The sequence below is a fragment of the Phyllobates terribilis genome, unplaced genomic scaffold (genome assembly GCF_046119375.1).
Source record: "Phyllobates terribilis strain yellow unplaced genomic scaffold, ASM4611937v1 Scaffold_12__6_contigs__length_324123572, whole genome shotgun sequence".
Taxonomy (NCBI): Eukaryota; Metazoa; Chordata; class Amphibia; order Anura; family Dendrobatidae; genus Phyllobates; species Phyllobates terribilis.
The window spans coordinates 90,721,200-90,793,288 of record NW_027362772.1 but is presented as its reverse complement, the minus strand read 5'-3'; the positions used below and the strand labels follow the sequence as shown (position 1 = coordinate 90,793,288).

General features: G+C 56.2%; 1 protein-coding gene across 1 annotated transcript; it reads left to right on the top strand.

The window, feature by feature from the left end:
- Positions 1–31,731: 31,731 nt before the first annotated feature.
- EPHA2 (EPH receptor A2) lies at positions 31,732–63,051 on the top strand. Its single transcript, XM_073656131.1, has 17 exons — positions 31,732–31,954; positions 47,589–47,656; positions 48,318–48,981; positions 58,323–58,478; positions 58,559–58,891; positions 58,973–59,097; positions 59,193–59,346; positions 59,442–59,547; positions 59,626–59,681; positions 59,766–59,891; positions 60,193–60,378; positions 60,454–60,515; positions 60,754–60,963; positions 61,287–61,436; positions 61,521–61,714; positions 61,798–61,953; positions 62,188–63,051. The coding sequence occupies exons 1-17, from the start codon at positions 31,747–31,749 to the stop codon at positions 62,291–62,293; spliced, it is 3,060 nt and encodes a 1,019-aa protein (XP_073512232.1). The 5' UTR covers positions 31,732–31,746; the 3' UTR covers positions 62,294–63,051.
- Positions 63,052–72,089: the final 9,038 nt, after the last annotated feature.

Below are 72,089 nucleotides of genomic sequence, written 5' to 3'. Positions count from 1 at the left end.
GGTTGTCAGCAGTGATAGATGAGGAGCTGGTGCTGGAGTATAAGGGGTGTGGTCTCATCATTATATCAGTGATGTCATCACCAGGGGGCGGGGCTGACATCCCCTCACACATGTATACAGGCAGGTTGTCAGCAGTAATAGATGAGGAGCTGGTGCTGTAGTATAAGGGGCGTGGTCTCATCATTATATCAGTGATGTCATCACCAGGGGGCGGGGCTGACAACCTCTCGCACATGTATACAGGCTGGTTGTCAGCAGTGATAGATGAGGAGCAGGTGCTGTAGTATAAGGGGTGTGGTCTCATCATTATATCAGTGATGTCATCACCAGGGGGCGGGGCTGACAACCTCTCACACATGTATACAGGCAGGTTGTCAGCAGTAATAGATGAGGAGCTGGTGCTGCAGTATAAGGGGTGTGGTCTCATGTCATTATATCAGTGATGTCATCACCAGGGGGCGGGGCTGACAACCTCTCACACATGTATACAGGCAGGTTGTCAGCAGTGATAGATGAGGAGCAGGTGCTGTAGTATAAGGGGTGTGGTCTCATCATTATATCAGTGATGTCATCACCAGGGGGCGGGGCTGACAACCTCTCACACATGTATACAGGCAGGTTGTCAGCAGTAATAGATGAGGAGCTGGTGCTGCAGTATAAGGGGTGTGGTCTCATGTCATTATATCAGTGATGTCATCACCAGGGGGCGGGGCTGACAACCTCTCGCACATGTATACAGGCTGGTTGTCAGCAGTGATAGATGAGGAGCTGGTGCTGTAGTATAAGGGGTGTGGTCTCATGTCATTATATCAGTGATGTCATCACCAGGGGGCGGGGCTGACAACCTCTCGCACATGTATACAGGCTGGTTGTCAGCAGTGATAGATGAGGAGCTGGTGCTGTAGTATAAGGGGTGTGGTCTCATGTCATTATATCAGTGATGTCATCACCAGGGGGCGGGGCTGACAACCTCTCACACATGTATACAGGCTGGTTGTCAGCAGTAATAGATGAGGAGCTGGTGCTGTAGTATAAGGGGTGTGGTCTCATCATTATATCAGTGATGTCATCACCAGGGGGCGGGGCTGACAACCTCTCGCACATGTATACAGGCTGGTTGTCAGCAGTGATAGATGAGGAGCTGGTGCTAGAGTATAAGGGGTGTGGTCTTATCATTATATCAGTGACGTCATCACCAGGGGGCGGGGCTGACAACCTCTCGCACATGTATACAGGCTGGTTGTCAGCAGTGATAGATGAGGAGCTGGTGCTGCAGTATAAGGGGTGTGGTCTCATCATTATATCAGTGATGTCATCACCAGGGGGCGGGGCTGACAACCTCTCGCACATGTATACAGGCTGGTTGTCAGCAGTGATAGATGAGGAGCTGGTGCTGCAGTATAAGGGGTGTGGTCTCATGTCATTATATCAGTGATGTCATCACCAGGGGGCGGGACTGACAACCTCTCGCACATGTATACAGGCTGGTTGTCAGCAGTAATAGATGAGGAGCTGGTGCTGCAGTATAAGGGGCGTGGTCTCATGACATTATATCAGTGATGTCATCACCAGGGGGCGGGGCTGACAACCTCTCGCACATGTATACAGGCTGGTTGTCAGCAGTGATAGATGAGGAGCTGGTGCTGCAGTATAAGGGGTGTGGTCTCATGTCATTATATCAGTGATGTCATCACCAGGGGGCGGGACTGACAACCTCTCGCACATGTATACAGGCTGGTTGTCAGCAGTAATAGATGAGGAGCTGGTGCTGCAGTATAAGGGGTGTGGTCTCATCATTATATCAGTGATGTCATCACCAGGGGGCGGGGCTGACAACCTCTCGCACATGTATACAGGCTGGTTGTCAGCAGTGATAGATGAGGAGCTGGTGCTGCAGTATAAGGGGTGTGGTCTCATCATTATATCAGTGATGTCATCACCAGGGGGCGGGGCTGACAACCTCTCGCACATGTATACAGGCTGGTTGTCAGCAGTGATAGATGAGGAGCTGGTGCTGCAGTATAAGGGGTGTGGTCTCATGTCATTATATCAGTGATGTCATCACCAGGGGGCGGGACTGACAACCTCTCGCACATGTATACAGGCTGGTTGTCAGCAGTAATAGATGAGGAGCTGGTGCTGCAGTATAAGGGGCGTGGTCTCATGACATTATATCAGTTATGTCAGCAGCATCACCCTCTCGCCCGTCTCACTGCCTCCGCCACCTTGTCTACTTCCCATAGTGCATCCTCGTGCCCCAAATATAAAAGGCCGTTCACCCGGCCACATGACGATGTCCAGCCTGGGTGCTCACGCCGGTGTGGGCTTCTTCAGCGGTGGACTGGTGGCCTGGCACTTTGTGCTTCAGCTCTTCAGTGGGTCGGCCCTTGGTCACAGTCACGCGGGTTCTTACAATTATTCACGTCTCCTGATTCCAACATGAAAACTTACAGAGCCGAATCGTCACCGATTGGTAACAGCTCACCGAAAAGAAATGTACTACGTAAAATATAACCTTTAATATATAAGAGGTAGTGTAAAATAATGGCAGATAGCGGTATTAATGTCAAGGCTGAGCGGTGTGTGTATACATTATATACAGTATATCACAAAAGTCTTTACACCCCTGATATTTTAGTAAATATTTAATTATCTTTTCATGGGACAACACTGAAGATCTGACGCGGTGATACAATGTACAGTAGTCGGTGTACAGCTTGTATAACAGTGTAGCCTTTAATGTATTAATTGCTGGCAACAAAAGTGAGTACACCCCCAAGTGGAAATGGAAAGATTGTGCCCAGAGTGTGAATACTTTGTGTGGCCGCCATTATTTTCTTACCTCTATTGGGCATGGGGGTCACTCGAGCGTCACCGGTGGAATCCTCTTCAATCCTCCATGACGACATCACGGAGCTGATGGAAGTTACAGACCTTGCGCGCCATCCCCTTCTCTTTGAGGAGGCCCCACAGATGCTCCAGGGGGTTTAGATCTGAAGACATGCTTGGCCAGTCCAGAACCTTCAACCCTGTTTCTTTACAAGGCAGTGGTGGTCTTAGAGGTGTGTTTGGGGTCGTTATGCTGGAATACTGCCCTTCGGCCCAGTTTCTGAAGGGAGGGGATCATGGTCTGCTTCAGTAAGTCACAGTAAATGTTGGCATTCAATGACCAGTAGCCCCAAACCATGACACTCCCACCACCATGCCTGACTGTAGGAAGGACATACTTGTCTTTGCAATCCTCACCTGGAGCCGCCACCACACACGCTTGACACCATCTGAACCAAATGAGTTTATCTTGGTCTCATCAGACCACAGGACATGGTTCCGGTAATCATGTTCTTAGTCTGCTTGCCTTCAGCAAAGTGTTTGAAGCTTTCTTGTGCATCATCTTTAGTAGAGGCTTCCATCTGGGACGACAGCCATGTAGACCAATGTGATGCCGTGCGCGGTGGCGTATGGTCTGAGCACTGACAGGCGGACCTCCCACCCATGTAACCTCTGCAGCAATGCTATGGTCTGAGTACTGGCAGGTAGACCCCCCTCCCCCACCCATGTAATGTCTGCAGCACTCATACATCTCTTATGAGCAGAAGACCTCTGGACATGATGCTGAGCGCGTGCACTGAGCCGCTGTGGTCGTCCATGGCGAGGTCTGCTCCTGCACCTGTCTTGTTACACCGCTGTCTGGTCTTGCCCGCCGTGCTGCAGCTCAGTGTCAGGGTGTCAGCGATCTTCTTAAAGCCTCGGCATCTTTATGTAGAGCAACAATTCTTTTCTCAGATCCTCAGAGAGTTCTTTGCCATGAGGAGCGATGATGAACTCCAGTGACCAGTATGAGAGCGATAACACCACATTGACCACACCTGCTCCCCATTCACACCTGAGACCTCAAAACACTAATGAGGCGCATGACACCGGGGAGGGGAAAGGCCTAATTTGGCACAATTTGGTCATTTTCACATAGGGGTGTGCTCACTTCTGTTGCCAGCAGTTTAGACCTGAATGGTTGTGTGTTTTGTTATATATATATATATATATATATATATATATATATATATATATATATATATATATATATATATATATATATATATATATATATATATATATATATATATATTTTACTGTATATACACATACAAAAACAGAAAGGGATCAAATAATTATTTCCTTCACTGCATGTAATGTAAGTTCGCCCACTGACAAAGACATGAACAGTCTATAATTTTAAGGGTCGGTTATTTTTAACATTGAGAGATAGAATATCCCAAAACAATCAGGAAAATCACATTGTATAAATTAGATAAATGTATTTGCATTTTGCAGTGAGAAATAAGTATTTGATCCCTCTGGCAAACACTTAATACTTGGTGGTAATACCCTTGTTGGCAGCACAGCAGTCAGAGGTTTTCTGTAGTTGATGAGGGTTGTGCACATGTCAGGAGGAGTTTTGGTCCACTCCTCTTCGCAGATCATCTCTAAATCATTCAGATTTTGAGGCTGTTTCTTGGCAACTCGGAGCTTCAACTCCCTCCATAAGTTTTCTATGGGATTAAGGTCTGGAGACTGGCTAGTCCACTCCATGACCATACTGTGCTTCTTTTTGAGCTGCTCCTTTGTTGCCTTAGTTGTATGTTTTGGGTCATTGTCTTGCTGGAAGACCCAGCCACGACCTATTTTTAATGTCCTGGCGGAGGGAAGGAGGTTGTCACTCAGGATTTTACGGTACATGGCTCCATCCATTCTCCCATTGATGCGGTGAAGAAGTCCTTTGCCCTTAGCAGAGAAACTACCCCAAAACATAATGTTTCCACCTCCATGCTTGACAGTGGGGATGGTGTTCTTTGGGTCATAGGCAGCATTTATCTTCCTCCAAACATGGCGAGTTGAGTTAAAAGCTCAATTTTTGTCTCATCTGACCACAGCACCTTCTCCCAATAACTCACAGAATCATCCCGGTGTTCATTGGTAACTTCAGACGGGCCGGCACATGTGCCTTCTTGAGCAGGGGGACCTTGCGGGCACTGCAGGATTTTAAACCTTTAAGGAGTAATGTATTACCAATGGTTTTCTTGGTGACTGTGGTCCCAGCTGCCTTGAGATCATTAACAAGTTCCCCGTGTAGTTTTAGGCTGATCTCTCACCTTCCTCATGATCAAGGACACCCCACGAGGTGAGATTTTACATGGTACCCCAGATCGATGTCGATTGACAGTCATTTTGTATTTCATCCATTTTCTTACTATTGCACCAACAGTTGTCTCCTTCTCACCCAGCGTCTTACTTATGGTTTTGTAGCCCATTCCAGCTTTCTGCAGGTCTATGATCTTGTCCCTGACATCCTTAAAAAGCTCTTTGGTCTTGCCCATGTTGTAGAGGTTAGATTCTGACTGATTGAGTCTGTGAACAGGAGTCTTTTATACAGGGGACTATGTAAGACAGCTGTCTGTAATGCAGGTAACGAGTTCACTAGGAGCCAGAACTCATAATGGTTTGTAGGGGGTCAAATACTTATTTCTCACTGCAAAATGCAAATAAATTTATCTAATTTATACAATGTGATTTTCTTAATTTTTTGGGGGATATTCTATCTCTCAATGTGAAAATTAACCGACCCTTAAAATTATAGACTGTTCATGTCTTTGTCAGTGGATGAACTTACAAAAACAGCAAGGGATCAAATAATTATTTCCTTCACTGTATACACACACACACACTATATATTATAAATAAATTACACACACACACATTTTACATATACACACACAGTATATATATATATATATATATATATATATATATATACATATATATATACACATACATACATATACACATACATACACATATATGTGTATGTATGTATATATATATATTATAATATATATCAGAAGGCAGCCTCCTGTCACCGACCATCCTGCCGCCGTTATGTCACATGACGACCTGGGAATATTCTGAGGTTAATGAGGCATTAGAGGGTTAACTGGTGTGAAATGACTGAACAAGGAATTTTCTTGGAGGTCCTGGGATCATAAATGGCTGAGGCCTGTGTGTCTGCAGGGGACGGGGAGACTTCTGAGGCGGATCGACAAGAGGGCACTTGTTCACAGAATATTAGCATTTCCTATTACCCAATAATCACCTAATCCAATTGTCAGCCGCCAGCCGTAATTATAGGCTACGCCCGAGCGCCATCTCCACGGGAGAAAAACACAAAACCAGTAACAAAAACAGAAAAATCTATTCTCTGCCGTGTTCCCACATCTACCTGATCCCAAAACCCCAAAAACACGCCCGGGTCCTACACATTCTGTCACCGTGATCCCAAGAGCTGAGGAAACAGGAGAAGAAGGTGACCGGGGAGCCATCTGCAGTTATGGGGTCCAGGGGCTCTAAAACAGGGAATCAAGGGCAGACCTATTCACCGGGAAAGTGTGTCTGATGGGGCCACAGAGTGCAATGACAGGAACAAAGTATAAAAACAAAAGGTCTCTTTTTGGCAAACGTCCCACTCTGGATACGGGAGGTGGATCTGCCGCTAAAGAAATGGTTGGCTCTCCATATGTCCTTTCTAGGTAAAATAGCAGCTGTCAAAATGTCCATCCTCCCTCATTTATTATATCTGCTTGAAACCATATCGGCCAAAGTACCAATGGCGGTCCTGAGGAAAATTCAGGCGTCTCTTGTGAAATGTATCTGGGACTCCGGGGACACCGTAACCCTAGCTCAGTGCTATGTGCACCCAGGTCCGTGGTGGTCTCTCCTGCCCCGACATTACCTTCGTTATTATGCAACGCACCTGCGACATTTGTCTCCCAGTGACCTTGTATGTATATAATGAATGGACGGAGGTCATAAAGCTGTGGATTGTTCCCCACCATCCTACTTCTTTGAGACCTCCATATCATATCCCTCTCGTGACTTACTAGGCCCGATGGCTTTTACCAGTGATCTCTGGCACAATTGTAGAATAACTGATATCAAACCTAAACCTCCGGCACTAATAATTGAGGAAGCAATGATATATCGTTTCAAAAATATTTGTTTTAATTCCAAGAAGTGACCATAGTAACATAATAACCAACAGAACGTTTCGTTTCAGCTAATTGCCTTTATCAAGGTTTATCTGTGTCAATGAAAAATATTACATTTAATAAGGTCACACTAATAATAAAGCCACACATATTACATACGTATATAATTTTGACATAGGTTTGATATCAGTGGACTATTTTCCTCCTGAGCACAAAAGAATTTTTATAACCGTGGGAAACCTTATTGTTCTTCTGATACAATTGTAGAATAAAATACCAATTGGTTACACATGCGTCACTTCTGACCCCTTCTCTATATACTCCACATCTCCCAGAAGGACTGAAATCTGGTGAGATCAGCTACGGGAAGAATGCTGGACGCTTCTGCTTTCACTAAAGACATATATTCACTTTTAATTAATTACACCCCAACTGATAACCTTAAACATGACAACTGTTCACTGACACACTGTACCAGAAGTCAGAGATAAGGCTGCACGGTCAGCACTGCAGCCAATGAAAACTCAGCTTTTAGATTATAGACCATGATAAAATGAAACATTGACTCTGACTGGCTGCTTTCGAGCCAAGTCCACATATAGCATTACCATGCCAGAGAACAATGTATGGTAACGTCAGCTCTGCAGAGCGGGGAGCGTCCCGTCCTGTCCACCGGGATACAATGTGCTTATTATTAGCAAGATGGCTCCAGACTAATGACCCTCATCACAGGGCATCAATGAGAACGGGCACCGAATACGTGGCGACTGCCAGCAAGGGAAGAGCGGAAGACAGGGCTATATAATACAGGATGCAGTGAGTGCAGCTCTGGAGTATAATACAGGATGTAACTCAGGATCAGTAATGTAATGTATGTACACAGTGACTGCACCAGCAGAATAGTGAGTGCAGCTCTGGAGTATAATACAGGATGTAACTCAGGATCAGTAATGTAATGTATGTACACAGTGACTGCACCAGCAGAATAGTGAGTGCAGCTCTGGAGTATAATACAGGAGGTAACTCAGGATCAGTAATGTAATGTATGTACACAGTGACTGCACCAGCAGAATAGTGAGTGCAGCTCTGGAGTATAATACAGGAGGTAACTCAGGATCAGTAATGTAATGTATGTACATAGTGACTGCACCAGCAGAATAGTGAGTGCAGCTCTGGAGTATAATACAGGATGTAACTCAGGATCAGTAATGTAATGTATGTACACAGTGACTGCACCAGCAGAATAGTGAGTGCAGCTCTGGAGTATAATACAGGAGGTAACTCAGGATCAGTAATGTAATGTATGTACACAGTGACTGCACCAGCAGAATAGTGAGTGCAGCTCTGGAGTATAATACGGGATGTAACTCAGGATCAGTAATGTAATGTATGTATACAGTGACTGCACCAGCAGAATAGTGAGTGCAGCTCTGGAGTATAATATAGGAGGTAACTCAGGATCAGTAATGTAATGTATGTACACAGTGACTGCACCAGCAGAATAGTGAGTGCAGCTCTGGAGGATAATACAGGATGTAACACAGAATCAGTAATGTAATGTATGTACACAGTGACTGCACCAGCAGAATAGTGAGTGCAGCTCTGGAGTATAATACAGGATGTAACACAGAATCAGTAATGTAATGTATGTACACAGTGACTGCACCAGCAGAATAGTGAGTGCAGCTCTGGAGTATAATATAGGAGGTAACTCAGGATCAGTAATGTAATGTATGTACACAGTGACTGCACCAGCAGAATAGTGAGTGCAGCTCTGGAGGATAATAAAGGATGTAACACAGGATCAGTAATGTAATGTATGTACACAGTGACTGCACCAGCAGAATAGTGAGTGCAGCTCTGGGGTATAATACAGGATGTAACTCAGGATCAGTAATGTAATGTATGTACACAGTGACTGCACCAGCAGAATAGTGAGTGCAGCTCTGGAGTATAATACAGGATGTAACTCAGGATTAGTAATGTAATGTATGTACACAGTGACTGCACCAGCAGAATAGTGAGTGCAGCTCTGGAGTATAATACAGGATGTAACTCAGGATCAGTAATGTAATGTATGTACACAGTGACTGCACCAGCAGAATAGTGAGTGCAGCTCTGGGGTATAATACAGGATGTAACTCAGGATCAGTAATGTAATGTAAGTACACAGTGACTGCACCAGCAGAATAGTGAGTGCAGCTCTGGAGTATAATACAGGATGTAACTCAGGATCAGTAATGTAATGTATGTATACAGTGACTGCACCAGCAGAATAGTGAGTGCAGCTCTGGAGTATAATATAGGAGGTAACTCAGGATCAGTAATGTAATGTATGTACACAGTGACTGCACCAGCAGAATAGTGAGTGCAGCTCTGGAGTATAATACAGGATGTAACTCAGGATCAGTGATGTAATGTATGTACACAGTGACTGCACCAGCAGAATAGTGAGCGCAGCTCTGGAGTATAATACAGGATGTAACACAGGATCAGTAATGTAATGTATGTACACAGTGACTGCACCAGCAGAATAGTGAGTGCAGCTCTGGAGTATAATACAGGAGGTAACTCAGGATCAGTAATGTAATGTATGTATACAGTGACTGCACCAGCAGAATAGTGAGTGCAGCTCTGGGGTATAATACAGGATGTAACTCAGGATCAGTAATGTAATGTATGTACACAGTGACTGCACCAGCAGAATAGTGAGTGCAGCTCTAGAGTATAATACAGGATGTAACTCAGGATCAGTAATGTAATGTATGTACACAGTGACTGCACCAGCAGAATAGTGAGTGCAGCTCTAGAGTATAATACAGGATGTAACTCAGGATCAGTAATGTAATGTATGTACACAGTGACTGCACCAGCAGAATAGTGAGTGCAGCTCTGGAGTATAATACAGGATGTAACTCAGGATCAGTGATGTAATGTATGTACACAGTGACTGCACCAGCAGAATAGTGAGTGCAGCTCTGGAGTATAATACAGGATGTAACTCAGGATCAGTAATGTAATGTATGTACACAGTGACTGCACCAGCAGAATAGTGAGTGCAGCTCTGGAGTATAACACAGGATGTAACTCAGGATCAGTAATGTAATGTATGTACACAGTGACTGCACCAGCAGAATAGTGAGTGCAGCTCTGGGGTATAATACAGGAGGTAACTCAGGATCAGTAATGTATGTACACAGTGACTGCACCAGCAGAATAGTGAGTGCAGCTCTGGAGTATAATACAGGATGTAACTCAGGATCAGTAATGTAATGTATGTACACAGTGACTGCACCAGCAGAATAGTGAGTGCAGCTCTGGAGTATAATACAGGATGTAACTCAGGATCAGTAATGTAATGTATGTACACAGTGACTGCACCAGCAGAATAGTGAGTGCAGCTCTGGGGTATAATACAAGAGGTAACTCAGGATCAGTAATGTATGTACACAGTGACTGCACCAGCAGAATAGTGAGTGCAGCTCTGGAGTATAATACAGGATGTAACTCAGGATCAGTAATGTAATGTATGTACACAGTGACTGCACCAGCAGAATAGTGAGTGCAGCTCTGGAGGATAATACAGGATGTAACTCAGGATCAGTACAGGGTCAGTAATGTAATGTATGTACACAGTGACTGCACCAGCAGAATAGTGAGTGCAGCTCTGGAGTATAATACAGGATGTAACTCAGGATCAGTAATGTAATGTATGTACACAGTGACTGCACCAGCAGAATAGTGAGTGCAGCTCTGGAGGATAATACAGGATGTAACTCAGGATCAGTACAGGGTCAGTAATGTAATGTATGTACACAGTGACTGCACCAGCAGAATAGTGAGTGCAGCTCTGGAGTATAATACAGGATGTAACTCAGGATCAGTAATGTAATGTATGTACACAGTGACTGCACCAGCAGAATAGTGAGTGCAGCTCTGGAGTATAATACAGAAGGTAACTCAGTAATGTAATGTATGTACACAGTGACTGCACCAGCAGAATAGTGAGTGCAGCTCTGGAGTATAATACAGGATGTAACTCAGGATCAGTAATGTAATGTATGTACACAGTGACTGCACCAGCAGAATAGTGAGTGCAGCTCTGGAGTATAATACAGGAGGTAACTCAGTAATGTAATGTATGTACACAGTGACTGCACCAGCAGAATAGTGAGTGCAGCTCTGGAGTATAATACAGGATGTAACTCAGGATCAGTGATGTAATGTATGTACACAGTGACTGCACCAGCAGAATAGTGAGTGCAGCTCTGGAGGATAATACAGGATGTAACTCAGGATCAGTACAGGGTCAGTAATGTAATGTATGTACACAGTGACTGCACCAGCAGAATAGTGAGTGCAGCTCTGGAGTATAATACAGGATGTAACTCAGGATCAGTAATGTAATGTATGTACACAGTGACTGCACCAGCAGAATAGTGAGTGCAGCTCTGGAGTATAATACAGGAGGTAACTCAGTAATGTAATGTATGTACACAGTGACTGCACCAGCAGAATAGTGAGTGCAGCTCTGGAGTATAATACAGGATGTAACTCAGAATCAGTAATGTAATGTATGTACACAGTGACTGCACCAGCAGAATAGTGAGTGCAGCTCTGGAGTATAATACAGGATGTAACTCAGGATCAGTAATGTAATGTATGTACACAGTGACTGCACTTTTTTCCATCTGTTGATCGGATACTGGTGGTTTAATGAGAATGTCTCCCACCTATGATTCACACCTCGTCTGTGCACCCTGGTTACTCTGTGAGTCACTTCTCTTCCCATCAGCCATAAAGGCTCCATACACTTTGTTGGGACGAGTGCGCTCTGGGTGTTTTGGCCTCTGTTTGTGGTTAGGAGCTTTATCTATAGGACTGTGGCACTTCGGGGCAGGTGCGGCGGCGGCACTGGAATTCTATGACTCTTGTGTCAGAAATGTTTACTGAGTAGAAGTGAAAGTGTGAGCCTGGGAACAGGGCTAGTGTGCCGCACACCGGCCCCGGCCGACGGCTATTCCTGGACCATGTGTACTATATATACTGTGTATATCTGGCCTACCTCCCATATATACTGACCATGGAGCCAGACCCAGCTATACACAGCGACCATGTACACTGTACTCCATACATGACATAGACCCCGGCAGATGGACCCTGTATATTGGACCATGCACATAGGTCCATCCAGACCTCACACAGCCTCTGCCCCAGTATACAGGACATTTCCCAGCACTAAACACCGCTCCTCCTGCAGCAGACACACATGTCTCCATTAGATACGCCATCCCATAATCTGCAGGAATATTTCACTTCCATCTGTTTCCACAAAGCAGAAAATCTCCTCCAGCCCCAGGATGGGGATTTATGGCCCCGGAGTGAAGGGGCCGCGGCCTGTTTTCATAGAGCGACCCCCTGATTTATGATGCCAGCGTATACAGAGATTGTAGGGAGCAGCGGATCAGCCGACCACACACGTGAGGAGTTTATCAGTCAGTGGCTGAGAGTTTCCTAATATCCGGGGAGGTATCGCAGCCATATTAGGGGACATTTACCCGAGTCCTATTTGAGAAGAGATGAAAACATTCCGCAGGTAAAAACCACAGATGCATTCTTAGTGCGTAATCTGCACACGACTATCAATAAAGTTTTATGAAAGCCAAATACTAGGCAGCATCAAAACCAAGGCAGCTTTATTAAAAACATGACAAAAAAATGTAGCACAAAAAAAAACACTCAAAAATGCAATGAAGAAACAAATCGCAAGCAACTTAATTTAGCGAATAGGTGCAGAAAACATCAAAAACTCACCAAACCCTGACAGTGGGAACATGGCCCTAGTGTACGCGCTCATCCTGTTCATTTCTGATGTGATCATTGCCCGACTCTCGATGTCGGCGTTACATATACTCCTGATCGAGCACATGTGGCCCCCGGCTGTGTCCTGAGCCCCTCACCCTCTGGACTCCAGGTAAACTGTCCGGCTTCCTCTCATGTGTCAGTGACAGAGGACTGGACACTGCGGGGGTCCCGGGATGATGAGTGACACAAGAAGATCTATCATGACGTCCCTTACAGCTCTCTCCACTGGTGAGGGACGGACATGAAGGCTACATCCCATCCATTATCCATCTGTCATTTCACTGGGATCTTCACAGAGGATGGAGGGATGAGCGGCCATCAATCCCGGACCCGTCAGGAGGCATCAATGGACAAAGCAACAAAGTGATGAAGAGACACTAAGACAACAGGAGCGGCCTGAAGTCTACAGGAGAGGAGGCATGGCATCCATCAGTGTCAGTCCTGAGAGGAAGGAGAGCACCGCGCCCTCTGTATATAGAACACCGCCGCGACCTCTGTATATACCACACCGCCACCGCTCACCTCTGTATATAGAACACCGCCACCGCCGCGCACCTCTGTATATACCACACCGCCACCGCTCACCTCTGTATATAGAACACCGCCGCGCCCTCTGTATATAGAACACCGCCGCGACCTCTGTATATACCACACCGCCACCGCTCACCTCTGTATATAGAACACCGCCACCGCCGCGACCTCTGTATATACCACACCGCCACCGCTCACCTCTGTATATAGAACACCGCCACCGCCGCGCACCTCTGTATATACCACACCGCCACCGCTCACCTCTGTATATAGAACACCGCCGCGCCCTCTGTATATAGAACACCGCCGCGACCTCTGTATATACCACACCGCCACCGCTCACCTCTGTATATAGAACACCACCGCCGCGACCTCTGTATATACCACACCGCCACCGCTCACCTCTGTATATAGAACACCACCGCCGCCGCGCACCTCTGTATATACCACACCGCCACCGCTCACCTCTGTATATAGAACACCGCCGCCGCTCACCTCTGTATATAGAACACCGCCGCCGCTCACCTCTGTATATAGAACACCGCCACCGCTCACCTCTGTATATACCACACCGCCACCGCTCACCCTCTGTATATAGAACACCACCGCCGCTCACCCTCTGTATATAGAACACCACCGCCGCTCACCCTCTGTATATAGAACACCGCCGCCGCGCACCTCTGTATATACCACACCGCCAAAGCTCACCCTCTGTATATAGAACACCGGCACCGCCGCCGCGCACCTCTGTATATAGAACACCACCGCCGCTCACCCTCTGTATATAGAACACCGCCGCCGCCGCGCACCTCTGTATATACCACACCGCCACCGCTCACCCTCTGTATATAGAACACCGCCGCCGCTCACCCTCTGTATATAGAACACCACCGCCGCTCACCCTCTGTATATAGAACACCGCCGCCGCCGCGCACCTCTGTATATACCACACCGCCAAAGCTCACCCTCTGTATATAGAACACCGGCACCGCCGCCGCGCACCTCTGTATATAGAACACCACCGCCGCTCACCATCTGTATATAGAACACCGCCGCCGCGCACCTCTGTATATAGAACACCACCGCCGCTCACCCTCTGTATATAGAACACCGCCGCCGCGCACCTCTGTATATACCACACCGCCGCCGCTCATCTCTGTATATAGAACACCGCCACCGCTCACCCTCTGTATATACCACACCGCCACCGCTCACCCTCTGTATATAGAACACCGCCACCGCCGCGCACCTCTGTATATACCACACCGCCACCGCTCACCCTCTGTATATAGAACACCACCGCCGCGCACCTCTGTATATACCACACCGCCACCGCTCACCCTCTGTATATAGAACACCGCCACCGCTCACCCTCTGTATATACCACACCGCCACCGCTCACCCTCTGTATATACCACACCGCCACCGCTCACCCTCTGTATATAGAACACCGCCACCGCCGCGCACCTCTGTATATACCACACCGCCACCGCTCACCTCTGTATATAGAACACCACCGCCGCGCACCTCTGTATATACCACACCGCCGCCGCTCACCTCTGTATATAGAACACCGCCACCGCTCACCCTCTGTATATACCACACCGCCACCGCTCACCCTCTGTATATAGAACACCGCCACCGCCGCGCACCTCTGTATATACCACACCGCCACCGCTCACCTCTGTATATAGAACACCACCGCCGCCGCGCACCTCTGTATATACCACACCGCCACCGCTCACCTCTGTATATAGAACACCGCCGCCGCTCACCTCTGTATATAGAACACCGCCGCCGCTCACCTCTGTATATAGAACACCGCCACCGCTCACCCTCTGTATATACCACACCGCCACCGCTCACCCTCTGTATATAGAACACCACCGCCGCTCACCCTCTGTATATAGAACACCACCGCCGCTCACCCTCTGTATATAGAACACCGCCGCGCACCTCTGTATATACCACACCGCCAAAGCTCACCCTCTGTATATAGAACACCGGCACCGCCGCCGCGCACCTCTGTATATAGAACACCACCGCCGCTCACCATCTGTATATAGAACACCGCCGCCGCCGCGCACCTCTGTATATACCACACCGCCACCGCTCACCCTCTGTATATAGAACGCCGCCGCCGCTCACCCTCTGTATATAGAACACCGCCGCCGCCGCGCACCTCTGTATATACCACACCGCCAAAGCTCACCCTCTGTATATAGAACACCGGCACCGCCGCCGCGCACCTCTGTATATAGAACACCACCGCCGCTCACCATCTGTATATAGAACACCGCCGCCGCGCACCTCTGTATATAGAACACCACCGCCGCTCACCCTCTGTAAATAGAACACCGCCGCCGCGCACCTCTGTATATACCACACCGCCGCCGCTCACCTCTGTATATAGAACACCGCCACCGCTCACCCTCTGTATATACCACACCGCCACCGCTCACCCTCTGTATATAGAACACCACCGCCGCTCACCATCTGTATATAGAACACCGCCGCCGCGCACCTCTGTATATAGAACACCGCCGCCGCTCACCCTCTGTATATAGAACACCGCCACCGCTCACCCTCTGTATATACCACACCGCCACCGCTCACCCTCTGTATATAGAACACCACCGCCGCTCACCCTCTGTATATAGAACACCGCCGCCGCGCACCTCTGTATATAGAACACCACCGCCGCTCACCCTCTGTAAATAGAACACCGCCGCCGCTCACCTCTGTATATAGAACACCGCCACCGCTCACCCTCTGTATATACCACACCGCCACCGCTCACCCTCTGTATATAGAACACCACCGCCGCTCACCCTCTGTATATAGAACACCACCGCCGCTCACCCTCTGTATATAGAACACCGCCGCCGCCGCGCACCTCTGTATATACCACACCGCCAAAGCTCACCCTCTGTATATAGAACACCGGCACCGCCGCCGCGCACCTCTGTATATAGAACACCACCGCCGCTCACCCTCTGTATATAGAACACCGCCGCCGCCGCGCACCTCTGTATATACCACACCGCCACCGCTCACCCTCTGTATATAGAACACCGCCGCCGCTCACCCTCTGTATATAGAACACCACCGCCGCTCACCCTCTGTATATAGAACACCGCCGCCGCCGCGCACCTCTGTATATACCACACCGCCACCGCTCACCCTCTGTATATAGAACACCACCGCACCTCTGTATATACCACACCGCCGCCGCCGCACACCTCTGTATATAGAACACCGCCACCGCCGCGCACCTCTGTATATACCACACCACCGCTGTGCACCTCTGTATATAGAACACCGCCGCACCTCTGTATATAGAACACCACCGCCGCTCACCCTCTGTATATAGAACACCGCCGCCGCCGCGCACCTCTGTATATAGAACACCACCGCCGCTCACCCTCTGTATATAGAACACCGCCGCCGCCGTGCACCTCTGTATATATCCCCAGTATATAACACATATACATACATATACATTATATATATATATATATATGCACATCCCCAGTATAAAACACACCGCCACACAGCCTCAGTATATAACACACCGCCACACAGCCTCAGTATATAACACACCGCCACACAGCCTCAGTATATAACACACCGCCACACAGCCTCAGTATATAACACACCGCCACACAGCCTCAGTATATAACACACCGCCACACAGCCTCAGTATATAACACACCGCCACACAGCCTCAGTATATAACACACCGCCACACAGCCTCAGTATATAACACACCGCCACACAGCCTCAGTATATAACACACCGCCACACAGCCTCAGTATATAACACACCGCCACACAGCCTCAGTATATAACACACCGCCACACAGCCTCAGTATATAACACACCGCCGCACAGCCTCAGTATATAACACACCGCCGCACAGCCTCAGTATATAACACACCGCCACACAGCCTCAGTATATAACACACCGCCACACAGCCTCAGTATATAACACACCGCCACACAGCCTCAGTATATAACACACCGCCACACAGCCTCAGTATATAACACACCGCCACACAGCCTCAGTATATAACACACCGCCGCACAGCCTCAGTATATAACACACCGCCGCACATCCTCAGTATATAACACACCGCCGCACATCCTCAGTATATAACACACCGCCACACAGCCTCAGTATATAACACACCGCCACACAGCCTCAGTATATAACACACCGCCACACAGCCTCAGTATATAACACACCGCCACACAGCCTCAGTATATAACACACCGCCACACATCCTCAACACACACCGCCACTCTGTGCTGGACACGTCAGGTACAAGACCTCTCCGGGCTCAGGATGATGACATCAGGGTGTGCTGGACACGCTCAGGTACAGGACCTCTCCTCTGCGGGCTCAGGATGATGACATCAGGGTGTGCTGGACACGTCAGGTACAGGACCTCTCCTCTCTGGGCTCAGGGTGATGACATCAGGGTGTGCTGGACACGTCAGGTACAGGACCTCTGCGGGCTCAGGATGATGACATCAGGGTGTGCTGGACACGCTCAGGTACAGGACCTCTCTGGGCTCAGGATGATGACATCAGGGTGTGCTGGACACGCTCAGGTACAGGACCTCTCCGGGCTCAGGATAACATCAGGGTATGCTGGACACATCAGGTACAGGACCTCTTCTCTCTGGGCTCAGGATGATGACATCAGGGTGTGCTGGACACGCTCAGGTACAGGACCTCTCCGGGCTCAGGATAACATCAGGGTATGCTGGACACATCAGGTACAGGACCTCTTCTCTCTGGGCTCAGGATGATGACATCAGGGTGTGCTGGACACGTCAGGTACAGGACCTCTCCTCTGCGGGCTCAGAATGATGACATTGTAGTGTGCTGGACACGCTCAGGTAATGTACCGCTGGTGACATGATAGAACGTGCTCAGGAATTCCCCGCAGTGTTGAGTTTGCAGCCGAGTGTTAGAGGCTGAAAGTCTCCAGCATCATTAGAGACAAGGTGGGAGACCAAAATGGAGTCAATATCATTAACCCCTCAGCCAGGGACCCCAAAGATGTTTTGCCATAGGCTATGTGCACACGTCAGAGCATTGCATCAGAGGTATATCTCCTGACAAAAACCTGCCACAAAAGGCTCCAGCATAAGCCACTGTATCCGCACAGAGTGACACATTGCCTATATACAAGTAAAGCATACCAAGCAGTATAGGATCTTGGCTGTGGCCCAGTGTATAGGAAAGCACAGTCTGCTGCACGGTACGGTGAGACCCCTCTATTGTCCCCTATGAATACATTTAATACTATCCCTGACTTTCTGTTAACTGAACGGCTGAGATCCAGCGTGGACCGAGCCAAAGGAGAGAAGAACATCACAATAAGTGACAGTCGTGGGCCGGATCCGGAGCAGAACATGTAGTAAAGCTGCATCCAGTCTACTTCTACCGAACGTCATGGTCCCCTTTACTCTGGAGACAGGATCGCTGCAGCCGCCATTCACGACTTGTATAATGATCAATCTTAACCAGACGGGCGGCCGGGTCACCGGCCAAGATCACTTCAATGACAGCAAATGGATGAGTGGTAAAAAAGGTCTATTCATAACGATCGGTACTGAAATCACAAAGTCAGAGCGACGCAAGTGACAGCCCCAAACATTTGGGTAGACTCTTCTTTACTGGGTCTTAGAGGAACGGCCACATTGAAAAGCTGTCACATAGGACAAACTGTTGTACACATTCCTTCGGCATGTGGGGGAGGGGCGGAGGAACAGGTAACAGGATCAAAGGCGAAGGACACGGGACGGGTGTGACGGGTGCCGGAGATGGACCCGATCACACAGGGCGATCAGCTGGAGAAGGAGCCGTCCGCTCGGACTAACTGGTTGAAGAAGAGCGAAGCCTTTTATAAAACTTTACAGGAGGCGATTGCTGCAGCGTGTGCGACCTATCCGGAGAAATCAAAACTTCTGTCCACAAAACATCTATGCCAGAAACTGCTCCCGCTTCTTGTGTATCAGCTTCCTTCATTTATATGGAAAGGATTCCTGACAGTAATGGTTCACAAATGTGTCCAGAGGCCTCCATGCACCCGGCGCATGCCGAGTACGAGGGAGATCCCGAGAGAGGAGGCCGCGTGCGGGGGAGAGTCCCGAGAGAGGAGGCCGCGTGCGGGGGAGAGTCCCGAGAGAGGGGGCCGCGTGCGGGGGAGAGTCCCGAGAGAGGGGGCCGCGTGCGGGGGAGAGTCCCGAGAGAGGGGGCCGCGTGCGGGGGAGAGTCCAGAGAGAGGGGGCCGCGTGCGGGGGAGAGTCCAGAGAGAGGGGGCCGCGTGCGGGGGAGAGTCCAGAGAGAGGGGGCCGTATGCGAGGGAGAGTCCCGAGAGAGGGGGCCGTATATGGGGAGAGTCCGAAGACATAGATGCTTGCCAAATGATGGCCAACATCTATCTCATGTGTATGTCGGCTTCACTATCCCGCCTGTGTGTCTGCGCATCAGGGGCTTCAGGATGAACAGGAGATATATTACTCCTTCTGATTCGCACTCGTGGCTGTGACCAATGGCTGTGGGGTCACAATGACGCTCTTACTGATCTCCAAAACCCAAGTGTTTATGACAAGTTGTAAGTTTATAGGAGCTGACGTGATGGTCTTGGTACAGGGTCCCGAAGACGGCACAGTTTTTGAACAAGAAGGGGCACAGAAATTACTAGGAGTGTGGAGAAAACGCGACCTGACCTGCTCCATTCTCAGGATATGGGGGAAGAGCCATTACCCTACTGAGATGTCATAAAAGACTTTGGAAAGAAAACCTCAAAACGTAATCACTGGACCATTTCCCTCCTCTTTTTTTTTTTTATCCTTGACCAAAATAATTCTGCATGTGAGATGTTAGCTACACACTCCCCAATGTTACTGATGAGGACGTGAACGACTCATTTCTGAGAAAAAAACTTTATCCAAAGAGATGAAAGTAATCGCTGTGCTAAATCGTCAGTCGGTGAAGCTGTCAATCATCCCTCTTCACGTACGATTATCAGATTATTTCCCATGCAGGGGCCGGGGGCCAATTGTAGCTGAATACAGCGGCAGGGAATGCGGTTCCAGGATATGCAGGAGTGAATGCACCTTTAATGGAAGGCAAGATAATAGCCCCTTTGAACACACAAGAGCCCCCCTTGCCTCCTCTCCCCTCTCAGTTTAAGCACTTAATTGTGTTTTCATTGTATAGACTTGTATAGAAGTGACAGGCGGACAATGGCAGCTGCGGAGCCTCTCCAGTCCTCAGTGTGGGAATGGCAGCACTTACCTCTATCTTCTCCGAACATTTCCTGTGTCATCAGCACCGGACCACAGGGGACAGGAACCGAGAACACGGAGAGATCACGGGCCAGGATGATGGCGGAGTGCTGCCTGTCACAACAAGAGCGGGAGGAAGAGGGTCACTGCGCAGAACCTGTACATACCTACGATCGCACCCCTATAAACCAGCCAATGCACCCCCTATATACTGCCACCGCACCCCCTATAAACCGGCCGATGCACCCCTATATACCTGCCACGCACCCCCTATAAACCAACCGATACACCCCTATATACATGCCACTGCACCCCCTATAAACCAGCCGATGCACCCCTATATACCTGCCACTGCACCCCCTATAAACCAGCCAATGCACCCCTATATACCTGCCACTGCACCCCCTATAAACCAGCCAATGCACCCCTATATACCTGCCACCACACCCCCTATAAAGCAGCCGATACACCCCTATATACCTGCCACCGCACCCCCTATAAAGCAGCCGATGCACCCCTATATACCTGCCACCGCACCCCCTATAAACCAGCCGATGCACCCCTATATACCTGCCACCGCACCCCCTATAAACCAGCCGATGCACCCCTATATACCTGCCACCGCACCCCCTATAAACCAGCCGATGCACCCCTATATACCTGCCACCGCACCCCCTATAAACCAGCCAATGCACCCCCTATATACCTGCCACCGCACCCCCTATAAACCAGCCGATGCACCCCTATATACCTGCCACCACACTCCCTATAAACCAGCCAATGCACCCCCTATATACCTGCCACCGCACCCCCTATAAACCAGCCAATGCACCCCCTATATACCAGCCACCACACCCCCTATAAACCAGCCAATGCACCCCCTATATACCAGCCACCACACCCCCTATAAACCAGCCAATGCACCCCCTATATACCTGCCACCGCACCCCCTATAAACCAGCCAATGCACCCCCTATAAACCAGCCGATGCAACCCTATATACCTGCCATCGCACCCCCTATAAACCAGCCGATGCACCCCTATATACATGCCACGCACCCCCTATAAACCAGCCGAAAGCACCCCTATATACCTGCCACCACACCCCCTATAAACCAGCCAATGCACCCCCTATATACCTGCCACCGCACCCCCTATAAACCAGCCAATGCACCCCCTATATACCAGCCACCACACCCCCTATAAACCAGCCAATGCACCCCCTATATACCAGCCACCACACCCCCTATAAACCAGCCAATGCACCCCCTATAAACCAGCCAATGCACCCCCTATAAACCAGCCAATGCACCCCCTATATACCTGCCACCGCACCCCCTATAAACCAGCCAATGCACCCCCTATATATCAGCCACCACACCCCCTATAAACCAGCCGATGCAACCCTATATACCTGCCATCGCACCCCCTATAAACCAGCCGATGCACCCCTATATACATGCCACCGCACCCCCTATAAACCAGCCAATGCACCCCCTATATACCTGCCACCACACCCCCTATAAACCAGCCAATGCACCCCCTATATACCAGCCACCACACCCCCTATAAACCAGCCAATGCACCCCCTATATACCTGCCACCGCACCCCCTATAAACCAGCCAATGCACCCCCTATAAACCAGCCACCACACCCCCTATAAACCAGCCAATGCACCCCCTATATACCTGCCACCGCACCCCCTATAAACCAGCCAATGCACCCCCTATAAACCAGCCACCACACCCCCTATAAACCAGCCGATGCAACCCTATATACCTGCCATCGCACCCCCTATAAACCAGCCGATGCACCCCTATATACATGCCACCGCACCCCCTATAAACCAGCCAATGCACCCCCTATATACCTGCCACCACACCCCCTATAAACCAGCCGATGCACCCCTATATACCTGCCAATGGAGCCCCCTATATACCTGCCACCGCACCCCCTATAAACCAGCCAATGCACCCCCTATATACCTGCCACCGCACCCCCTATAAACCGGCCGATGCACCCCTATATACCTGCCACCGCACCCCCTATAAACCAGCCGATGCACCCCTATATACCTGCCACCGCACCCCTATATACCAGCCGATGCACCCCCTATATGCCTGCCACCGCACCCCCTATAAACCGGCCGATGCACCCCTATATACCTGCCACCGCACTCCCTATAAACCAGCCAATGCACCCCCTATATACCTGCCACCGCACCCCCTATAAACCAGACGATGCACCCCTATATACCTGCCAATGGAGCCCCCTATATACCTGGACCACCCCCCCATATAAAGACCCCACTCCCCCAATATATACCAGCCAGTGGACCCCATTATACACCTGGCACCGCACTCCCTATATATGTACCACTGATCACCTATTTACCTACAGGATGCTAACAATTCCTATAATTCATCAAAAGGGAAAGAAAAATCAGAAACACCGAGACACTGTATCTAATCCTCTCCTGTGTGATACTGACTGCTGAGCCGTGTATCTAATCCTCTCCTGTGTGATACCGTCTGCTGAGCCGTGTATCTAATCCTATCCTGTGTGATACTGACTGCTGAGCCGTGTATCTAATCCTCTCCTGTGTGATACTGTCTGCTGAGCTGTGTATCTAATCCTATCCTGTGTGATACTGTCTGCTGAGCTGTGTATCTAATCCTCTCCTGTGTGATACTGTCTGCTGAGCCGTGTATCTAATCCTCTCCTGTGTGATACTGTCTGCTGAGCCGTGTATCTAATCCTATCCTGTGTGATACCGTCTGCTGAGCCGTGTATCTAATCCTATCCTGTGTGATACCGTCTGCTGAGCCGTGTATCTAATCCTCTCCTGTGTGATACCGTCTGCTGAGCCGTGTATCTAATCCTCTCCTGTGTGATACCGTCTGCTGAGAAGTGTATCTAATCCTCTCCTGTGTGATACTGTCTGCTGAGAAGTGTATCTAATCCTCTCCTGTGTGATACTGTCTGGTGAGCCATGTATCTAATCCTCTCCTGTGTGATACTGTCTGCTGATCCGTGTATCTAATCCTCTCCTGTGTGATACTGTCTGCTGAGCCCTGTATCTAATCCTCTCCTGTGTGATACTGTCTGCTGAGCCCTGTATCTAATCCTCTCCTGTATGATACTGTCTGCTGAGCCGTGTATCTAATCCTCTCCTGTGTGATACTGTCTGCTGAGCCGTGTATCTAATCCTCTGCAGTGTGATACTGTCGGCTGAGCCGTGTATCTAATCCTATGTGATACTGTTAGCTCAGCAGACAGTATCACACTGGATAGGATTAGATACACGGCTCAGCAGACAGTATCACACAGGAGAGGATTAGATACACGGCTCAGCCGACAGTATCACACAGGAGAGGATTAGATACACGGCTCAGCCGACAGTATCACACAGGAGAGGATTAGATACACGGCTCAGCAGAGAGTATCACACAGGAGAGGATTAGATACACGGCTCAGCCGACAGTATCACACAGGAGAGGATTAGATACACAGCTCAGCCGACAGTATCACACAGGAGAGGATTAGATACACAGCTCAGCAGACAGTATCACACAGGAGAGGATTAGATACACGGCTCAGCAGACAGTATCACACAGGATAGGATTAGATACACAGCTCAGCAGACAGTATCACACAGGAGAGGATTAGATACACGCTCAGCAGACAGTATCACACAGGATAGGATTAGATACACAGCTCAGCAGACGTATCACACAGGATAGGATTAGATACACGGCTCAGCAGTCAGTATCACACAGGAGAGGATTAGATACACGGCTCAGTAGACAGTATCACACAGGATAGGATTAGATACACGGCTCAGCAGTCAGTATCACACAGGATAGGATTAGATACACGGCTCAGCAGTCAGTATCACACAGGATAGGATTAGATACACGGCTCAGCAGACAGTATCACACAGGATAGGATTAGATACACGGCTCAGCAGACGGTATCACACAGGAGAGGATTAGATACACGGCTCAGCAGACGGTATCACACAGGAGAGTATTAGATACACGGCTCAGCAGTCAGTATCACACAGGATAGGATTAGATACACGGCTCAGCAGACGGTATCACACAGGAGAGGATTAGATACACGGCTCAGCAGACAGTATCCACACAGGAGAGGATTAGATACACGGCTCAGCAGACAGTATCACACAGGATAGGATTAGATACACGGCTCAGCAGACAGTATCACACAGGATAGGATTAGATACACGGCTCAGCAGTCAGTATCACACAGGATAGGATTAGATACACGGCTCAGTAGACAGTATCACACAGGATAGGATTAGATACACGGCTCAGCAGTCAGTATCACACAGGATAGGGATTAGATACACGGCTCAGCAGACAGTATCACACAGGATAGGATTAGATACACGGCTCAGCAGACAGTATCACACAGGATAGGATTAGATACACGGCTCAGCAGACGGTATCACACAGGAGAGGATTAGATACACGGCTCAGCAGACGGTATCACACAGGAGAGGATTAGATACACGGCTCAGCAGTCGGTATCACACAGGAGAGGATTAGATACACGGCTCAGCAGACAGTATCACACAGGAGAGGATTAGATACACGGCTCAGCAGACAGTATCACACAGGAGAGGATTAGATACACGGCTCAGCAGACAGTATCACACAGGAGAGGATTAGATACACGGCTCAGCAGACAGTATCACACAGGAGAGGATTAGATACACGGCTCAGCAGACGGTATCACACAGGAGAGGATTAGATACACGGCTCAGCAGTCGGTATCACACAGGAGAGGATTAGATACACGGCTCAGCAGACGGTATCACACAGGAGAGGATTAGATACACGGCTCAGCAGACGGTATCACACAGGAGAGGATTAGATACACGGCTCAGCAGACGGTATCACACAGGAGAGGATTAGATACACGGCTCAGCAGACAGTATCACACAGGGTAGGATTAGATACACGGCACAGCAGACGGTATCACACAGGAGAGGATTAGATACACGGCTCAGCAGACGGTATCACACAGGAGAGGATTAGATACACGGCTCAGCAGACGGTATCACACAGGAGAGGATTAGATACACGGCTCAGCAGACAGTATCACACAGGAGAGGATTAGATACACGGCTCAGCAGAAAGTATCACACAGGAGAGGATTAGATACACGGCTCAGCAGACAGTATCATGCAGGAGAGGATTAGATACACGGCTCAGCAGAAAGTATCACACAGGATAGGATTAGATACACTGCTCAGCAGACAGTATCACACAGGAGAGGATTAGATACACGGCTCAGCAGACAGTATCACACAGGGTAGGATTAGATACACGGCACAGCAGACAGTATCACACAGGAGAGGATTAGATACACGGCTCAGCAGACGGTATCACACAGGAGAGGATTAGATACACGGCTCAGCAGACGGTATCACACAGGAGAGGATTAGATACACGGCTCAGCAGACAGTATCACACAGGAGAGGATTAGATACACGGCTCAGCAGAAAGTATCACACAGGAGAGGATTAGATACACGGCTCAGCAGACAGTATCATGCAGGAGAGGATTAGATACACGGCTCAGCAGACAGTATCACACAGGAGAGGATTAGATACATGGCTCAGCAGACAGTATCACACAGGAGAGGATTAGATACATGGCTCAGCAGACAGTATCACACAGGAGAGGATTAGATAGTCCCTTAACCTGTATCTAAACCCGAAATGAGATGACCCCTCCCGGTTACCGGGCACCTCAGGCCTTTTCCGGCGCTCATTACCGTCATTTCCCGCCTCAGCGACCGGAAGACAAGGCCTGACAGGAGAGGTGTTGTACATAGCAACCACCCACGGGTCAGCTGTTCATACACTGCAGCCATTCAGAGACTTCGATTTATCTGTCTAGAGTCGTTTACAGATAGAAGCCGGACTCTGATTGGCCGTTGTTACAGACACGGCCGTTGGCTCTCTGAGGAGACTCCTATGCGCAGTTAGTACCCGAGGCTATTGTCTGCTGCACTACACGGCCCAGGAAGCCCCGAGTGTCTGCTGGGACCAGTAGTTCTGCCGGGGCCTGGTAGTGACCTCACCAGCTGACAGACTTTAGTCAGGTTATTACCCAGCATGCTCCGCAGAGACATCACCTGATGGGGGCTGAAGCTTGGATAATGTGCAGGAATACAAGAGCATGGTGGGTAATACATGGAGGCTGTACTGGGTGTTATATGGCGGAGGAGGAGGAGGAGGAGGAGGAGGAGGACGTGGCGGGTCGTATATGGCTGAGGAGGAGGACGGGCCGGGTGGTATATGGCTGAGGAGGGGGACATTCCAAGTGGTATATGGCGGAGGAAGGGGACGTGCCGGGTGGTATATGGCGGAGAAGGAGTACGTTCCGGGTGTATAGCGAGAAGGTGGACGTTCCGGTGGTATATGGCGGAAGAAGGAGGACGTTCCGGGTGGTATATGGCGGAAGAAGGAGGACGTGCCGGGTGGTATATGGCGGAAGAAGGAGGACGTGCCGGGTGGTATATGGCGGAAGAAGGAGGACGTGCCGGGTGGTATATGGCGGAAGAAGGAGGACGGGCCGAGTGGTATATGGTGGAGGAGGAGGACGTGCCGGGTGGTATATGGTGGAGGAGGAGGACGTGCCGGGTGGTATATGGTGGAGGAGGAGGACGTGCCGGGTGGTATATGGTGGAGGAGGAGGACGTGCCGGGTGGTATATGGTGGAGGAGGAGGAGGACGTGCCGGGTGGTATATGGTGGTGGAGGAGGACGTGCCGGGTGGTATATGGTGGAGGAGGGAGGAGGAGGACGTGCCGGGTGGTATATGGTGGAGGAGGAAGAGGAGGACGTGCCGGGTGGTATATGGTGGAGGAGGAGGACGTGCCGGGCGGTATATGGCGGAGGAGGAGGAGGACGTGCCGGGTGGTATATGGTGGAGGAGGAGGACGTGCCGGGTGGTATACGGTGGAGGAGGAGGAGGAGGACGTTCCGGGTGGTATATGGTGGAGGAGGAGGAGGAGGACGTGCCGGGTGGTATATGGTGGAGGAGGAAGAGGAGGACGTGCCGGGTGGTACATGGTGGAGGAGGAGGACGTGCCGGGTGGTACATGGTGGAGGAGGAGGACGTGCCGGGCGGTATATGGTGGAGGAGGAGGAGGAGGACGTGCCGGGTGGTATATGGTGGAGGAGGAAGAGGAGGACGTGCCGGGCGGTATATGGTGGAGGAGGAGGACGTGCCGGGCGGTATATGGCGGAGGAGGAGGAGGACGTGCCGGGCGGTATATGGCGGAAGAGGAGGAGGACGTGCCGGGCGGTATATGGCGGAGGAGGAGGAGGACGTGCCGGGCGGTATATGGCGGAGGAGGACGTGCCGGGCGGTATATGGCGGAGGAGGACGTGCCGGGCGGTATATGGCGGAGGAGGAGGAGGACGTGCCGGGCGGTATATGGCGGAGGAGGACGTGCCGGGCGGTATATGGCGGAGGAGGAGGAGGACGTGCCGGGCGGTATATGGCGGAGGAGGAGGAGGACGTGCCGGGCGGTATATGGCGGAGGAGGAGGAGGACGTGCCGGGCGGTATATGGCGGACGAGGAGGAGGACGTGCCGGGCGGTATATGGCGGAGGAGGAGAAGGACGTGCCGGGTGGTATATGGCGGAGGAGGAGAAGAAGGACGTGCCGGGCGGTATATGGCGGAGGAGGACGTGCCGGGCGGTATATGGCGGAGGAGGAGAAGTACGTGCCGGGCGGTATATGGCGGAGGAGGAGGAGGACGTGCCGGGCGGTATATGGCGGAGGAGGAGGAGGACGTGCCGGGCGGTATATGGCGGAGGAGGAGAAGGACGTGCCGGGCGGTATATGGCGGAGGAGGACGTGCCGGGCGGTATATGGCGGAGGAGGACGTGCCGGGTGGTATATGGCGGAGGAGGACGACGTGCCGGGTGGTATATGGCGGAGGAGGACGACGTGCCGGGTGGTATATGGCGGAGGAGGACGACGTGCCGGGTGGTATATGGCGGAGGAGGACGTGCCGGGCGGTATATGGCGGAGGAGGAGGATGTGCCGGGCGGTATATGGCGGAGGAGGAGGACGTGCCGGGCGGTATATGGCGGAGGAGGAGGAGGACGTGCCGGGCGGTATATGGCGGAGGAGGACGTGCCGGGCGGTATATGGCGGAGGAGGAGAAGGACGCGCCGGGCGGTATATGGCGGAGGAGGACGTGCCGGGCGGTATATGGCGGAGGAGGAGGAGGACGTGCCGGGCGGTATATGGCGGAGGACGACGTGCCGGGCGGTATATGGCGGAGGAGGAGGACGTGCCGGGCGGTATATGGCGGAGGAGGAGGACGTGCCGGGCGGTATATGGCGGAGGAGGAGGACGTGCCGGGCGGTATATGGCGGAGGAGGAGGACGTGCCGGGCGGTATATGGCGGAGGAGGAGAAGGACGTGCCGGGTGGTATATGGCGGAGGAGGAGAAGGACGTGCCGGGTGGTATATGGAGGAGGAGGACGTGCCGGGCGGTATATGGCGGAGGAGGAGAAGGATGTGCCGGGTGATATATGGCGGAGGAGGACGTGCCGGGCGGTATATGGCGGAGGAGGAGAAGGACGTGCCGGGCGGTATATGGCGGAGGAGGAGAAGGACGTGCCGGGTGGTATATGGTGGAGGAGGAAGAGGAGGACGTGCCGGGTGGTATATGGTGGAGGAGGAGGACGTGCCGGGCGGTATATGGCGGAGAGGAGGAGGACGTGCCGGGTGGTATATGGTGGGAGGAGGAGGACGTGCCGGGTGGTATATGGTGGTGGAGGAGGAGGAGAAGGACGTGCCGGGTGGTATATGGTGGAGGAGGAAGAGGAGGACGTGCCGGGCGGTATATGGTGGAGGAGGAGGACGTGCCGGGCGGTATATGGTGGAGGAGGAAGAGGAGGACGTGCCGGGCGGTATATGGTGGAGGAGGAGGACGTGCCGGGCGGTATATGGCGGAGGAGGAGGACGTGCCGAGCGGTATATGGCGGAGGAGGAGGAGGACGTGCCGGGCGGTATATGGCGGAGGAGGAGGAGGACGTGCCGGGCGGTATATGGCGGAGGAGGAGGAGGACGTGCCGGGCGGTATATGGCGGAGGAGGAGGAGGACGTGCCGGGCGGTATATGGCGGAGGAGGACGTGCCGGGCGGTATATGGCGGAGGAGGAGGAGGACGTGCCGGGCGGTATATGGCGGAGGAGGACGTGCCGGGCGGTATATGGCGGAGGAGGACGTGCCGGGCGGTATATGGCGGAGGAGGACGTGCCGGGCGGTATATGGCGGAGGAGGACGTGCCGGGCGGTATATGGCGGAGGAGGACGTGCTGGGCGGTATATGGCGGAGGAGGAGGATCTGCCGGCTGTCTGTGCCGTGTATCTGGCTTGGTTATCTTCTGTCCTCGTGGATTTATATGACTGCACAATAATGTTGGATCCTTTATTGGAGACAGAATCTTCAACATTGAAATTGCAACATGAGAAGGGAAAGTGGTGAATGATGGAGACGTCACTGATCTGAAGATGATGAAGAATGGAAACCTCTGAATTCTCCAATCGGGAGTCCTGAGCCTCCAGCAGAAATCCCGGCACCTCCGGCCTCGGCTCCGGTCATTAATGGTCGTCTGAGGAAGGTTCTGCCGCTGATTGTACAAATCAAGATCCGCTGCCAGCAGCTCCTGTGTGATCACCGACCAATGACGTCCCTGATGTGCTCCATGGAGACAAGTCCAGAGACGCTGCCGGCAGCTCCTGTGTAATCACCGACCAATGACGTCCCCGATGTGCTCGATGGAGACAAGTCCGGAGACACTGCAGCTCCTCTGTGATCACCGACCAGTGACGTCCCTGATGTGGTCGATGGAGACAAGTCCGAGACGCTGCTGGCAGCTCCTGTGTGATCACCGACCAATGACGTCCCCGATGTGCTCGATGGAGACAAGTCCGGAGGACGCTGCTGGCAGCTCCTGTGTGATCACCGACCAATGACGTCCCCGATGTGCTCGATGGAGACAAGTCCGGAGACGCTGCCGGCAGCTCCTGTGTAATCACCGACCAATGACGTCCCTGATGTGGTTGATGGAGACAAGTCCGGAGACGCTGCCGGCAGCTCCTGTGTGATCACCGACCAATGACGTCCCTGATGTGGTTGATGGAGACAAGTCCGGAGACGCTGCCGGCAGCTCCTGTGTAATCACCGACCAATGACTTACCCGATGTGCTCGATGGAGACAAGTCCGGAGACGCTGCCGGCAGCTCCTGTGTAATCACCGACCAATGACGTCCCTGATGTGGTTGATGGAGACAAGTCCAGAGACGCTGCAGCCACAGGAGCAGGTTTAGGCCACGCTGGCGCTCACAGTAGTGCGGGGAACATGCGGCCTGGAGATGTCGTGGCTCCACCGCGACCACAGATATCCTGATTTTCTCTTACTGAGAATTGACAACCCCTGACTTGGCACAGCCATTGGGCTGTGTGGGCTGTCAGCCTGCCAGTAGAGACGGTTGATGTCGTGGTTTCATGGCCACTACACAGAGAGTCGCACAACTTTCCCAAATGCCTAAATGGAAAGACTGCAGAGATGGAAAATCCAGAGCAATGGCTGCAGCGGGGGGCTGGAGAGCCCCTGACCACCAGCGTGGCTGCCGTCAGTTGTCGTCCAGCATCGTGAGTCCAGATGGAGACTTTCTGCCTATGGTGCATGAATGTTTTATTGGCGTCTTGAATATTTGTATTTTATCACATGGGACATTGATCACAGATGATGGGGGTGATTGTCCTGGTTATCAGTGGTAATGAGCAGATGATTGGATGGGTCCAGGTTATTACAACCTCTGATCACAGTGATTGTTGATTTACTACAGGACAATAGGCAGCATTCAGCCTGGAGATCAAAGCTGCCATAAGCACAGGATGTACTGTGCCTTTAAGAGCACGTGGGGCGGGGCCAGACAAAGACATGAATGAGAGAGGGACGTGGTCCGATAGACAGGGGGCGGGGCCAGGCACGGGTGAGCAGCGGAGCCGCAGAGCGGACGGCAGAAAGTCCTGGAAGTTACAGGGAAGAGCGCGGAGCCGCAGCCCGGACATGAGCGCCCGCACCGCCGGCAGCTGCCTGCTGCTCCTGCTGTGCTGCCACAGCCTGCTGGCCCTGCCGACCACCAAGGGTGAGTGTGGGGGTCAGGACGTGTCTGTGGGACTGCACCGGTCCAACCCCATATCCTGGGGGGCAGCGTGTGGTGGTCTCTGGTGGCATTATTATGGGGGCTGCGTGTGGAGGTCTCTGGTGACATTATTATGGGGGCAGCATGTGGGGGTCTCTGAGCTGGCGCAGGGTGGTGGTGGTCTCTGGTGAGCTGGCACAGGGTGGTGGTGGTCTCTGGTGACATTATTATGGGGGCAGCGTGTGGGGGTCTCTGGTGGTCCCTGGTGAGCTGGCGCAGGGTGGTGGTGGTCCCTGGTGAGCTGGCGCAGGGTGGTGGTGGTGGTGGTGGTCTCTGCTGAGCTGGTGGCGTAGGGTGGTGGTGGTCTCTGCTGAGCTGGCGCAGGGTGGTGGTGGTCCCTGGTGAGCTGGCGCAGGGTGGTGGTGGTGGTCTCTGCTGAGCTGGTTGCGTAGGGTGGTGGTGGTCTCTGCTGAGCTGGTGGCGCAGGGTGGTGGTGGTCCCTGGTGAGCTGGCGCAGGGTGGTGGTGGTCCCTGGTGAGCTGGCGCAGGGTGGTTGTGGTCTGTGGTGAGCTGGCGCAGGGTGGTGGTGGTGGTGGTCTCTGCTGAGCTGGTGGTGCAGGGTGGTTGTGGTCCCTGGTGAGCTGGCGCAGGGTGGTGGTGGGTGTTCTCTGCCGAGCTGGTGGTGGTGGGTGTTCTCTGCCGAGCTGGTGCAGGGTGGTGGTGGTCTCTGCCGAGCTATAGCGTGAAAAAGAATATACGCTACTCCTTGATAGTGACTATTAGATGCAAAATCAGTATCCTAGTAAAATTGACATCCAGGCACAGTAAAAAGTCCATAATCAATAATTCATTTGAGGTTTTCAAAATTTATTGCCAACATGGTCAGACAGACTTCAAACCAACTTTTCGGCTCTCAAAAGCCTTTATCAAGGTTTATCTGTCCACTTATGTTGGAAGGGATGAGGTTTCTGGTAACCAGAAACCTCTGCCGAGCTGGTGGCGCAGGGTGGTGGTGGTCCCTGGTGAGCTGGCGCAGGGCGGTGATGGTGGTGGTCCCTGGTGAGCTGGCACAGGGTGGTGGTGGTGGTGGAAGTCTCTAGTGAGCTGGCGCAGGGTGGTGACATTATTATGGGGGGCAGCGTGTGGTGGTCTCCGGAGCTGGCACACGTGTGGCTGACGTGTTTACATTTCCATGCAGCGGTGAAAGGGTTAATCCTTGCGCACTTTAACCCCTTATTGACCTTTAAATTAAGTGACTCAGTAGTTGTAGGAGCCAAAGCCAAGCAGTGACCTGATCCCCCTCGGTGAGGTGGGATCCCCGCAGTGAGTGCCCCTGTCAGCTGGGGGTATGGATTGTGCACTGTGGTGTCCGGATCACTAACACCTAGCGCCGGCAGCCGTCCGTCAGGTGCGCTCCACGGCTGAGCCGGTCACCCCTCCGGGTGTGAGCTGGGACTTGTAGTCTTACAGACACCGCCTGCCCGCACGGCGGAGGTGGCATCGTTACTTTTAGCGGCTGAGTTCTGCACATATTGTTAATGAGGAGTCGGCGGCAGCGATGACATCAGACGTGTGAACTGTGCGATCAAATATAGAAGTCGAGCCCCTCGGGGAGCGGGCGCTGCCTACTGTACAGGATGGTGGTGCCAGGGGAGTGCCAGTGCCAAGCATCCTCGCCAGAGCCATCCCTCCAGGGGTGGGTGTCAGATAAGCCCTGTAAGGGGAGCTGTAGAGCCAGTGCAGACCCCCTTGTGTAGACCGCCAGGTCTTGGGGGCTAGTGGCCCCCGCTGTGTTCCCGGCCGTTGGGGTCTGACTGTGTCTGAATGACCCCACAGCTCTATATACAGTTTATAGGTGGCGATGTGCTCGGGGGGGGGCGTCTCCTCGCTGGGGGTCCCGTACAGTAAATGCTGTTAGTGGCGCTCTGTTCCATCCTCTCCGCACACAATAAGTCTCTTGTTTTCAGCGTTTCGTGCTGCGGTTTTATAATTTTCACTCCATCCCTTTACTAATTCTGTGTAGGAACGGTCACGGTGTGACCGGACCGCCGGCCCCTGACAGCAAGACCACCGCTGCTTACATAAGGACGGGCTCTGGACAGCCGCTTAATTTTAATTTGTGCTATTATATATTATAACCAGAGATTGGGGGGGCTGGGCCCCGGAGCTGACAATCTAAAGCCGTCGACTGAATGTTGTGTGTGTGTGTGTTACTGAATATTGGCCGATTGTACAGGTGTCCCCGCCGCCCCCCCCCCATCGTGTACAGGTGTGTGACGGTTCCCGCCCCCCCCCCCCCATCGTGTACAGGTATGTGACGGTCCCCGCCGCCCCCCCCCCCCCATCGTGTACAGGTGTGTGGCGGTCCCCGCCGCCCCCCATCGTGTACAGGTGTGTGACGGTCCCCGCCGCCCCCCATCGTGTACAGGTGTGTGACGGTCCCCGCCGCCCCCCCCCATCGTGTACAGGTGTGTGGCGGTCCCCGCCGCCCCCCCCCCATCGTGTACAGGTGTGTGGCGGTCCCCTCCGCCCCCCATCGTGTACAGGTGTGTGACGGTCCCCGCCGCCCCCCCATCGTGTACAGGTGTGTGACGGTCCCCCTCCGCCCCCCATCGTGTACAGGTGTGTGACGGTCCCCCTCCGCCCCCCCCCCCCCATCGTGTACAGGGGTGTGACGGTCCCCGCCGCCCCCCCCATCGTGTACAGGTGTGTGACGGTCCCCGCCGCCCCCCATCGTGTACAGGGGTGTGACGGTCCCCGCCCCCCCCCCCCCCCATCGTGTACAGGTGTATGACGGTCCCCGCCGCCACCCCATCGTGTACAGGTGTGTGACGCTCCCCGCCGCCCCCCATCGTGTACAGGTGTGTGACGCTCCCCGCCCCCCCCCCCCCATCGTGTACAGGGGTGTGACGGTCCCCTCCGCCCCCCCCATCGTGTACAGGTGTGTGACGCCCCCCATCGTGTACAGGTGCGTGACGCTCCCCTCCGCCCCCCATCGTGTACAGGGGTGTGACGGTCCCCTCCGCCCCCCATCGTGTACAGGTGTGTGACGGTCCCCGCCGCCCCCCCATCGTGTACAGGTGTGTGACGGTCCCCCTCCGCCCCCCATCGTGTACAGGTGTATGACGGTCCCCGCCGCCCCCCCCCCCCCATCGTGTACAGGGGTGTGACGGTCCCCTCCGCCCCCCCCATCGTGTACAGGTGTGTGACGCCCCCCATCGTGTACATGTGCGTGACGCTCCCCGCCGCCCCCCATCGTGTACAGGTGTGTGACGGTCCCCGCCCCCCCCCATCGTGTACAGGTGTGTGACGGTCCCCGCCCCCCCCCATCGTGTACAGGTGTGTGACGGTCCCCCCCCCCCCCCCCCCCATCGTGTACAGGGGTGTGACGGTCCCCTCCGCCCCCCATCGTGTACAGGGGTGTGACGGTCCCCTCCGCCCCCCATCGTGTACAGGGGTGTGACGGTCCCCTCCGCCCCCCATCGTGTACAGGGGTGTGACGGTCCCCTCCGCCCCCCATCGTGTACAGGGGTGTGACGGTCCCCTCCGCCCCCCATCGTGTACAGGGGTGTGACGGTCCCCTCCGCCCCCCATCGTGTACAGGGGTGTGACGGTCCCCTCCGCCCCCCATCGTGTACAGGGGTGTGACGGTCCCCTCCGCCCCCCATCGTGTACAGGGGTGTGACGGTCCCCTCTGCCCCCCATCGTGTACAGGTGTGTGACGGTCCCCTCCGCCCCCCATCGTGTACAGGTGTGTGACGGTCCCCTCCGCCCCCCATCGTGTACAGGTGTGTGACGGTCCCCTCCGCCCCCCATCGTGTACAGGTGTGTGACGGTCCCCTCCGCCCCCCATCGTGTACAGGTGTGTGACGGTCCCCTCCGCCCCCCATCGTGTACAGGTGTGTGACGGTCCCCTCCGCCCCCCATCGTGTACAGGTGTGTGACGGTCCCCTCCGCCCCCCATCGTGTACAGGTGTGTGACGGTCCCCTCCGCCCCCCATCGTGTACAGGTGTGTGACGGTCCCCTCCGCCCCCCATCGTGTACAGGTGTGTGACGGTCCCCTCTGCCCCCCATCGTGTACAGGTGTGTGACGGTCCCCTCTGCCCCCCATCGTGTACAGGTGTGTGACGGTCCCCTCTGCCCCCCATCGTGTACAGGTGTGTGACGGTCCCCTCTGCCCCCCATCGTGTACAGGTGTGTGACGGTCCCCTCTGCCCCCCATCGTGTACAGGTGTGTGACGGTCCCCTCTGCCCCCCATCGTGTACAGGTGTGTGACGGTCCCCTCTGCCCCCCATCGTGTACAGGTGTGTGACGGTCCCCTCTGCCCCCCATCGTGTACAGGTGTGTGACGGTCCCCTCTGCCCCCCATCGTGTACAGGTGTGTGACGGTCCCCTCTGCCCCCCATCGTGTACAGGTGTGTGACGGTCCCCTCTGCCCCCCATCGTGTACAGGTGTGTGACGGTCCCCTCTGCCCCCCATCGTGTACAGGTGTGTGACGGTCCCCTCTGCCCCCCATCGTGTACAGGTGTGTGACGGTCCCCTCTGCCCCCCATCGTGTACAGGTGTGTGACGGTCCCCTCTGCCCCCCATCGTGTACAGGTGTGTGACGGTCCCCTCTGCCCCCCATCGTGTACAGGTGTGTGACGGTCCCCTCTGCCCCCCATCGTGTACAGGTGTGTGACGGTCCCCTCTGCCCCCCATCGTGTACAGGTGTGTGACGGTCCCCTCTGCCCCCCATCGTGTACAGGTGTGTGACGGTCCCCTCTGCCCCCCATCGTGTACAGGTGTGTGACGGTCCCCTCTGCCCCCCATCGTGTACAGGTGTGTGACGGTCCCCTCTGCCCCCCATCGTGTACAGGTGTGTGACGGTCCCCTCTGCCCCCCATCGTGTACAGGTGTGTGACGGTCCCCTCTGCCCCCCATCGTGTACAGGTGTGTGACGGTCCCCTCTGCCCCCCATATCGTGTACAGGTGTGTGACGGTCCCCTCTGCGCCCCCCCCATCGTGTACAGGTGTGTGACGGTCCCCTCTGCGCCCCCCCCATCGTGTACAGGTGTGTGACGGTCCCCTCTGCGCCCCCCCCATCGTGTACAGGTGTGTGACGGTCCCCTCTGCGCCCCCCCCATCGTGTACAGGTGTGTGACGGTCCCCTCTGCGCCCCCCCCATCGTGTACAGGTGTGTGACGGTCCCCTCTGCGCCCCCCCCATCGTGTACAGGTGTGTGACGGTCCCCTCTGCGCCCCCCCCATCGTGTACAGGTGTGTGACGGTCCCCTCTGCGCCCCCCCCATCGTGTACAGGTGTGTGACGGTCCCCTCTGCGCCCCCCCCATCGTGTACAGGTGTGTGACGGTCCCCTCTGCCCCCCATCGTGTACAGGTGTGTGACGGTCCCCTCTGCCCCCCATCGTGTACAGGTGTGTGACGGTCCCCTCTGCCCCCCATCGTGTACAGGTGTGTGACGGTCCCCTCCGCCCCCCATCGTGTACAGGTGTGTGACGGTCCCCTCCGCCCCCCATCGTGTACAGGTGTGTGACGGTCCCCTCCGCCCCCCATCGTGTACAGGTGTGTGACGGTCCCCTCCGCCCCCCATCGTGTACAGGTGTGTGACGGTCCCCTCCGCCCCCCATCGTGTACAGGTGTGTGACGGTCCCCTCCGCCCCCCATCGTGTACAGGTGTGTGACGGTCCCCTCCGCCCCCCATCGTGTACAGGTGTGTGACGGTCCCCTCCGCCCCCCATCGTGTACAGGTGTGTGACGGTCCCCTCCGCCCCCCATCGTGTACAGGTGTGTGACGGTCCCCTCCGCCCCCCATCGTGTACAGGTGTGTGACGGTCCCCTCCGCCCCCCATCGTGTACAGGTGTGTGACGGTCCCCTCCGCCCCCCATCGTGTACAGGTGTGTGACGGTCCCCTCCGCCCCCCATCGTGTACAGGTGTGTGACGGTCCCCTCCGCCCCCCATCGTGTACAGGTGTGTGACGGTCCCCTCCGCCCCCCATCGTGTACAGGTGTGTGACGGTCCCCTCTGCCCCCCATCGTGTACAGGTGTGTGACGGTCCCCTCTGCCCCCCATCGTGTACAGGTGTGTGACGGTCCCCTCTGCCCCCCATCGTGTACAGGTGTGTGACGGTCCCCTCTGCCCCCCATCGTGTACAGGTGTGTGACGGTCCCCTCTGCCCCCCATCGTGTACAGGTGTGTGACGGTCCCCTCTGCCCCCCATCGTGTACAGGTGTGTGACGGTCCCCTCTGCCCCCCATCGTGTACAGGTGTGTGACGGTCCCCTCTGCCCCCCATCGTGTACAGGTGTGTGACGGTCCCCTCTGCCCCCCATCGTGTACAGGTGTGTGACGGTCCCCTCTGCCCCCCATCGTGTACAGGTGTGTGACGGTCCCCTCTGCCCCCCATCGTGTACAGGTGTGTGACGGTCCCCTCTGCCCCCCATCGTGTACAGGTGTGTGACGGTCCCCTCTGCCCCCCATCGTGTACAGGTGTGTGACGGTCCCCTCTGCCCCCCATCGTGTACAGGTGTGTGACGGTCCCCTCTGCCCCCCATCGTGTACAGGTGTGTGACGGTCCCCTCTGCCCCCCATCGTGTACAGGTGTGTGACGGTCCCCTCTGCCCCCCATCGTGTACAGGTGTGTGACGGTCCCCTCTGCCCCCCATCGTGTACAGGTGTGTGACGGTCCCCTCTGCCCCCCATCGTGTACAGGTGTGTGACGGTCCCCTCTGCCCCCCATCGTGTACAGGTGTGTGACGGTCCCCTCTGCCCCCCATCGTGTACAGGTGTGTGACGGTCCCCTCTGCCCCCCATATCGTGTACAGGTGTGTGACGGTCCCCTCTGCGCCCCCCCCATCGTGTACAGGTGTGTGACGGTCCCCTCTGCGCCCCCCCCATCGTGTACAGGTGTGTGACGGTCCCCTCTGCGCCCCCCCCATCGTGTACAGGTGTGTGACGGTCCCCTCTGCGCCCCCCCCATCGTGTACAGGTGTGTGACGGTCCCCTCTGCGCCCCCCCCATCGTGTACAGGTGTGTGACGGTCCCCTCTGCGCCCCCCCCATCGTGTACAGGTGTGTGACGGTCCCCTCTGCGCCCCCCCCATCGTGTACAGGTGTGTGACGGTCCCCTCTGCGCCCCCCCCATCGTGTACAGGTGTGTGACGGTCCCCTCTGCGCCCCCCCCATCGTGTACAGGTGTGTGACGGTCCCCTCCGCGCCCCCCCCATTGTGTACAGGTGTGTGACGGTCCCCTCCGCCCCCCCCCCATCGTGTACAGGTGTGTGACGGTCCCCGCCGCCCCCTTGTGTTTCAGTAGAGGCCGGAGTGCAGCCTCTACACAGGAGCTGGCTGTGAGGTCCGGTACATTGTGCTGGAGAAGGATGTGACACTTCCAGGCTTTCCCGGGTAGGACGGGGGCAGGATATATATATATTTTCCAGCCTGGGCGCTGCACCATGAGGCCGCTTGTTGGTATTCAGCCCGGAAATGTTTCTGAAGTCGCCGTAGAGATGGGTGCGGCCCTGATTCACGCTGAGGAATGCCGGCCGGTGTCCTCCCGGTGACGTCTCGCCCCCATGGTTATAGGTGCACATCTAACCTTTGTATCCCCAGCGCTATAAAACGCATCTGTCACCCGAACCATCGGTCTCTGAGCGAGAATCCTCACATACAGGCGGACCCCGTGTGTACACTGAGGGGCTGCCATCCGGGGGCTAGGAAAGCTGCATGTGGGGCTGTAACCGTGGCCTGTGCCGTCACCCAGCTTTCCCAGATCCAGAGTGGATGTGCATCACCGGGGAGGATTTCATGGCGCTTGTGATATGAAGGGTCCTATAAAGCTGTGGTTCATGGTGATGTAGCCACTAGGGGGCGCCGTGTCCTGCAGCTGATTGATTATGGCTTGGTGGCGCCCTCCGGTGAACATTCAGTTCTGCTCAGCAGTGGGGTAGATGGTGGAGACCACGGGTCGCTCCCCTGTCCGGGTCCTTCGGGGGGCACTGTATAGATAGGAGATGATCTGCGCGGACGGTCTGATGGAGGAGGCCGCGGGTCGCTCCCCCTCCGGGGGGCACTGTATAAATAGGAGATGATCTGCGCAGATGGTCTGATGGCGGATGCCGCGGGTCGCTCCCCTGTCCGGGTCCTCCGGGGGGCATTGTATAGATAGATGATCTACGCGGATGGTCTGATGGCGGAGGCCGCGGGTCACTCCCCTGTCCGGGTCCTCCGGGGGGCACTGTATAGATAGATAGATGATCTACGCGGACGGTCTGATGGCGGAGGCCGCGGGTCGCTCCCCTGTCCGGGTCCTCCGGGGGGCATTGTATAGATAGATAGATAGATGATCTACGCGGACGGTCTGATGGTGGAGGCCGCGGGTCACTCCCCTGTCCGGGTCCTCCGGGGGGCATTGTATAGATAGATAGATGATCTACGCGGATGGTCTGATGGCGGAGGCCGCGGGTCACTCCCCTGTCCGGGTCCTCCGGGGGGCACTGTATAGATAGATAGATAGATAGATGATCTACGCGGACGGTCTGATGGCGGAGACCGCGGGTCGCTCCCCTGTCTGGGTTCTCCGAGGGGGCACTGGATAGATAGATAGATGATCTACGCGGACGGTCTGATGGTGGAGGCCGCGGGTCACTCCCCTGTCCGGGTCCTCCGGGGGGCATTGTATAGATAGATAGATGATCTACGCGGATGGTCTGATGGCGGAGGCCGCGGGTCACTCCCCTGTCCGGGTCCTCCGGGGGGCACTGTATAGATAGATAGATAGATGATCTACGCGGACGGTCTGATGGCGGAGGCCGCGGGTCGCTCCCCTGTCTGGGTTCTCCGGGGGGGCACTGTATAGATAGGAGATGATCTGGGCGGACGGTCTGATGTTGGAGGCCGCGGGTCGCTCCCCTGTCCGGGTCCTCCGGGGGGCACTGTATAGATAGATAGATGATCTACGCGGATGGTCTGATGGTGGAGGCCCCGGGTCACTCCCCTGTCCGGGTCCTCCGGGGGGCATTGTATAGATAGATAGATAGATAGATAGATGATCTACGTGGATGGTCTGATGGTGGAGGCCGCGGGTCACTCCCCTGTCCGGGTTCTCCGGGGGGGCACTGTATAGATAGGAGATGATTTGGGCGGACGGTCTGATGGAGGAGGCCGCGGGTCACTCCCCTGTCCGGGTCCTCCGGGGGGCATTGTATAAATAGGAGATGATCTGCGCAGATGGTCTGATGGCTGAGGCCGCGGGTCACTCCCCTGTCCGGGTCCTCCGGGGGGCACTGTATACATAGATAGATGATCTACGCGGACGGTCTGATGGCGGAGGCCGCGGGTCGCTCCCCTGTCCGGGTCCTCCGGGGGGCACTGTATAGATAGGAGATAATCTGGGCGGATGGTCTGATGGCGGAGGCTGCAGGTCGCTCCCCTGTCCGGGTCCTCCGGGGGGGCACTGTATAGATAGGAGATAATCTGGGCGGCCGGTCTGATGGCGGAGGCCGCGGGTCGCTCCCCTGTCCGGGTCCTCCGGGGGGCACTGTATAGATAGGAGATAATCTGGGCGGATGGTCTGATGGCGGAGGCTGCAGGTCGCTCCCCTGTCCGGGTCCTCCGGGGGGCACTGTATAGATAGGAGATAATCTGGGCGGATGGTCTGATGGCGGAGGCTGCAGGTCGCTCCCCTGTCCGGGTCCTCCGGGGGGGCACTGTATAGATAGGAGATAATCTGGGCGGATGGTCTGATGGCGGAGGCTGCAGGTCGCTCCCCTGTCCGGGTCCTCCGGGGGGGCACTGCATAGATAGGAGATAATCTGGGCGGACGGTCTGATGGCGGAGGCTGCAGGTCGCTCCCCTGTCCGGGTCCTCCGGGGGGGCACTGCATAGATAGGAGATAATCTGGGCGGACGGTCTGATGGCGGAGGCCGCGGGTCGCTCCCCTGTCCGGGTTCTCCGGGGGGGCACTGTATAGATAGGAGATAATCTGGGCGGACGGTCTGATGGCGGAGGCCGCGGGTCGCTCCCCTGTCCGGGTTCTCCGGGGGGGCACTGTATAGATAGGAGATAATCTGGGCGGATGGTCTGATGGCGGAGGCTGCGGGTCGCTCCCCTGTCCGGGTCCTCCGGGGGGGCACTGTATAGATAGGAGATAATCTGGGCGGATGGTCTGATGGCGGAGGCTGCAGGTCGCTCCCCTGTCCGGGTCCTCCGGGGGGGGCACTGCATAGATAGGAGATAATCTGGGCGGATGGTCTGATGGCGGAGGCTGCAGGTCGCTCCCCTGTCCGGGTCCTCCGGGGGGCACTGTATAGATAGGAGATAATCTGGGCGGACGGTCTGATGGCGGAGGCCGCGGGTCGCTCCCCTGTCCGGGTCCTCCGGGGGGCATTGTATAGATAGATAGATGATCTGCGCGGACGGTCTGATGGTGGAGGCCGCGGGTCGCTCCCCTGTCCGGATCCTCCGGGGGGCACTGTATAGATAGATAGATGATCTGCGCGGATGGTCTGATGGTGGAGGCCGCGGGTCGCTCCCCTGTCCGGGTCCTCCGGGGGGCATTGTATAGATAGATAGATGATCTGCGCGCACGGTCTGATGGTGGAGGCCGCGGGTCGCTCCCCTGTCCGGATCCTCCGGGGGGCACTGTATAGATAGATAGATGATCTGCGCGGATGGTCTGATGGTGGAGGCCGCGGGTCGCTCCCCTGTCTGGGTCCTCCGGGGAGCACTGTATAGATGGACGGTCTGATGGCGGAGGCCGCGGGTCGCTCCCCTGTCCGGGTCCTCCGGGGGGCACTGTATAGATAGATAGATGATCTGCGCGGATGGTCTGATGGTGGAGGCCGCGGGTCGCTCCCCTGTCTGGGTCCTCCGGGGAGCACTGTATAGATGGACGGTCTGATGGCGGAGGCCGCGGGTCGCTCCCCTGTCCGGATCCTCCGGGGGGCACTGTATAGATAGATAGATAGATGATCTGCGCGGATGGTCTGATGGTGGAGGCCGCGGGTCGCTCCCCTGTCTGGGTCCTCCGGGGAGCACTGTATAGATGGACGGTCTGATGGCGGAGGCCGCGGGTCGCTCCCCTGTCCGGGTCCTCCGGGGGGCACTGTATAGATGGACGGTCTGATGGTGGAGGCCACGGGTCGCTCCCCTGTCCGGGTCCTCTGGGGGGGCACTGTATAGATAGGAGATAATCTGGGCGGACGGTCTGATGGTGGAGGCCGCGGGTCGCTCCCCTGTCCGGATCCTCCGGGGGGCACTGTATAGATAGATAGATGATCTGCGCGGACGGTCTGATGGTGGAGGCCGCGGGTCGCTCCCCTGTCTGGGTCCTCCGGGGAGCACTGTATAGATGGACGGTCTGATGGCGGAGGCCGCGGGTCGCTCCCCTGTCCGGGTCCTCCGGGGGGCACTGTATAGATGGACGGTCTGATGGTGGAGGCCACGGGTCGCTCCCCTGTCCGGATCCTCCGGGGGGCACTGTATAGATGGACGGTCTGATGGCGGAGGCCGCGGGTTGCAGATAATGGACCGTTCTTCCCGCGCTTTACATTTTTTGGCAGGAGGTCTCTGCGGTGTTGGCCGGACATGGAAGCTTTGTGTAGATGTTGTAAATCGCACGCGTTTCCAGCGTTCGCTGCGTGCGGGGGAGGTGTCGGGATTACAGATACTCGTGACGCTTCTCACATACGAGATGGGGCCCGGCCGCGCGCCTCTGATGGTCTGTAGATTGTGGGCTCGGGGGTCATTGCCAGCGCTGTGTGATGATGAGGATGATGGGAGTCACGGCCGTCTGCTGGGAGTGGAGACATTCCGGTTTTCATTCTTCTGGATGAGTCGCATTCATTCACTGATGAGGCTCATTCACATTCCTGACGCTCCTGTGTAATCAGGGGGTGTCGGGTCGCCTCTCCTGGGGTGGTGGGCACCATGTTACTTCCTGGGGGTGTAAACTTTTCTCTTTTTGCCTTTTTAATGATAATTAGGATGAGTGTGAAAGTGCGTCTCTTCCTCCCACCTGAGCGCAGACCTGTGGGGGTCTCGATTGAAACGTGCCGGCAGCAGTGACTGGACCCCGAGAGCCGCAGATACGGTCTGGGTCATGTGGGGTTCATGGATATGGCAGGACCCCCTTTACCACAGGAGATGGGTGTCATATCAGATGAAAGGGGAGAAGGTAACCCCCTCCTCAGTGGTTTGGGGCGCAGACCACCCACCCGTGTGCGGCTCTGTAGGAGGTGGTATATGTAACATGCGTGATAGATGTGAGATTGTGGATGCGACATGTCGGGGCTTGTGCATGGAGCCGACGCTTTGCTTTCCTGCCCGTGCCTGGCGCGGACCCGCTGCATTGTGTTATGTGATTGTGGTTGTCACCGCATGTAAGGGGAGAAGAGGAGAGGGGAGAAGAGGAGCGCTTCCTGCGGGGACGGGTTTGTTTTTCCTGGGATCAGTGTGAGGATGTTGGGGGGGGTCATGGCGGATGGAAACTGTGAGGTGGAGATGACGGGGCGATGGCGTCGTACAACAAAGCATTCCCCTCTGAAATCCATGTCTGGTGCCTCACCAGGGCGATCACCAGTTATATCGTCCATTATAGCAGAGCTTAAAGGGGAACTCCAGATGAAGAAGACCCATGATGACTGGTGGGGGGCGGGCCAAGTCATATATGATGACCTCGTGACGTCTCTGGTGGTCCCGCCCTGTACAGTGTCTGGGGCAGTGTCCAGTATGGGGGGGTCACACTTAAGTGTCTTCACATCAGTGGGAGACTCCATTGCAGGAAGCGTTCCCTTCTCGTCCCGTGCCTCCTCTCACCCTGTGCCCGCCGTTGCCCTGTGCCACCATCCTCTGCACACACACCTGGTGAGAGAGAGGCCCCCCCCATCGCCCTGTGCCCCCATTCTCCACACCCATGCTTGGTGGGAGAGAGACACCCCCCCCCCCCCCACATTGCCCTGTGCCCCTCTTTCCCTCCCTGTGCCCCTCTTTCCCTCCCTGTGCCACCATCCTCCGCACACATCCCTGGTGGGAGAGAGGCCCCCTGTCGCCCTGTGCCACCATCCTCCGCACACATCCCTGGTGCGAGAGAGGCCCCCTTTCGCCCTGTGCCACCATCCTCCGCACACATCCCTGGTGGGAGAGAACCCGCGTCACCTTGTGCCCCTCTCACCCTGTGCCACCATCCTCCGCACACAACCCTGGTAGGAGAGAGACCCCCCCATCGCCCTTTGCCCCTTTCGCCCTGTGCCACCATCCTCTGCACACACCCCTGGTAGGAGAGAGAGACACCCCCCCCCCCCATCGCCCTGTGCCACCATCCTCCGCACACATCCCTGGTGGGAGAGAACCCGCGTCACCTTGTGCCCCTCTCACCCTGTGCCACCATCCTCCGCACACAACCCTGGTAGGAGAGAGACCCCCATCTCCCTTTGCCCCTTTCGCCCTGTGCCACCATCCTCCGCACACACCCCTGGTAGGAGAGAGACACACACACACACCCCCCATCGCCCTGTGCCACCATCCTCCGCACACATCCCTGGTGGGAGAGAGGCCCCCCGTCGCCATGTGCCCCTCTCACCCTGTGCCACCATCCTCCGCACACACCCCTGCTGGGAGAGAGGCCCCCCGTCGCCATGTGCCCCTATCGTCGGCACACATCCCTGGTGGGAGAGAACCCGCGTCACCTTGTGCCCCTCTCACCCTGTGCCACCATCCTCCGCACACAACCCTGGTAGGAGAGAGACCCCCATCTCCCTTTGCCCCTTTCGCCCTGTGCCACCATCCTCCGCACACACCCCTGGTAGGAGAGAGAGACACACACACACACCCCCCATCGCCCTGTGCCACCATCCTCCGCACACATCCCTGGTGGGAGAGAGGCCCCCCGTCGCCATGTGCCCCTATCGTCGGCACACACCCCTGGTGGGAGAGAGACACCCCCCCATCGCCCTTTGCCCCTTTCGCCCTGTGCCACCATCCTCCGCACACATCCCTCGTGGGAGAGAGGCCCCCCGTCGCCATGTGCCCCTATTCTCCACACACACCCCTGGTGGGAGAGAGGCCCCCCGTCGCCATGTGCCCCTATCGTCGGCACACACCCCTGGTGGGAGAGAGACCCCCCCCCCCATCGCCCTTTGCCCCTTTCGCCCTGTGCCACCATCCTCCGCACACACCCCTGGTGGGAGAGAGGCCCCCCGTCGCCATGTGCCCCTATCGTCGGCACACACCCCTGGTGGGAGAGAGACCCCCCCCCCCATCGCCCTTTGCCCCTTTCGCCCTGTGCCACCATCCTCCGCACACACCCCTGGTGGGAGAGAGGCCCCCCGTCGCCATGTGCCCCTATCGTCGGCACACACCCCTGGTGGGAGAGAGACCCCCCATCGCCCTTTGCCCCTTTCGCCCTGTGCCACCATCCTCCGCACACACCCCTGGTGGGAGAGAGGCCCCCCGTCGCCATGTGCCCCTATCGTCGGCACACACCCCTGGTGGGAGAGAGACCCCCCCCATCGCCCTTTGCCCCTTTCGCCCTGTGCCACCATCCTCCGCACACACCCCTGGTGGGAGAGAGGCCCCCCGTCGCCATGTGCCCCTATCCTCCACACACACCCCTGGTGGGAGAGAGACCCCGCAGACGTCCTGTGAGAACCTCCGTCCTTGTCGTTCACCTCCTGCCTTCTGTGGTGCTCACCAGGAATAACCACTGTGAGCTCCTGTGACGGGGGGACGCCGGCAGCGGTCCGTACAGTGTGATGCCTGTGGGGTGTCGCGGAGTCCTGGCAGTGAACGGCGCAGCTCCCCCCGCACGCCGCACTGTTTGCTTTGCCACTGTTTGTTCAGGGAGGGGGAGCTGGCACGAGGACGGGGAGCGCACCTCCACATTCCCAGGCTCCGGTCCAAGGCCGTACCGGAAATCTGCACCTGTAATCAGCGCCTGCGGTGCTTCCTCTCCCTGGAGGTGAGAGCGGCCTCCCCTGAAACTGGGGGGCACTCGTATCTTAGTGAGGCCATGTGCCCGATTCTCCCCCAGTATGGGGCATTTATCTGTCATGTACATGAGACTGCGGTAAATCCCGGCTGTGCCGGAGCCTCTGTCTACACAATACGGCTATGCTTACTAATGGCCCCCGCTCGGATTATTACAGACGGGGCGATAGATGCTCCACAGATGTCCGTGTCTGGGGGCTTCCCCGTCAGCGCTGCTCCTGGGCTCGGTGTGTCCAGATGGGGACGTGCTGGTAGGTTTTGGTTTCATGGCTCTGGTGGGGGGAGTAGTAGACTTTAGGCCGGAGCTGTATCGGGTGATGCCTCCGTGAGTCAGCTTTTCCTGCCGATGTTCCCGTGCTGACTCGCTGCCCGTGGAGGTGGTTTTGGCTCGATGTCGGGCGCTCGTCTGGACTTGTGATTAGGTGTTATTAACGGTGGAGGAATGCGGCCCACGTCGTGCTCGTTACATAACCGCACAGCTGGCTTCCATTAAGCCCTCTGTCCTACTTACAGGCAGGCGGCATGCTGGTGCTTGTAGTGTTCCATGTATGCATTCAGGCCTGACACCTGACTGTGTAGTGTGACTGCCCGCACCGCCATAGATGGCGCTCTCCACTGCTGTCACTGACCGCACGCGTCTCTTCTCTTTCAGTCATGCTGCTGGATTTCGAGAAGATGAAGGGAGAGACCGGATGGCTGACCAACCCGTATGGGAAAGGGGTAAGTAGAAACTCTCCCTGTTCACACCCGGCCAGTGACCCTGCGTCGCCCGTCACCCGCCTCCACGTACGAGGGACGCTGTTTGCCTTTCCGATGGCGGCTGTTTGCTGAGTTTAATCATTAGCCGGTTAGTCCCATCTCGCCTCCTATTTGGAGAGGGTACAGGTTTGGCAATGGCGGCCGTGTAGAGCTCTCATTAATCTAGTAGTGTACATCTATGGCCTCTTTACCCAGGACCCTCCTGACAGATCACCTGCTCTGTTCCTTTAGGAAGCAGAGATGGAGGGGTTAATTATTGTCATGACAGCGCTAATCCCGGCGAGTCGTCCTGATCAGCTTCCCCTTAACGCCGTCGCTGTCCGTCGGGGGTGGAGTGTCCGTCGGGGGTGGAGTGTCCGTCGCTGACCGTCGGGGTGGAGTGTCCGTCGCTGACCGTCGGGGTGGAGTGGCCGCCTGACATGAGGGCAGGTCCTAGAGGACAATTGTCTTGACTGTAATTGGGGCAGCGGATGTGGGAAAGCTTCTGCCCCTGGACAGGGTGTGAGATGGGCGGTTGGGAGCAGGCATTAGGATTTGCAGTGTTCGGGACTCCCTGCGGCCAGCACTTATGACCCGCCTGGTGCTGCGAGCGTCTCACGTTCTCCCTGTCGGTCTCTTGCAGTGGGATCTCCTGCCGGACTGGAAGAACGGCAGCGCCATCTTCATGTATACGGTCTGCAACGTGCAGGAAGGCGAGCAGGACAACTGGCTCCGCACCAGCTGGATCTACCGCAGCGAAGCACAGCGCATCTTCATCGAGCTGCACTTCACCGTCCGTGACTGCAACAGCTTCTCGGGTGTCTCCGGGGCTTGTAAGGAGACGTTCAACCTGTACTACATGGAGTCGGACATGGACATCGGCATCAACTTCCAGAAGCGACTCTTCCGCAAGATCGACACCATCGCACCCGACGAAATCACCCTGCAGGACGACATAGACTCCCGCAATCTGAAGCTAAACATTGAGGAACGGTCTGTGGGGAAACTGACCAAGAAGGGCTTCTACCTGGCCTTCCAGGACATCGGCGCCTGCGTGGCGCTGCTCTCCGTCCGGATCTACTACAAAAAGTGCCCAGCGGTTGTACAAGGCATGGCGCTGTTCCCAGAGACCGTCGCTGGTGCCGACTCGCAGACCCTGGCAAAGGTTACGGGGACCTGTGTGGAGAACTCCGTGTCTGTTGGAGATGATCCCAGCATGCATTGCAACACAGATGGAGAATGGCTGGTGCTCATTGGACAATGCGTCTGCACGGCCGGATACGAGAAAGTGGGGGACGAATGTCAAGGTAAAATATGCTGAAATAATATTATAGTGATCATATTGGACTGACTGACAAAGTCTGTGCTCAACAAGTTACCTAAACTGCGGAGTCAGTGTGTGCATACATACAGTACATTACTCCAGAGCTGCACTCACTATTCTGCTGGTGCAGTCACTGTGTACATACATTACATTACTGATCCTGAGTTACCTCCTGTATTATACCCCAGAGCTGCACTCACTATTCTGCTGGTGCAGTCACTGAGTACATGCATTACATTACTGATCCTGAGTTACATCCTGTATTATACCCCAGAGCTGCGCTCACTATTCTGCTGGTGCAGTCACTGTGTATATACATTACATTACTGATCCTGAGTTACATCCTGTATTATACTCCAGAGCTGCACTCACTATTCTGCTGGTGCAGTCACTGTGTACATACATTACATTACTGATCCTGAGTTACATCCTGTATTATACTCCAGAGCTGCACTCACTATTCTGCTGGTGCAGTCACTGTGTACATACATTACATTACTGATCCTGAGTTACGTCCTATATTATACTCCAGAGCTGCACTCACTATTCTGCTGGTGCAGTCACTGTGTACATACATTACATTACTGATCCTGAGTTACGTCCTGTATTATACTCCAGAGCTGCACTCACTATTCTGCTGGTGCAGTCACTGTGTACATACATTACATTACTGATCCTGAGTTACATCCTGTATTATACTCCAGAGCTGCACTCACTATTCTGCTGGTGCAGTCACTGTGTACATACATTACATTACTGATCCTGAGTTACGTCCTGTATTATACCCCAGAGCTGCACTCACTATTCTGCTGGTGCAGTCACTGTGTACATACATTACATTACTGATCCTGAGTTACCTCCTGTATTATACTCCAGAGCTGCACTCACTATTCTGCTGGTGCAGTCACTGTGTACATACATTACATTACTGATCCTGAGTTACCTCCTGTATTATACTCCAGAGCTGCACTCACTATTCTGCTGGAGCAGTCACTGTGTACATACATTACATTACTGATCCTGAGTTACATCCTGTATTATACTCCAGAGCTGCACTCACTATTCTGCTGGTGCAGTCACTGTGTACATACATTACATTACTGATCCTGAGTTACCTCCTGTATTATACTCCAGAGCTGCACTCACTATTCTGCTGGTGCAGTCACTGTGTACATGCATTACATTACTGATCCTGAGTTACATCCTGTATTATACTCCAGAGCTGCGCTCACTATCAGTATTTCTCACCTCAGCAGCTTTCCCTATCAGCGGGATATATATTTTCAGTAGGGATTGAGACATGAGGTGGCCGCAGGTTCTGCATCCTCGTTCACTCATCTGTCACCAGGTCACTGCTCGTTGCTGACCTTCGGGCCTGTGTGTCGGGGAGCAATGGCCGGCAATGTTCCGGACACACATGGACTCGCTCGCAGCTTCAGGACTGAGGAGTGCGGTGATGGTTGGGTTCTTCTCCTGGGATTTCCTTCTTCCCTCTGATCCCGGCTTCCACATGCCGGACGGCGTCTCGTCCGCTGTGGGTTATATGTGACGCCGCTGTGTGACGTGTCAGATGTGGCGTTACATATAGATTGCCTGATGGCGCACGGTGCGGGCGATGCTGAGTGGGTGCAGTCATTGTCGATCACTGTGATCCCGCAGACCATACATGATCCATAGTAACGCACAGAGGACGCAGCCTGAGAGGCCGGAGATGTCAGCAGCACTGCGGCGCCACTATTAACCCCTTACCCACAGCTCGTCAGTCCGCCATTTCCTGAGCTTCCTGATGTTGGGAATCTCGCCATGTCCTTGTATGGTCCTGGAGCGGAGGAGGAGACCAGCCGTCCCCCCAGCTCCACACGCGGGGGGGCCTACGCCTGAGATTTGTCAGGAGCCTCCTGATAATGAGACTTTTATTAGAACCAGGTTGTGTGTCTGGATCCAGCGCAGGAGGAGCAGACGGGAGCCGCAGGTGTCTGCACCCGGCACCGCAGGATTTATGCTCCGATATGTCAGGAATGAGGGGAGGTGGGGTCCGCAGTACGAGACCTTGACGTCTGGGGGCTCAAGCTGTAAATGGGGCATGTGTCGTATCCATACTGTGCACATTGCTGATGCTCTCTGTATTCGGCCCCATTCCCTCTGCTACTGCTCTCTGTATTCGGCCCCGTTCCCTCCGTTGCTGACGCTCTCTGTATTCGGCCCCGTTCCCTCCGTTGCTGACGCTCTCTGTATTCGGCCCCGTTCCCTCCGTTGCTGACGCTCTCTGTATTCGGCCCCGTTCCCTCCGTTGCTGACGCTCTCTGTATTCGGCCCCGTTCCCTCCGTTGCTGACGCTCTCTGTATTCGGCCCCGTTCCCTCCGTTGCTGACGCTCTCTGTATTCGGCTCCGTTGCTGCCGCTCTCTGTATTCGGCCCCGTTCCCTCCGTTGCTGCCGCTCTCTGTATTCGGCCCCGTTCCCTCCGTTGCTGCCGCTCTCTGTATTCGGCCCCGTTCCCTCCGTTGCTGCCGCTCTCTGTATTCGGCCCCGTTCCCTCCGTTGCTGACGCTCTCTGTATTCGGCTCCGTTGCTGACGCTCTCTGTATTCGGCTCCGTTGCTGACGCTCTCTGTATTCGGCTCCGTTGCTGACGCTCTCTGTATTCGGCTCCGTTGCTGACGCTCTCTGTATTCGGCTCCGTTGCTGACGCTCTCTGTATTCGGCCCCGTTCCCTCCGTTGCTGCCGCTCTCTGTATTCGGCCCCGTTCCCTCCGTTGCTGACGTTCTCTGTATTCGGCCCCGTTGCTGACGCTCTCTGCATTCGGCCCCGTTCCCTCCGTTGCTGACGTTCTCTGCATTCGGCCCCGTTCCCTCCGTTGCTGACGCTCTCTGCATTCGGCCCCGTTCCCTCCGTTGCTGACGCTCTCTGTATTCGGCCCCGTTCCCTCCGTTGCTGCCGCTCTCTGTATTCGGCCTCGTTCCCTCCGTTGCTGCCGCTCTCTGTATTCGGCCCTGTTCCCTCCGTTGCTGCCGCTCTCTGCATTCGGCCCCGTTCCCCCCGTTGCTGCCGCTCTCTGCATTCGGCCCCGTTGCTGCCGCTCTCTGCATTCGGCCCCGTTGCTGCCGCTCTCTGCATTCGGCCCCGTTGCTGCCGCTCTCTGCATTCGGCCCCGTTGCTGCCGCTCTCTGCATTCGGCCCCGTTGCTGCCGCTCTCTGCATTCGGCCCCGTTGCTGCCGCTCTCTGCATTCGGCCCCGTTGCTGCCGCTCTCTGCATTCGGCCCCGTTGCTGCCGCTCTCTGCATTCGGCCCCGTTCCCTCCGTTGCTGACGCTCTCTGCATTCGGCCTCGTTGCTGACGCTCTCTGCATTCGGCCCCGTTCCCTCCGTTGCTGCCGGGGTCTGTATAAAGCCGTGTTCCTGCGAGGCCCCTGGACTCCGTGCCCCCTCCTCGCTGAGGCCGGACGTGCTGGCACGCTGTGCAGGGAGATGACCCCAGGTTCTGGGAACGCAGCTCTGCAGCCATGGTTGTATTTGTCTGTGGTCAGTTCCCAGCGCCTTCTCCCCGGGGCCGCGGGCGGAGCGCCGATCGGACATTCTGGGTTTAATTTTAGGGCTTTGTTTGTGACTGAGCGCTCCTTGTACGATCGCCCTGGGAATTTTGTCCCCCATGTGGCCACGTCTCCAGAGTATAGAAGCCCCCTTGTATCCGGATGTGGCCCCTCGTGGATCACATCGGCAGCCGATCGCCATGTTTACCGCGAGGTGCCATGAAGAAACGATGGACCTGGTTGTAAGTCCTGGGCCCGGTGGGCGCCGTTCTGATCCGCCGCTGTGTGTTTCTGTCCATGACATGGATCTGGCCGCAGCGTCCGACATCATGGATCCCCTCCCCCACGGTGACCTGATGTTTTGCGCCCTCTTTGAGGCGTGTGATGAGGACGTGGCCGGGAAGCGATTGTTCTGGATGTGTCACCGCCTGATTCAGCGCACAGGTGATCCTCCCGGCCTCCATTAATCTCTCCTGAACCGTGGGAACAGGGCGGCGCCATCAGTGACTCGCAATCAGTGACTCGCACCTCTCCGCAGGTCACCCGAGTCCTCGCCCCTCGTGAAGTTTCGGCAGGTGTCAGACCTCCAGGAAATTATATTTGGAGGCCGCGGTCTCACATCGGCCGTGTTGGGTTTCACTTCCGAAGATTTACGGACGTGTTTGTAGAGGAGCCTGGCCTTTCGCCAGCAGTCGTGTTCTCTCTGGTATCAGCTACTTCCAGGGCCCCGCGGAGGCGACTGTGTGTGTGTATGTGGGCAGAGTCCATGCCTTCTGTCTGGGGCCACAGGTCCCTATTCTGGGCACGGTTGCCTGTAGGGATCCAGTTAGCTCATGGCTATAGTGGGGAGTAGACAGACATCAGATGTGGCCCCCGGCTATCAGCCCTGGGGCCACAGTGAGTGTCCGGCACAGCTGTCCTCCATTGGGGGCGAGTGACTCGCTGTCCACAGCCGCTCGGCTCGATCCGAGGGTCTCGTTCCGGGGGGTCGTTCCCGGATGAGATGTTGCTCTTTGCAGTGAGAATCGCAGAAGGAAGCGCGGCTTCCTCTTCACATCCCGAGGTCGGGAGCCCCCCGAACCGCCAGCAAGCAGGAAGCGGTGATTGTGCGGGATATCCGACGAGGAGACGCAGGTTAAAGGCACGGATCCACATTCATTCATTAGTTCCTGCATCATCCGTCCGCTCCTCGATTCTGCGGGAGTGAGAAGGGTTAATCCTCGTTTCCTGCAATGTAAATAATCTGGAACACGGAGCTGGGGCTTCAGTAAATGCGGAAATTGACTTTTGACCGCTCCTTTGTCAACAGCTTTAGCAGATTTTATCCTTATCCTTTCTGTGGATTTGATTGTTGGGGAGGGGGCGCTGTTCTATTGGGGTCTGAGGAATGTTGCGCTTTGCACGTGGTGACAGGCGGTACTGCAAGTGAAAAAAAGTGTCAAACCCCTTCCAGAAGCCGCTGTTTGGGGGGCTGATACCCCTGGCATCAGGGTTTCATTCTTAAGCTGAATGTCCACATTGATGTGAGAGTGTGCTGGAGATTTTTGGGCGAGCCCCTTTTAATCCTGCGGATAACCTATATCTTCGGTCCATATTGGTGCTGTGTGGGGGCGTCATGCACTCGGCTTGGGACATTATCTCGGCCTCCGCCGTCTGTTCTCGCACATGGAGACTTGTCCTGATGTCTTGGATTCCGATCAAGATTGAGCTTGTCCTGGGACAGGGGCCGCGCCGGCCTTAAACTCGTCTCCTCCAGCTGTGAGCGTGGGACGGGACATCTGCAGGAAGGTGGGGGTGATAGTCCTGACCCTGACGGCTGCTCTGTGTCTGCCCATTACCAGAAGCCCCCACTCCCCCACAGTGTGCGCCCTCCCTGCCCGTGCCAGGTGCCCGCTCATCAGTACAAGGACCCTGCGCATCTGCATTGGGCCGTAAGTGGCGTCCTCCTCCCCCCACATGGTCCTGCTCCAGCTGCACATGGGATGATTGGGCCCTCACCCGCTGCCCACGTCCAGGGCCTCGTTCCAGGCTTACATTGTGGTGGGGTACAGGCAGCGGGTGGTCCTGGGCAGGTACCAGCTCCCGGCATCGGACTCAGACAAGGGCCGGATTATCGGGATTATTGTCCTTGGTGTTTGTGTCTTTTATAACAAATTGGAGTCAGAGGTCAAAATGGGAAAGTGGTGCGGGGGTGAGGAGCGGGGGGCCTGGGGCCCCAGCCATACACTCCCAACAGTGCAGCAGCCCCTCGGGCAGGAGAGGTCTCCATCAGGGTCACGTGTACCTGTCACCGGGGATTATCCCCGACAGAGCACAGCTTGTGCACAGAGCTGACGCTCTAACCCAGTGTGTGACCACTTTGACATGAATCTTGCGGCCCCCCCACCTTCCCACCCTGTTCGAGGTCTGGTCTCCATACCTTTTTTTTCTATGCATTGAATTCTCTTTATGGAGGCATTCTGGGCCGCTGTCATGTGATCGCCCCGCGCCAGGGTCGCCTCTGTAGGCTCGGTTGTGATGGCGCTGAGGGGGGTGTTACATGGCGGCTCTGTAGTCTCGGGTTTGACGGCGCTGAGGGGGGCGTTACATGGCGGCTCTGTAGTCTCGGGTGTGACGGCGCTGAGGGGGGTGTTACATGGCGGCTCTGTAGTCTCGGGTGTGACGGCGCTGAGGGGGGTGTTACATGGCGGCACTGAGTGGGGTGTTGCATGGCGGCTCTGTGGGCTCGGGTGTTGCATGGCGGCTCTGTGGGCTCGGGTGTTGCATGGCGGCTCTGTGGGCTCGGGTGTTGCATGGCGGCTCTGTGGGCTCGGGTGTTGCATGGCGGCTCTGTGGGCTCGGGTGTTGCATGGCGGCTCTGTGGGCTCGGGTGTTGCATGGCGGCTCTGTGGGCTCGGGTGTTGCATGGCGGCTCTGTGGGCTCGGGTGTTGCATGGCGGCTCTGTGGGCTCGGGTGTTGCATGGCGGCTCTGTGGGCTCGGGTGTGACGGCGCTGAGGGGGCTGTTACATGGCGGCTCTGTAGTCTCGGGTGTGACGGCGCTGAGGGGGGTGTTACATGGCGGCTCTGTAGGCTCGGGTGTGGGGGGAGTGTTACATGGCGGCTCTGTAGGCTCGGGTGTGACGGCGCTGAGGGGGGTGTTACATGGCGGCTCTGTAGGCTCGGGTGTGACGGCGCTGAGGGGGGTGTTACATGGCGGCTCTGTAGGCTCGGGTGTGAGGGGGGTGTTACATGGCGGCTCGGGTGTGAGGGGGGGTGTTACATGGCGGCTCTGTAGGCTCGGGTGTGAGGGGGGGTGTTACATGGCGGCTCTGTAGACTCGGGTGTGACGGCGCTGAGGGGGGTGTTACATGGCGGCTCTGTAGGCTCGGGTGTGAGGGGGGTGTTACATGGCGGCTCTGTAGGCTCTGGTGTGAGGGGGGTGTTACATGGCGGCTCTGTAGGCTCGGGTGTGAGGAGGGGTGTTACATGGCGGCTCTGTAGGCTCGGGTGTGAGGGGGGGTGTTACATGGCGGCTCTGTAGGCTCGGGTGTGAGGGGGGTGTTACATGGCGGCTCTGTAGGCTCTGGTGTGAGGGGGGGTGTTACATGGCGGCTCTGTAGGCTCGGGTGTGAGGGGGGTGTTACATGGCGGCTCTGTAGGCTCGGGTGTGAGGGGGGGTGTTACATGGCGGCTCTGTAGGCTCGGGTGTGAGGGGGGGTGTTACATGGCGGCTCTGTAGGCTCGGGTGTGAGGGGGGGTGTTACATAGCGGCTCTGTAGGCTCGGGTGTGAGGGGGGGTGTTACATGGCGGCTCTGTAGGCTCGGGTGTGAGGGGGGGTGTTACATGGCGGCTCTGTAGGCTCGGGTGTGAGGGGGGGTGTTACATGGCGGCTCTGTAGGCTCGGGTGTGAGGGGGGGTGTTACATGGCGGCTCTGTAGGCTCGGGTGTGAGGGGGGGTGTTACATGGCGGCTCTGTAGGCTCGGGTGTGAGGGGGGGTGTTACATGGCGGCTCTGTAGGCTCGGGTGTGAGGGGGGGTGTTACATGGCGGCTCTGTAGGCTCGGGTGTGAGGGGGGGTGTTACATGGCGGCTCTGTAGGCTCTGGTGTGAGGGGGTGTGTTACATGGCGGCTCTGTAGGCTCGGGTGTGAGGGGGGGTGTTACATGGCGGCTCTGTAGGCTCGGGTGTGAGGGGGGGTGTTACATGGCGGCTCTGTAGGCTCGGGTGTGAGGGGGGGTGTTACATGGCGGCTCTGTAGGCTCGGGTGTGAGGGGGGGTGTTACATGGCGGCTCTGTAGGCTCTGGCCCGACACTGTGTTTGTCCACAGCCCGTGGCTGATGACTTGGGACGGTTGCCAGGGCGGATGCCCGTTGTTGGGTGCTCGGTGTGTGGCTCGTCCATGTTTCCCACCCCCTTCGCAGTGGAGTGAGACCCTCCGTCCTTTGATGATTTCTGGAGGACAATGCCGCCGTCTCTCTCGGCCATTTCCCACAGACGCTGCCGTCTTGCTATCAGAATGCTTCCTTTTGAGGCAGCGCCGAGTCCTGGGGAAGCCCCCCGCAGCTGGCAGATGCTCCCAGCCCCTCCTCGCTTATCCTCTCTATTGTCCCCAGTCCATTCACGGCTCACAATGGCTCGGTCTGGTGTGGAGATCGTCCTTTATGTTTCTGCTGCCGACAAGCCGGGTCAAGAGTTTCCATTGACCTCCATCAATCTGCCGGGAGAGCTGAGTGACGGCGCGGGGGTCCGGAGAGGGGCGTACAGCTGGGGTCCCCTCCATCACGGCTCTCGCCGCCTCACTTTCTGCAGTTCTTTCTCAAGAGTAATGAAAAGTGGAGCAATCGCCCGTAGCACCCGAGCAGCTGGAACTTCCCATTGGCTGGAGTCTGGTTGCTATGAGCGACCGTCCACTTTTCCTCTGTGTCCTGGAGTCATCCGTCCTTGTTCTCTGCCGTCCTCATGGGGTGTTAACCCCTCGTCCCCGGGACGTTTCTGGAGGTCTCGGTACGTTGCCGCTCTCTTTCCTCGCGCTGTCATGGCGGCTCTCTCTCCCTGTGGTTGAGCGTTTTGCTCCAGGCAGGGAACCTGCAGTAATTTTAGGATTTAACCACTTGTTGCTCTGCTCCTCCCCGGGTGTTCAAAGAGAATGGGGGAGGGTGGGGGTTGTGATCCTCCGCCTGTGATCTGCCCCCATCAGCTGCAGGTCCTGAGGACGTGCAGGTATTTGAGGTGATGGACCCGTATTGTTGTGAGCTGGGTCGGGGGTGACGCCTCGTCCGGGGTGGGGGGCACATACATAGAGAAGCCTGATTGTGTCCCGGCCCGAGGACTCTGCGGCTTCGCATCTGTTTCCTATTTGCGGTGCGATGGATTTCGGCTTCTTTTTTTCCGCCGTCGCTCTCCTGTTAAGGCGTTGTGAATATCGTTTCCCCGTCTGGGCCCGCACATTATACTCCGACCATAAAACCCCGGCTGGGTCCAGGACACCGAGCCGTCCTCAAATCCACGTCTGAAGGCCGCGCTGGGCCGTGAAGTGGGGACGCCGTGACGAGGTCTCGGGTCGGGGAACTGGTTCGGCAGGGTGACTGGTGTCAGAGCTGGTCCTCCTGAGAGATGACAGACGAGCCTCCATTACTGACCCGTTCAGCTGCCATGACGGCTGCGAGTCCTCGCTGTATAACGTGCAGGTCGGGTGGTCTGCGCCTCATCTACGTGTTCCCGCCATATACTGTGTGTGGATGATGCGGGAAGTCGTCGTCCACAGCTTCTATCCTTCGGGATATTTACCCGTCTGAATCTTTTTTCTCTGCAGCCTGTAAAGCCGGGTTCTTCAAGGATGAGGCCTCCATCGGCCCCTGCCAGCCCTGCCCCGATCACACCGAACCCTCCGCTGAAGGCGCCACCTCCTGTCTGTGCCAAGATGGCTACTTTCGAGCGACGACGGACGCCATCTCCTCCCCGTGCACAAGTAAGTCATGGAGGCTCTCTGATGGGTGGGACGCATGGACTCCTTGTAGGCTTGCCTTCTAATCGTCTGCTGTGTTGTAGGTTCCCCATCGGCTCCTCGTGACCTCACGGTTGTCGGCTCTGGGTCTAAGATCATGCTGCACTGGTTGCCTCCCAGTAATAATGGTGGCCGCGAAGATGTCATCTATGTCGTCACCTGTGAGCAGTGCTTGCCCGACCAAGGAGACTGCCAGCCATGTGATGCCAGTGTACGGTACTCCGAAGATCCGCTCCACCTCATAGGAACCTCGCTAACGGTCAGCGACCTGGAGCCGCACCTGAACTACACCTTCACTGTAGAGGCCCGAAACGGCGTGTCCAGCCCCAAATCTGGCCGCAGCTACACCACCCTGCGCGTCAGCGTCAACCAAACCGGTGAGGAGCCGCCGGTGTCCGCTGTGCGGTGAATGTGACCGTGAAGTCGTACGGGGTGTACTAACTTACCATCTCTTCTAGAACCCCCCAAAGTAACCTCTGTGAACCTGGACAATCGCAGCAAGAACTCGCTCAGCCTGTCCTGGTCCGTATCTCCACGGCAGCAGAACCGGATCCTGCGCTATGAAGTGGCCTATAATAAAAAGGTAAAGCACCCCGTCCCCCGTTCCCGTACGTCCTCGGTATCGGGGGGGCCGCCTCCTGTCCCGGCTCTCCCTCATTGATTTTCATTCTTGTCCAGAATGACGAGAAAAGTTACACCGTCCATCGCTGTGAGGGCAACTCGGTCACACTCGCAAAACTCTCCTCCAGCACGACCTACGTTGTCCGAGTCCAGGCCCAAACCCCAGAAGCCGCCGGGACCTACAGCATGGAGTACGAGTTTGATACCCTCCCTGAAGGCAAGTCTGGATGAGCCCCATTAATACGATTCCCCATTCACCCCAATAATTTCAGGCCGCAGGTCTCATGCTCCTTTTTGTCCTTTCACATTTAGAGCCCGAAGGTGCGAATCAGACGGCCATTATCGCTGGGGCAGCGACCGGCGTCGTCCTCATCATCGTCGTGATAATCATTGTGATATTTCTCCATCGCAGGTATGCAGCGTGGCCTCTCCTGGCCTCCTCCTCCGGCCTCCACTTCTCGTGTTGACCTCTGTCTTTTTCATATTGCAGTAGGAGAAATAGTCGCAGTCGCCAGTCCGCCGAGGACGTTTACTTCTCCAAGTCCGGTGCGTTTCGAGTTGCTTCCATTCTGATTCATTGTCTTTCGTCTTCTCGCTCTCATCTTCTGCATTCTCCATATTTCTCTACAGAACAGCTGAAACCTCTGAAGACCTATGTGGACCCCCACACGTATGAAGACCCCAACAAGGCCGTGTTGAAGTTTACCACTGAGATCTCTCCTAATGCAGTCACCAGGCAAAAAGTCATCGGAGCAGGTACGGTTTTCTGGGGGCGGATAGTACTAATCTGGCTGAGGACCAGCATAGAGCCTCCTCCACCGTGGGGGTCATTATGGCAGGATTACAGGGGTAGGGTTAGATGACATGTCCCAAAATATAATTCTGTGCAGTGCATTACGGGGTCTTAGTGGAGCTGACTGATGACGGTCAGCGCAGCTCCGGAGGGGACTCTGAAGATTACATGGACAGGAGCGGACCCTCATATCGCAGAGGTTTTTTTTTTTATAGCCGATATTAGGGTTAAGCTTGGATTAATTTGCGGACCCCGTCTTTGCAGGGGAGTTTGGAGAAGTTTACAAAGGGATTCTCAAGCTGCCTGGAAAGAAGGAGACTCCGGTGGCCATTAAAACCCTGAAGGCGGGTTATACGGAGAAGCAGCGCAGAGATTTCCTGAGCGAAGCCAGCATCATGGGGCAGTTCTGTCACCACAACATCATCCGGCTGGAAGGAGTCGTGTCCAAGTGTAAGGAGACTTAGTCCGTGGCTCCTCGGCGGCTCCGTGTTGTGAATGCGACTCACAGACGTTTTCTTCCCGCAGATAAACCAATGATGATAATCACCGAGCACATGGAGAACGGAGCGCTGGACAAGTTCCTGAAGGTGAGGGGGGACTGGGGCGAGTGCTGGCATGGGCTGCGATTTGAGTGGACACGGTGACCCCTATCTGAGGCTACTAACCCGTTATTGTTGGGAATGTAGATGCTATGCACGGTAGGACGTCAGTCTCCCCTATAGCCCGGGTTGTAGTATAACAGGCGCCTGATTATTAGACTGGGACCCCCAGCTGCCGGAGACGGCGTTCTGGTTGGGTTTGACGCTTTCTCCTTGGTTTCTGCAGGATAATGATGCGGAGTTCAGTGCCATCCAGCTGGTGGGCATGCTACGAGGTATCGCCGCTGGCATGAAATATCTCTCCGAGATGAACTATGTTCACCGGGACCTGGCGGCTCGGAACATCCTGGTGAACAGCCAGCTGGTGTGCAAGGTCTCCGACTTCGGACTGTCAAGGGTCCTGGAGGATGACCCCGAGGCAACATATACGACCAGTGTGAGTGTCGGTACTTGGAGAGGTTCATTCCTGACCACACAAAGCAAGTGGGGTGTCAAGAGGGTCCGAATCAGGGACACTGGTCCAATGTGAAATGAGATCCTGGCTGTTATAACCTGTCGGGGAGGGTTATTACGGCTTTGTAGTCCATGAAGCTGATCCTTTAAGCAAACAGGTGGATGTTTTGGGCTCTCCCGGGATTAGTCCGCCGCTTGTCTTGGGCTCAGGCTGTTTTTCTTGGGTGGAGACCGTCCTGCATGTGGTCATGGGGACGTCGCATCTTGGAGACGTTCCCTGAGACTCACCCCAAGCTTCTCTCATAGGGTGGCAAGATCCCGATCCGCTGGACGGCCCCTGAGGCCATCTCCTACAGGAAATTCACATCGGCCAGCGACGTGTGGAGCTATGGCATTGTCATGTGGGAAGTGATGTCCTTCGGTGAACGGCCCTACTGGGAGATGTCCAACCAGGAGGTAGGTGCCATCCGCACCGCTGATCGCGTAGACTGCGGGTGTAGTCCAGACCGGGCACTGACGTGTTACCATTCCCCCTCACAGGTCATGAAGGCGATTAATGAGGGTTTCCGCCTGCCGGCCCCGATGGACTGCCCTTCCGCCATTTACCAGCTGATGATGCAATGCTGGCAGCAAGAACGCAACCGACGGCCCAAGTTCGCCGACATCGTCAGCATCCTGGACAAGCTGATCCGAGCGCCCGACTCACTCAAGACATTGGCTGACTTTGACCCAAGGTAGGTACTACCACTCCCATGCTCCTCAGAGCATGAACACTAGCCCGGTGCTCCCAGTGACCCCGGATTGTGCTCTGCCCCAGGATCTCCATCCGCCTGCCCAGCACCAGCGGGTCCGAGGGCATGCCGTTCAGAAGCATCGCGGAGTGGCTGGAGTCCATCAAGATGCAGCAGTACACCGAGTGCTTCATGTCCTCGCAGTTCAACACCATGGACAAGATCATCCTAATGCACCAAGAGTGAGTGTCCCCCGCCCGAGGGTAGAGACCACCCATCCGCCAGCTCTGGCACATTGCAACCCACCCCCTGCTGTGAGAAGTATTGGGTCAGGGCTGGTCTTCAGCCCCTGGATGTTACCAGTCACTGCCAGCAAGCAGAGATATTGACAGTGGAGAACATAGGACCTCAGGTGTTTTTTCGGGGGGACATGTAATATCCAGGTTATTTAACCCTTTCCTGTGTTTCCTCTACAGTGATGTCAAGCAGCTGGGCATCCGCCTCCCGGGCCACCAGAAACGCATCGCTTTCAGCATCCTGGGGCTGAAGGAACAGGCCAGCCAAATGGGAATCCCCATCTAAGAAGTAGTGGTGGCCATCGCCCACCCGCTACTGGTGACCACCTAATCGGCAGACGGCAGGGCCCGACGTGGCGCTGGACCAGGACCGCGTGTGCTGCTCGGAGGGCCGGGTTCTTGCTTTTGCTCTGTGGTGCTGAGTTCTGCGGCGGGCACCTGACACCGGGAACCCCCGCTGGTGGGGACTCTGCGATCTCTGGACATGACTGCACTTTTCTATATAGAGACATGTTTGGGGGATTCCTGCGGCCCCTGCCCTCCCGAGCCGCAGACATCTGCCCCCGTGGGCATCATGGGTAGAGGACGGCTCGGCGTTGGAGAAGTGATCCTTGTAGTTGTGCGGTTGGTGTGACACGGTACGGGCCGGGGCCACATCTCGGAGCACAGATGTGAGGTGTGCAGTGTGTGCGCGGCCCCCGGGCATCCAAGCCCATCCCCCCTTCCTCATAAAGACTGCCGGGCCGATGTGCCTGCTCTCCGGCCTCCGCCACCCCAGATCTTGTGCAGGATATTGTGCGGGTCCCTCGCCCCCCTGTCCTCTGCTGTGACCCGGGGTGGCGGCCCCTCCGGCCGCCCTGTAAGTGCCTGACGAGGGGGATTTTTTGTTTTCTAACTTATTCTCGTGCCTTTTTGTACTTGGCCGCACCCCAGTGTTATCGCTGTGCGTTCGTCTCACAATTATTTATTTTTTTATATTTATTACAGGTTTTCTGGACGATTATAAGATTCTCAGAAATAAACTTGCAAATAGTTTTCCAAAAAGTTCTAGTCTTCATGGCGGCAGCGGCGAATATCGACCACCGGAGAATGGCCCCCCATGGTGAAGGGGGCCAAGTATCTCTGGGGTCCTCATGTAAACTACACGGCTCAGCTGACGGTATCATACAGGGCTCTGCAGTGCCGCCCTGCTGGTTCTTGTAGTCCCACAGTGGGATACCACAGACAATCGCAGCTGGGTGGATGTGGTTGGATCCATGGGAAACAATGTCATTAATGACTGTGGGGCCGGAGGTCCGGGAGGACGGATGTGGCCTTTCCCCTTTATCCTGAGCTTTCTTATGTGCGGTTCCTGCCGTTTTCTCCTCTGGATACAGGAGCAGCGCTCTTTGTTGCAGTATACGGGCGGCCGTCGGCCCGGGATGTCTGACATCTGACGGTGGTCTCAGGATTTGGTCAGTATTTTACCTCCGTTTTTGTAACCAGGAGAGGAAGAAAGCGTAGAATGGACACAGTCACCCCCTCTGTATTCATCACCCCCTGCTGGTTTTGCTTTACAAACACTGATGTGAAATACTGACCGTGTGAACGTGGCCTAAGATTTCGGCTGCTGTCGGCCCAGCCCGCTGTATGGCTCGTCCTGCTCACACAGCTGAGGGTTTGTTACTAGTGGATCCAGACAATGCTGTGGGGGCCACAGTAGATTTACCTGAAGATGATCCCGAGGCCATGGGAAGGTTGGGGGCCACAGATGTGAGGTCTGGGGGCCGCGGCCCTCCCCGCCATGGTGCCGGATACGCCCGGTCGCGGCTCCTGCCTTGTGATGGATTATAATTACAGACAAACTTCTGTGGTCGGAGCCAACGTGGCCCAAAATGTCAGGAATGTGCTGAGCGCGCGGATCTGCGGAGACACGGACTCTGATCACACAGGTAATGTGTCCAGGCAGCCAGCCAAGAAGAGAGGGCTGATAACAGGGAGCAGAGGCTGAGGGCTTATCACCCTGGTGCCTGCAGTCATGTCTGTACTGAGCCATCTGGGGGAGTCTGCGGTGGGGTCTCCGGCGTCGCCTCTCCAGGGAATAAGCGTTTCCATTCTGCTCTAATCTGATTATAGATCATTTCCTGAACATCGCAGCACTGAAGTCAACTCCACCTGTTCAGACAACACTCCTGAGGCCCCTCATGCCTGACGGTAGAGACATGCACCCCCATACTCCAAAGAGACACATAAGCTGACGCTCATGCTGGCTGCATATGTACATGGAGGAGCCCCCTGTACATGGAGGAGCCCCCGCTGCGGGGTAATTACAGCCCCGAGAAGCTGCGACTTCCCCACAACGTGAGGAATGTAAATTACAGGACAGAATATTCCTCTGATCTCCGAGTCCAACCCAGAGACCGCAGCGAGGGACGGCGGAGGGGATCACTGAAGGACGGCAGGGTGGATCAGTGCTGGGGATCACTGCCGGGGGATCACTGAAGGACAGCAGGGTGGATCAGTGCTGGGGATCACTGCCGGGGGATCACTGAAGGACGGCAGGGTGGATCAGTGCTGGGGATCACTGAGGGATGAGGGGATCACTGCTGGGGGATCACTGAAGGACGGCAGGGTGGATCAGTGCTGGGGATCACTGCCGGGGGATCACTGAAGGACAGCAGGGTGGATCAGTGCTGGGGATCACTGCCGGGGGATCACTGAAGGACGGCAGGGTGGATCAGTGCTGGGGATCACTGAGGGATGAGGGGATCACTGCTGGGGGATCACTGAAGGACGGCAGGGTGGATCAGTGCTGGGGATCACTGAGGGGTGGGGGGGATCACTGCTGGGGGATCACTGAAGGACGGCAGGGTGGATCAGTGCTGGGGATCACTGAAGGAAGGCAGGGTGGATCAGTGCTGGGGATCACTGAGGGATGGGGGGGATCACTGCTGGGGGATCACTGAAGGACGGCAGGGTGGATCAGTGCTGGGGATCACTGAGGGATGAGGGGGATCACTGCTGGGGGATCACTGAAGGACGGCAGGGTGGATCAGTGCTGGGGATCACTGAGGGATTGGGGGATCACTGAGGGATGGGGGATCACTGAAGGACGGCAGGGTGGATCAGTGCTGGGGATCACTGAGGGATGGGGGGATCACTGAGGGATAGTGTAGGGATCACTGAGGGGGGATCACTGAAGGACGGCAGGGTGGATCAGTGCTGGGGATCACTGAGGGATGGGATCAGTGCTGGGGGATCACTGAGGGATGGGGGGATCAGTGCTGGGGGATCACTGAGGGATGGGGGATCACAGTGATGATAGGGGGGATCAGTGCTGGGGATCACTGAAGGACGGCAGGGTGGATCAGTGCTGGGGATCACTGAGGGATGGGGGGGATCACTGCTGGGGGATCACTGAAGGACGGCAGGGTGGATCAGTGCTGGGGATCACTGAGGGATGGGGGGATCACTGAGGGATGGGGGATCACTGAAGGACGGCAGGGTGGATCAGTGCTGGGGATCACTGAGGGGTGGGGGGGATCACTGCTGGGGGATCACTGAAGGACGGCAGGGTGGATCAGTGCTGGGGATCACTGAGGGGTGGGGGGGATCACTGAGGGATGGGGGATCACTGAAGGATGGCAGGGTGGATCAGTGCTGGGGATCACTGAGGGGTGGGGGATCACTGAAGGACGGCAGGGTGGATCAGTGCTGGGGATCACTGAAGGAAGGCAGGGTGGATCAGTGCTGGGGATCACTGAGGGATGGGGGGGATCACTGCTGGGGGATCACTGAAGGATGGCAGGGTGGATCAGTGCTGGGGATCACTGAAGGAAGGCAGGGTGGATCAGTGCTGGGGATTACTGAGGGATGGGGGGGATCACTGCTGGGGGATCACTGAAGGACGGCAGGGTGGATCAGTGCTGGGGATCACTGAGGGATGAGGGGGATCACTGCTGGGGGATCACTGAAGGACGGCAGGGTGGATCAGTGCTGGGGATCACTGAGGGATGGGATCAGTGCTGGGGGATCACTGAGGGATGGGGGGATCAGTGCTGGGGGATCACTGAGGGATGGGGGATCACAGTGATGATAGGGGGGATCAGTGCTGGGGATCACTGAGGGATAGTGTGGGGATCACTGAGGGATGGGGGATCACTGAGGGATAGTGTAGGGATCACTGAAGGACGGCAGGGTGGATCAGTGCTGGGGATCACTGAGGGATGGGGGGGATCACTGCTGGGGGATCACTGAAGGACGGCAGGGTGGATCAGTGCTGGGGATCACTGAGGGATGGGGGATCACTGAAGGACGGCAGGGTGGATCAGTGCTGGGGATCACTGAGGGGTGGGGGGGATCACTGCCGGGGGATCACTGAAGGACGGCAGGGTGGATCAGTGCTGGGGATCACTGAGGGGTGGGGGGATCACTGCTGGGGGATCACTGAAGGACGGCAGGGTGGATCAGTGCTGGGGATCACTGAAGGACGGCAGGGTGGATCAGTGCTGGGGATCACTGAGGGGTGGGGGGGATCACTGCCGGGGATCACTGAAGGACGGCAGGGTGGATCAGTGCTGGGGATCACTGAGGGGTGGGGGGGTTCACTGCTGGGGGATCACTGAAGGACGGCAGGGTGGATCAGTGCTGGGGATCACTGAAGGAAGGCAGGGTGGATCAGTGCTGGGGATCACTGAGGGATGGGGGGGGATCACTGCTGGGGGATCACTGAAGGACGGCAGGGTGGATCAGTGCTGGGGATCACTGAGGGATGAGGGGGATCACTGCTGGGGGATCACTGAAGGACGGCAGGGTGGATCAGTGCTGGGGATCACTGAGGGATGAGGGGGATCACTGCTGGGGGATCACTGAAGGACGGCAGGGTGGATCAGTGCTGGGGATCACTGAGGGGTGGGGGGGATCACTGCTGGGGGATCACTGAAGGACGGCAGGGTGGATCAGTGCTGGGGATCACTGAAGGAAGGCAGGGTGGATCAGTGCTGGGGATCACTGAGAGATGGGGGGGATCACTGCTGGGGGATCACTGAAGGACGGCAGGGTGGATCAGTGCTGGGGATCACTGAGGGATGAGGGGGATCACTGCTGGGGGATCACTGAAGGACGGCAGGGTGGATCAGTGCTGAGGATCACTGAGGGATGGGGGGATCACTGAGGGATGGGGGATCACTGAAGGACGGCAGGGTGGATCAGTGCTGGGGATCACTGAGGGATGGGGGGATCACTGAGGGATAGTGTAGGGATCACTGAGGGGGGATCACTGAAGGACGGCAGGGTGGATCAGTGCTGGGGATCACTGAGGGATGGGGGATCACAGTGATGATAGGGGGGATCAGTGCTGGGGATCACTGAGGGATAGTGTGGGGATCACTGAGGGATGGGGGATCACTGAGGGATAGTGTAGGGATCACTGAAGGACGGCAGGGTGGATCAGTGCTGGGGATCACTGAGGGATGGGGGGGATCACTGCTGGGGGATCACTGAAGGACGGCAGGGTGGATCAGTGCTGGGGATCACTGAGGGATGGGGGATCACTGAAGGACGGCAGGGTGGATCAGTGCTGGGGATCACTGAGGGGTGGGGGGGATCACTGCTGGGGGATCACTGAAGGACGGCAGGGTGGATCAGTGCTGAGGATCACTGAGGGATGGGGGGATCACTGAGGGATGGGGGATCACTGAAGGACGGCAGGGTGGATCAGTGCTGGGGATCACTGAGGGATGGGGGGATCACTGAGGGATAGTGTAGGGATCACTGAGGGGGGATCACTGAAGGACGGCAGGGTGGATCAGTGCTGGGGATCACTGAGGGATGGGGGGATCACTGAGGGATGGGGGATCACTGAAGGACGGCAGGGTGGATCAGTGCTGGGGATCACTGAGGGATGGGGGGATCACTGAGGGATAGTGTAGGGATCACTGAGGGGGGATCACTGAAGGACGGCAGGGTGGATCAGTGCTGAGGATCACTGAGGGATGGGGGGATCACTGAGGGATGGGGGATCACTGAAGGACGGCAGGGTGGATCAGTGCTGGGGATCACTGAGGGATGGGGGGATCACTGAGGGATAGTGTAGGGATCACTGAGGGGGGATCACTGAAGGACGGCAGGGTGGATCAGTGCTGGGGATCACTGAGGGATGGGGGATCACAGTGATGATAGGGGGGATCAGTGCTGGGGATCACTGAGGGATAGTGTGGGGATCACTGAGGGATGGGGGATCACTGAGGGATAGTGTAGGGATCACTGAAGGACGGCAGGGTGGATCAGTGCTGGGGATCACTGAGGGATGGGGGGGATCACTGCTGGGGGATCACTGAAGGACGGCAGGGTGGATCAGTGCTGGGGATCACTGAGGGATGGGGGATCACTGAAGGACGGCAGGGTGGATCAGTGCTGGGGATCACTGAGGGGTGGGGGGGATCACTGCCGGGGGATCACTGAAGGACGGCAGGGTGGATCAGTGCTGGGGATCACTGAGGGGTGGGGGGATCACTGCTGGGGGATCACTGAAGGACGGCAGGGTGGATCAGTGCTGGGGATCACTGAGGGATGGGGGGATCACTGAGGGATAGTGTAGGGATCACTGAGGGGGGATCACTGAAGGACGGCAGGGTGGATCAGTGCTGGGGATCACTGAGGGATGGGGGATCACAGTGATGATAGGGGGGATCAGTGCTGGGGATCACTGAGGGATAGTGTGGGGATCACTGAGGGATGGGGGATCACTGAGGGATAGTGTAGGGATCACTGAAGGACGGCAGGGTGGATCAGTGCTGGGGATCACTGAGGGATGGGGGGGATCACTGCTGGGGGATCACTGAAGGACGGCAGGGTGGATCAGTGCTGGGGATCACTGAGGGATGGGGGATCACTGAAGGACGGCAGGGTGGATCAGTGCTGGGGATCACTGAGGGGTGGGGGGGATCACTGCTGGGGGATCACTGAAGGACGGCAGGGTGGATCAGTGCTGAGGATCACTGAGGGATGGGGGGATCACTGAGGGATGGGGGATCACTGAAGGACGGCAGGGTGGATCAGTGCTGGGGATCACTGAGGGATGGGGGGATCACTGAGGGATAGTGTAGGGATCACTGAGGGGGGATCACTGAAGGACGGCAGGGTGGATCAGTGCTGGGGATCACTGAGGGATGGGGGGATCACTGAGGGATGGGGGATCACTGAAGGACGGCAGGGTGGATCAGTGCTGGGGATCACTGAGGGATGGGGGGATCACTGAGGGATAGTGTAGGGATCACTGAGGGGGGATCACTGAAGGACGGCAGGGTGGATCAGTGCTGAGGATCACTGAGGGATGGGGGGATCACTGAGGGATGGGGGATCACTGAAGGACGGCAGGGTGGATCAGTGCTGGGGATCACTGAGGGATGGGGGGATCACTGAGGGATAGTGTAGGGATCACTGAGGGGGGATCACTGAAGGACGGCAGGGTGGATCAGTGCTGGGGATCACTGAGGGATGGGGGATCACAGTGATGATAGGGGGGATCAGTGCTGGGGATCACTGAGGGATAGTGTGGGGATCACTGAGGGATGGGGGATCACTGAGGGATAGTGTAGGGATCACTGAAGGACGGCAGGGTGGATCAGTGCTGGGGATCACTGAGGGATGGGGGGGATCACTGCTGGGGGATCACTGAAGGACGGCAGGGTGGATCAGTGCTGGGGATCACTGAGGGATGGGGGATCACTGAAGGACGGCAGGGTGGATCAGTGCTGGGGATCACTGAGGGGTGGGGGGGATCACTGCCGGGGGATCACTGAAGGACGGCAGGGTGGATCAGTGCTGGGGATCACTGAGGGGTGGGGGGATCACTGCTGGGGGATCACTGAAGGACGGCAGGGTGGATCAGTGCTGGGGATCACTGAAGGACGGCAGGGTGGATCAGTGCTGGGGATCACTGAGGGGTGGGGGGGATCACTGCCGGGGATCACTGAAGGACGGCAGGGTGGATCAGTGCTGGGGATCACTGAGGGGTGGGGGGGTTCACTGCTGGGGGATCACTGAAGGACGGCAGGGTGGATCAGTGCTGGGGATCACTGAAGGAAGGCAGGGTGGATCAGTGCTGGGGATCACTGAGGGATGGGGGGGGATCACTGCTGGGGGATCACTGAAGGACGGCAGGGTGGATCAGTGCTGGGGATCACTGAGGGATGAGGGGGATCACTGCTGGGGGATCACTGAAGGACGGCAGGGTGGATCAGTGCTGGGGATCACTGAGGGATGAGGGGGATCACTGCTGGGGGATCACTGAAGGACGGCAGGGTGGATCAGTGCTGGGGATCACTGAGGGGTGGGGGGGATCACTGCTGGGGGATCACTGAAGGACGGCAGGGTGGATCAGTGCTGGGGATCACTGAAGGAAGGCAGGGTGGATCAGTGCTGGGGATCACTGAGAGATGGGGGGGATCACTGCTGGGGGATCACTGAAGGACGGCAGGGTGGATCAGTGCTGGGGATCACTGAGGGATGAGGGGGATCACTGCTGGGGGATCACTGAAGGACGGCAGGGTGGATCAGTGCTGAGGATCACTGAGGGATGGGGGGATCACTGAGGGATGGGGGATCACTGAAGGACGGCAGGGTGGATCAGTGCTGGGGATCACTGAGGGATGGGGGGATCACTGAGGGATAGTGTAGGGATCACTGAGGGGGGATCACTGAAGGACGGCAGGGTGGATCAGTGCTGGGGATCACTGAGGGATGGGATCAGTGCTGGGGTATCACTGAGGGATGGGGGGATCAGTGCTGGGGGATCACTGAGGGATGGGGGATCACAGTGATGATAGGGGGGATCAGTGCTGGGGATCACTGAAGGACGGCAGGGTGGATCAGTGCTGGGGATCACTGAGGGATGGGGGGATCACTGAGGGATGGGGGATCACTGAAGGACGGCAGGGTGGATCAGTGCTGGGGATCACTGAGGGGTGGGGGGGATCACTGCCGGGGGATCACTGCCGGGGGATCACTGAAGGACGGCAGGGTGGATCAGTGCTGGGGATCACTGAGGGGTGGGGGGATCACTGCTGGGGGATCACTGAAGGACGGCAGGGTGGATCAGTGCTGGGGATCACTGAAGGAAGGCAGGGTGGATCAGTGCTGGGGATCACTGAGGGATGGGGGGGATCACTGCTGGGGGATCACTGAAGGACGGCAGGGTGGATCAGTGCTGGGGATCACTGAGGGATGAGGGGGATTACTGCTGGGGGATCACTGAAGGACGGCAGGGTGGATCAGTGCTGGGGATCACTGAGGGATGGGGGGATCACTGAGGGATGGGGGATCACTGAAGGACGGCAGGGTGGATCAGTGCTGGGGATCACTGAGGGATGGGGGGATCACTGAGGGATAGTGTAGGGATCACTGAGGGGGGATCACTGAAGGACGGCAGGGTGGATCAGTGCTGGGGAACACTGAGGGATGGGATCACTGAGGGATGGGGGGATCAGTGCTGGGGGATCACTGAGGGATGGGGGATCACAGTGATGATAGGGGGGATCAGTGCTGGGGATCACTGAAGGATGGCAGGGTGGATCAGTGCTGGGGATCACTGAGGGATGGGGGGGATCACTGCTGGGGGATCACTGAAGGACGGCAGGGTGGATCAGTGCTGGGGATCACTGAGGGATGGGGGATCACTGAGGGATGGGGGATCACTGAAGGACGGCAGGGTGGATCAGTGCTGGGGATCACTGAGGGATGGGGGGGATCACTGCTGGGGGATCACTGAAGGACGGCAGGGTGGATCAGTGCTGGGGATCACTGAGGGATGGGGGGATCACAGGGATGGGGGATCACTGAAGGACGGCAGGGTGGATCAGTGCTGGGATCACTGAGGGGTGGGGGGGATCACTGCCGGGGGATCACTGAAGGACGGCAGGGTGGATCAGTGCTGGGGATCACTGAGGGGTGGGGGGGATCACTGCTGGGGGATCACTGAAGGACGGCAGGGTGGATCAGTGCTGGGGATCACTGAGGGGTGGGGGGGATCACTGCTGGGGGATCACTGAAGGACGGCAGGGTGGATCAGTGCTGGGGATCACTGAGGGGTGGGGGGGATCACT

Bases quoted from the DNA above. Each gene is read 5' to 3' on its own strand.
- EPHA2 (XM_073656131.1), top strand. From the start codon at position 31,747: ATGAATGAGAGAGGGACGTGGTCCGATAGACAGGGGGCGGGGCCAGGC. The intron at 59,892-60,192 runs GTACGGTTTTCT...CCGTCTTTGCAG, and splicing joins GCAAAAAGTCATCGGAGCAG to GGGAGTTTGGAGAAGTTTAC. The intron at 60,964-61,286 runs GTGAGTGTCGGT...CTTCTCTCATAG, and splicing joins AGGCAACATATACGACCAGT to GGTGGCAAGATCCCGATCCG.